Source organism: Prionailurus viverrinus, chromosome D1 (genome assembly GCF_022837055.1).
Source record: "Prionailurus viverrinus isolate Anna chromosome D1, UM_Priviv_1.0, whole genome shotgun sequence".
NCBI lineage: Eukaryota > Metazoa > Chordata > Mammalia > Carnivora > Felidae > Prionailurus > Prionailurus viverrinus.
The window spans coordinates 82,225,299-82,286,246 of NC_062570.1; the positions used below are offsets into that span (position 1 = coordinate 82,225,299).

Sequence of the window (60,948 nt, forward strand, 5' to 3'; positions counted from 1 at the left end):
AAGTAGGTTTGGTAAAGAGTTCTTAGACATAGACCAAAAGCAGAATACAGAAAGTTAAAAATTGATAAATTAGACTTCATCAGAATCCAAACCTTTTTTTCTGTGAAATACCCTGTTAAGAGGATGAAAAAAAAACAAGCTACAGACTGGGAGAAAATATTTGCAAACCACATGCCCAACAAAGGACTTGTATCTCATATACATAAGGAACTCTGAAAACAATAATAAAAATTCCAACTAGAAAAAAGACAAACTCTCAAACTATATGAACAGACATTTCAATGAAGAGCACATCCACATGGCACATAAGCACATGAAAAGATGCTCAACATCACTAGCCATTAGGGCAATGCAAATTAAAACCATGCTGAGATGTCACTATATACCTATTTGAATAGCTAAAATAAAAAATGACAACGCCAAATGCTGGCAAAGATGGAGAGAAACTGGATCTCTCCTACATTGTGGGTGCAAACGTAAAATGTATGGCCACTCTGGAAAAGAGTTTGGCAGTTTCTAAAAAAAAAAAAAAAAAAAAAATCAACATGCAACTACTATATGACCTAGCAAATGCACTCATGGGCATTTACTCCAGAGAAATGAAAACTTATGTCCACACAAAAACCTGTACAATTATTCATAGCAGCTTTCCTTGTGATATCCCCAAACCACAAACAACGCAAATGTCCTTCAATAGGTGAACACTTAGATAAAACACAGTGCGTCCACACCAGGGAATACAGCTCAGCAATAAAAAGGCTATTGATACAGGCAACACCCTGGCTGGGTCTCAAGGGCATTGTGCTGAATGAGAAAAGCCAATCTCAGAAGGTCACATACTGCATGATTCCATTTACATAACATTCTCAAAATGACAAATTACAGCGAAAGAGAACAGATGCGTGGTTGCGATGCAGTTGAAAGGTGGGTGTGACTACAAAGCAGGAGCACAACAGAGATCTTTGTGGCGACCGAGCAGTTCTGTGTTCTGATGCAGTGGGGTGGTGGCTCTGTGAACCTATACGTGTGACAAGATGACATGGAACTACGCACACACGTTACAGCAATGTCAGTTCCCTGCTTTTGGTATTATACTGCAGAATGTAAACTGGAACATTGGGAGAAACTGGGTGAAGGGCACACTGGACCTCTCAGAACTATTTTTCCTATGAATATAGAATCGTTTCCAAATAAAAAGTTTTTTAAAAACTCAAAAAAATAATAAGTAAATAAATTTCACTAAACATACAATTTCATTGTCTATTGTCCCTGTTTTCAACTTAAGCTGAACTTCAATCTACCTGAAATATCCCAAATGGGGGCACCTGGGTAGCTCAGTCCGTTAAATGTCCAACTCTTGATTTTGGCTCAGGTCATGATCTCATGGTTTGTGAGTTCCAGCCCCCGGTTGGGCTCCACCCTGGCAGCACAGAGCCTGTTTGGGATTCTCTTTCCCCCTCTTTCTGCCGCTCCCCTGCTCATTCTCTTTCTCTGTCTCTCTCTGTCTCTCTCTCTCTCCCCAAGAAATAAATACAGCTTTAAGAATTGTTAATAGAAAAAAAAAGAAATATCCCAAATGAAGGTATCAATTTCTTCTCAAACAATCTCAATGGTTCTCAAACTTTCAAAGCAAAAAAAGCTCAGGAGAGCTTTTATTTATTTTTTTTCTTTAATGCAGATTCCTGAGCTCCACCATCAGAATGTATTAGTGTATAAATTCAAGGCTGGGTTCAAGGATCTTCATTTTTAACCAACACCATACAGTTCTGATGCAGGTGATTTGAAGCACACATTTTTAGAATCACCAAGGTACACTAGTATGTTAACTAGATTTGAAAAGGAATTCAGTTGCCATACCTGTGACACAAAACTCTTTTTCTAAACTTGCTATCAGTCCCAATAATAAGCGTTATACTAAAAAATGAATTTGAAATAATACTGTAATAACATTGTATGGTTGTATGGCCACTTTGGAAAAGAGTTTGGCAGTTTCTTAAAAAAAAGAAAAAGAAAAAAAAGAAATCAACATGTGACTACCATACCCCCAGCAAACGCACGCCTGGGTATTTATTCCAGGTGACTTGCTTGCCATGGTGAGCATTGAGTGATGTGCAGAATCGTCACCTCGATGTGTTGTACATCTGAAACTAATGTAACGCTGTATGTTAATTATACTTCAATAAAAAAGGGACACAAACAAAAAATGAATTTGAACACTTTTAAACTTGTTCAGCTTGATAATACTGAGTAGTTAGGTATATTCAAAAGGGCTGGGATTTTTTTTTTGGATTTCGTGAGTCACCAATGCAAGTATTTATTGCTCGCCTGTTATATATGCTGAGCAGTGAAGCATATAAAAAATAAACACAGCTAGAGTCTGCTCAGCAGAGCTTTATAATCTAGTTAGGGAGGCAAGAGACAACCATAAAGAAGTTAAGTCATATTACTTAGAGTGAATGATTAAATGGCAAATAAGGGCAAATCAGAGGAGGAGTAGATAGGGACTGACGTGAAAAAGAGGCCCTCCTAGGAGTTCAGGGGCAGGGGGGGTGGGTAAGACAGCCCTTGAGGCCAGGTTAAAGAAAGCCAGAGGAGTGACTTTACATTTGAGTGATTATACTCTTAGACTGCCAGAAACACATGACATCTCAGCAATGCATATTTTCCTTCAGAGTTCAGAGATGCCAACTATAATTAAACCCAGATGCATACATAAAGGCATGCTTACTATAAAAGGGGCAAAGCTCTACCCCCAATTTTAGATCTTCTAAAACTATCCAGTTTTTTACTGTGAAACATAGAAGAAAAAAGAACAATCCTCATCCACAATCAACACTTATCAGACAATGACCAAAATTGAGGAAGAAAAGAAAGAAATCTAGTGTAGAGGTACATTTTTGAGAAAAACGAAGAAAAGTTTTCATTAATTAGTTCAAGTTCTGTGCTGGAAGAAAGTACAAGGATGGAGGAAATGCATATGCTCACCCCCATTACATACCAGAAGATGTAAATACAAAAGCCAATGGAAACAGGATGAGAAAGCGAGTGAATAAAACAGGTCAGGGTGGGAGGTAATAGTCAGTGTCAAGAAGTATGGCTGAAACAATGTTAGTATCCATAAAAAGTATTAAAAATATGATATTTATTCAAACAAAACCTTGTACACAGATGTTGATGGCAGCATTATTCCTAATATTCAAAAGGTAGAAACAACCAGCATGCCTGGGTGGCTCAGTCGGTTAAGTGTCCGATTCTCGGTTTCAGCCCGGGTCATGATCTCGCATTTCATAAGTTCGAGCCCTGCATAGGGCTCTGTGCTGACAGCACAGAGCCTGCTTGGGATTCTCTCTTTCCCTCCCCCACTCACTCTCTGTCTCTCTCTCTCAAAATAAACATATAAACTTAAAAAAGAAAAAAAAAGGTTGCGGTGCCTGGGTGGCTCAGTTGGTTAAGCATCTGACTTCAGCTCAGATCATGATCTCACGGTTCATGAGTTCAAGCCCCATATCGGGCTCCGTGCTCACAACTCAGAGCCTGGAGCCTGCTTCGAATTCTGTGTCTCCCTCTCTTTCTGCTCCTCCCCTGCTTGCTCTCTCTCTCTCTCTCTCTCTCAAAAATAAATAAGTATTTTTTAAAAAAACTTTAAGGGGCACCTGGGTGGCTCAGTCAGTTGAGGGTCTGACTTCGGCTCAGGTCATGATCTCACGGTTTGTGAGTTCAAGCCCCGTGTCAGGCTCTGTGCTGACAGCTCTGCGCCTGGAGCCTCCTTCTGATTCTGTGTCTCCCTCTCTCTCTGCCCCTCCCCCACTCGTGCTCTGTCTCTCTCTGTCTCAGAAATAAATAAACATTAAAAAATTAAAAAAAAAACTTTAAAAAAAGGAAAAAAGGTAGAAACAACCAATTGTCCACAACCTATTAATGGATAAACAAAATGTGGTATATTCATAAAAATGGAATATTATTTAGCCATAAAAGAAGTACTGATAAATGCTATAACACTGATGAACCTTGAAAACATTATGCTCAGTGAAAGAAGCCAGACACAAAAGGTCACATATTGTATGATTCCATTTATATGAAATATCCAGATCAGGTAAATCCAAAGAACAAAGAGCAGATAGGTGGATGCCAGGGACTGCCTGGAGGGGACAATGCAGAGTGACCATTTAATAGAATGGGGTTTATTTTTGTGGCCATTAAAGTTTTATAACTAGAGTCAGTAGTTGCACAACATTGTGCAACCATTTCAGAATATTTTCAATAGTCTATAAGCTCACTGTATTGTTTCATGATTTCAAATCACTAGAGATGGATTAATCAAAAGAACAATTTGGTTGACCTAAATATATATATTATATAGACACATTTTTTTTAATTTTTTTTTCAACGTTTTTATTTATTTTTGGGACAGAGAGAGACAGAGCATGAACGGGGGAGGGGCAGAGAGAGAGGGAGACACAGAATCGGAAGCAGGCTCCAGGCTCTGAGCCATCAGCCCAGAGCCCGACGTGGGGCTCGAACTCACAGACAGCGAGATCGTGACCTGGCTGAAGTCGGACGCTCAACTGACTGCGCCACCCAGGCGCCCCTATAGACACATTTTTAAAACAATAGAAGACGCTAGGGACACCTGGGTGGCTCAGTCGGTTAAACATTGGACTTCTGCTCAGGTCATGATTTCGTGGTTCATGGTTTTGAGCCCTGTGTTGGGCTCAGAGTGTGGACCCTGCTTTGGATTCTGTGTCTCCCTCTCCCACTCTGCCTTTCCCCTGCTTGTGCTCTCCCTCTCTCTCTCTGTCTCAAAAATACATAAACATTTTACAAAAATAAAAGAAGCTATGACAAAAAATAGGCTGTTTCTCTCCCCCAATGACACCATGAAATTACAGTTTCCTTTCATGTATTTAATTTGAAATTATGCATTTTTCTCTGTGGATGATACTCCATTGGAAATATTCCAAACATAAGTTCTTCTCTGCTCAGCAAAAGCTTTATACTGAATGAAATGTCGCTGTCTCTGCACATTCATAACCTAACTTGCCTTAGTCTTGATCATTATTCATTTTGACTTTAGTTCTGTTTTTAAGACCTAAAGTAGGAGGAGCCAAGATGGGGGAATGGCATGGAAGCTTTTTGTGTGTCTTGCGTCCATGAAATACAGCCAGACTAACACTAAACCATCCTACATACATAGAACACCGATTGGAAGATTACCACAACAATCTGCACAACCTGAGCCACAGAATTCAGCAGGTACATGATACGAAGAGCTGAATTTGGGGAGCAAGAAGCCCTGAAAGGTAGGGAATCCCTTTTGGGGTGGAGAGAAGACAGAGACTGGGGGGGGGGGGGGGGGCGGGGAGCATACAGGAAAAACACCCCTCCACAAAAGCAGCCGGAGAGAAAATGGAAAACTGGAAACAGCCGCAGGGACTAAACTAAAAAGGGAGAAAGGAGAAAGGAGAGGGTTTAAATTCCATTAAGACTGTAACACAAGGGGAGCGCAAACGCTGCAACTCCACAGCTCCATACCTGGCGGTGCTCTGGTGGAAAAGGTGAATCCCCAGGAACAGATTGGGGTCGGAGAGGTTCTTGGGCCACACAGGGAAAAGCGGTTCCACTGCTGGAAGGACATTTGGTAGAGACTGTTGAAGCCACCTGGTCCCAGCAGACCCGGGAAGGTGGCCACATTCACTGGTGCTGGGGCAAGGTTGTTGAGGGTGAAGCCTGGTGCCAGATGTGTGTTGCAATTTTCCATGGTCCCTGAAATGCTGAGGCTACACTGTCTCGCAATTTTTTCTGGGGCAGGCTGGCACCTGGCTGCAGTCTCGGGGCACTGGCAACAGCAGCAGGGTCCAGTGGGCATTCCTGGGTGCAGCCGACATTCGGCCATTGCTCATTCACCATTACTCAGTGAGACCCTCCCGCAGAGGAGCAGAGCGGGTCAAAGCCGCAGTCCTTCGGAAGTAAGGGGCCGGGGAAAACAGCCACATCTGAGACAAAACTCAGGAGAAAGGTACTGTCGGGGGCCTGGTCACGGAGAGTGGAAAAGCAGGGAGTAGATGAGAGCTGAAGACAGAGGACTGGTGCACGATTTGCCGATCCTGGAGAACAGACTGGGTGGCTGGATGGCGCCATTTTGAACCGCTCCCGCACATGCGTATGCGCACCAATGAGCACCGCAACAATCCACCCCAGTAGGCTAGCAGCACCATCTAGGGGAGAGTGGAGATGTTACACTGAGCCCTGACCAACTGGGCCAACTTCACTCTTCAAGAACACAAACCGCACCGCCGGCTTACTTTATGGACAATAAAGAGCTACAAGGACTGACCTCTAGGGGAAAACGAAGCAATTTCAGTCATACTTCAATCTGTTAGCAGGTTCATCTATTCAATTTTTTTTCTCTCCATTTTTCCTTTTTCTCTTTTACAATTCTTCTCTTTTTCTTGAATACAGAAAGAGAAAAAACTCATTTTTGTTTTCAATTTTTCTTAAAAATATGTCTTTAATTTTTATTACTACGTTTTTTACTTTTGTGTAAATTTTTTTCAAATTCTACTTTACTTCCATCGTTTATTTTAGTCTACTTCAGTGTACTCACTTTTTCAAATTTTCAAACAATTTCCTTTTTTCTTTCTTTTTCTTTTTTTCTCTTTTTCATTTCTTTTCTTTTTATTGAATGCAGAAAGGAAAAAACTTCATTTTTACTTTAAACTTCTTTTAAAAATATTTTTATTTATTTTTATTACTATATTTTTTGCTTTTACGTAAATTTTTTCAATTTCTATCTTACTCCCATCATTTTATTTCAGTCTACTACAGTGTATTTGCTTTTTCAAATTTTCAAACAATTTCTTTTTTTGTCTTTTCCTTTTTCTTTTTTTTATCTTTTTTCTCTTTTTTGTTTCTTTTCTTTTTTCTTAAATACAGAAAACTAAAAAATTCAAATTTCTTTTTAATTTTTATTAAAAGTATTTTTAGATAATTTTTTCTACTATATTCTCTACATTTGTGTATTTTAGTCTACTTGAGTGTATTCATTTTTTCAAATTCTCTAACAATTTCCTCCCCCCCCTCTTTTTTTGTTTGTTTCTCTAATCTGTCAAACCACTTTCTACACTCAGACCAAAACACACCTAGGATCTAGCATCACCTATTCAATTTCTGTGTGTGTGTGTGTGTGTGTGTGTGTGTGTGTTTAATTTTTAATTTTAATATTTTTTAATTTTAATTTTTTTAATTTCAATTTTTCTACCTCATTAATTCCTTTTATCCCTTCAAAATGACAAAACGAAGGAATTCACCCCAAAAGAAAGAGCACGAAGAAACAGCAGCCAGGGATTTAACCAACACAGACACAAGCAAGATGTCTGAATCAGAATTTAGAATCATGATAATAAGAATACTAGCTGGAGTCAAAAATAGATTAGAATCCCTTTCTGCAGAGATGAAAGAAGTAAAAAATAGCCAGAATGAAATTTAAAATTCTATAACTGAGCTGCAATAACAGATGGATGCAGTGGAGGCAAGGATGGATGAGGCAGAACAGAGAATCAGCAATATGGAGGACAAACTTATAGAGAATAATGAAGCAGAAAAAAAGAGGGAGATTAAGGCAAAAGAGCACAATTTAAGAATTAGACAAATCACTGACTCATTAAAAAGGAACAACATCAGAATCATGGGGGTCCCAGAAGAGGAAGAGAGAGAAATAGGGGTAGAGGGGTTATGTGAGCAAATCACAGTAGAAAACTTTCCTAGCCTGGGGAAAGGCTCAGACATCAAAATTCAGGAAGCACAGAGGACTCCCATTAGAATCAACAAAAACCAACTGTCAACAAGGCATATCATAGTCAAATTCACAAAATACTCAGGCAAGGAGAAAATCATGAAAGCAGCAAAGGAAAAAAAGTACCTAACCTACAAGGGAAGACAGATCAGGTTTGCAACAGACCTATCTGCAGAAACTTGGCAGGCCAAAAAGAAGTGGTGGGATATATTCAGTGTGCTGAATCAGAAAAATATGCAGCCAAGAATTCTTTATCCAGCAAGGCTGTCATTCAAAATAGAAGGAGAGATAAAAAGTTTCCCAGACAAACAAAAATTAAAGGAGTTTGTGATCACTAAACCAGGCCTGCAAGAAAGTTTAAGGGGGACTCTCAGAGGGGAGAAAAGATGAAAAAATATATATAAATATAAATAAATAAATACCAAAAGCAACAAAAGATTAGAAAGGACCAGAGAATGCCACCAGAAACTCCAACTCTACAAGCATCATAATGGCAATAAATTCGTATCTTTCAGTACTCACTCTAAACGTCAATGGACTCAATGCTCCAATCAAAAGACATAGGGTAACAGAATGGATAAGAAAACAAGACCCAACTATATGCTGTTTACAAGACGCCCACTTTGACCTAAAGACACCTACAGATTGAAAATAAGGGGATGGAGAACTATCTATCATGCTAATGGTCAACAAAAGAAAGCCGGAGTAGCCATACTTATATCAGACAATATAGACTTTAAAATAAGGACTGTATCAAGAGATGCAGAAGAGCATTATATCATAATCAAGGGGTCTATAGACCAAGAAGACCTAACAATTGTAAACATGTATGTGCCAAATGTGGCAGCACCCAAATATATAAATCAATTAATCACAAACAAAGAAACTCATCAATAGTAATACCATAATAGTAGGAGATTTCAACACCCCACTCACAACAATGGACACATCATCTAGTCAAAAAATCAACAAGAAAACAATGGCTTTGAATGAGACACTGGGCCAGATGGACTTAACAGATATATTCAGAACATTTCATCCTAAAGCAGCAGAATATACATTCTTCTCCAGTGCACATGGAACGGTCTCCAGAATAGACCATATACCGGGACACAAATCAGCCCTAAGTAAGTACAAAAAGATCGAGATCATATCATGCATATTTTCAGACCACAATGCTATAAAACTCGAAATCAACCACAAGAAAAAATTTGGAAAAGTAACAAATACTTGGAGACTGAAGAACATCCTACTAAAGAATGAATGGGCTAACCAAGCAGTTAAAGAAGAAATTAAAAAGTATATGGAAGTCAATGAAAATGAAAGCGCCAAAACCCAAAACCTCTGGGATGAAGCAAAGGCAGTCATAAGAGGAAAGTATATAGGAATCCAGGCCTTCCTAAAGAAGGAAGAAAGATCTCAGATACACAACCTAACTTTATGCCTTAAGGAGCTGGAGAAAGAACAGCAAATAAAACCCAAAACCAGAAGAAAACAGGAAATAATAAAGATTAGAGCAGAAATTAATGCTATCAAAAACAAAAAAAAAACTAGAACAGATCAATGAAACCAGAAGCTGGTTCTCTGAAAGAATTAACAAAATTGATAAACCACTAACCAAATCGATCAAGAAGAAAAAACAAAGGACCCAAATAAGTAAAATCAAGAATGGAAGAGGAGAGATCACAACCAACACAACAGAAATAAAAACAATAATAAGAGAATATTATGAGCAATTATAAGCCAATTAAATAGGCAATCTGGAAGAAATGGACAAATTCCTAGAAACACATACACTACCAAAACTGAAACAGGAAGAAATAGAAAATTTGAACAGACCCATAACCAGTAAGGAAATCAAATTAGTAATCAAAAATCTGCCAGAAAACAAGAGTCCAGGGCCAGATGGCTTTCCAGGGGATTCTACCAAACATTTAAGGAAGAATTAACACCTATTCTCTTGAAACTGTTTCAAAAAATAGAAATGGAAGGAAAACTTCCAAACTCTTTCATGAAGCCAGCATTACCTTGATTCCAAAACCAGACAGAGACCCGACTAAAAAGGAGAATTATAGACCAATTTCCCTGATGAACATGGATGCAAAAATCTTCAGCAAGATATTAGCCAACTGGATCCAACAATACATTAAAAAAATTATTCACCACAACCAAGTGGGATTTATACCTGGGATGCAGGGTTGGTTCAATACCTGCAAAACAATTAACATGATTCATCACATCAGTAAAAGAAAGGACAAGAACCATATGATCCTCTCAATAGATGCAGAGAACATCCTTTCTTGATAAAAAACCTCAAGAAAGTAGGGATAGAAGGAGCATACCTCGAGATCATAAAAGCCATATACAAGCGATCCAACGCTAATATCATCCTCAAAGGGGAAAAACTGAGAGCTTTACCCCTAAGGTCAGGAACAAGACAGGGATGTCTCCTCTCGTCACTGTTATTCAACATAGTAAAGTCTTAGCCTCATCAATCAGACAACACAAATAAATAAAAGGCATCCAAATAGCCCAGGAGGAGGTCAAAGTTTCACTCTTCACAGATGACATGATACTCTATATGGAAAACCCAAAAGATTCCACCAAAAAACTGCTAGAACTGATTCATGAATTTGGCAAAGTTGCAGGATATAAAATCAATACACAGAAATCGGTTGCATTCCTATACACCAACAATGAAGTGACAGAAAGAGAAATCAAGGAACTGATCCCATTTACAATTGCACCAAAACCCATAAAATACCTAGGAATAAGTCTAATCAAAGAGGTGAAAACCCTATATGCTGAAAACTATAGAAAGCTTATGAAAGAAATTGAAGAAGACAGAAAGAAATGGAAAAAGATTCCATGCTCCTGGATAGGAAGAACAAATATTGTTAAAATGTTGATACTACCCAAAGCAGTCTACATATTCAACGTGATCCCTGTCAAAGTAACACCAGCATTTTTCACAGAACTAGAACAAATAATCCTAAAATTTCTATGGAACCAGAAAAGACCTCAAATAGCCAAAGAAATCCTGAAAAAGAAAACCAAAGCAGGAGGCATCACAATCCCAGACTTCAAGCTATACTACAAAGCTGTAATCATCAACACAGTATGGTACTGGCACAAGAACAGACACTCAGATCAATGGAATAGAATAGAGAACTCAAAAATGGACCCACAAACATATGGGCAACTAATCTTTGACAAAGCAGGAAAGAATATCCAATGGAATAAAGACAGTCTCTTCAGCAAGTGGTGCTGGGAAAACTGGACAGCAACATGCATAAGAATGAACGAGGACCACTTTCTTACACTATACACAAAAATAAACTCAAAATGGATGAAAAACCTAAATGTAAGACAGGAAGCCATCAAAATCCTTGAGAAGAAAGCAGACACAAACCTCTTTGATCTTGGCTGCAGCAAATTCTTACTCAATACATCTCTGGAGTCAAGGGAAACAAAAGCAAAAATGAACTATTGGGACCTCATCAAAATAAAAAGCTTCTGCACAGCGAAGGAAACAATCAGCAAAACTAAAAGGCAACTGACAGAATGGGGGAAGATATTTGCAAATGACATATCGGATAAAGGGTTAGTATCCAAAATCTACAAAGAACTTCTCAAACTCAACACCCAAAAAACAAATCATCCAGTGAAGAAATAGGCTAAAGACATGAATAGACACTTCTCCAAAGAATACATCCAGATGGCCAACTGACAAATGAAAGAGTGCTCAACATCACTCATCATCAGGGAAATATAAACCAAAACCACAATGAGATATCACCTTACACCTGCCAGAATGGCTAACTTTAATAACTCAGGCAACAACAGATGTTGGCAAGGATGCGGAGAAAGAGGATCTCTTTTGCATTGTTGGCGGGAATGCAAGCTGGTGCAGCCACTCTGGAAAACAGTATGGAGGTTCCTCAAAAAACTAAAAATAGAACTACCCTACAACCCAGCAATTGCACTACTAGGCATTTATCCAAGGGATACAGGTGTGCTGTTTCGAAGGGACACATGCACCCCCATGTTTACAGCAGCACTATCAACAATAGCCAAAGTATGGAAAGAGCCCAAATGTCCATCGATGAATGAATGGATAAAGAAGATGTGGTGTGTATATATACAATGGAGTATTACTCGGCAATCAAAAAGAATGAAATCTTGCCATTTGCAACTATGTGGATGGAACTGGAGGGTATTATGCTAAGTGAAATTAGTCAGTCAGAGAAAGACAAAAACCATATGACTTCACTCATATGAGGACTTTAAGAGACAAAACAGATGAACATAAGGGAAGGGAAACAAAAATAACAGAAAAACAGGGAGGGGGACATAAGAGACTCGTAAATATGGAGAACAAACTGAGGGTTGCTGGAAGGGTTGGGGGGGAGGGATGGGCCAAATGGGTAAGGGGCATTAAGGAATCTACTGAAATCATTGCTTCACTATATACTAACTAATTTGGATGTAAATTTTTAAAAATAAAAAATAAAGTTATATTAAAAAAAAAGACCAAAAGTAAAGTGAGATAAAGCCCTTACTTTAAATAAATTCCAGGTACTAAGAATTATGTTTAAATACTCTTCTACCAAATGACAAGTTATCATGTTAAAATGGAAAAATAACAAAATATACAATATTTATAAAAATTAAAAAAAAAAACCCAAATCTCTGAATTTTCATGTATGAACTTCAGGAGCAGCATGTTTTTTTTATATTAAAAGAACTTTAGAGTTATAAAAACAAAACAAAAAGAAAATACAGTATCAAGAGTTTCCATATAACTTTCACCCATCATTCCTTTAGATATAACTCTGGTATATTTACACAACCATTTATAAACATTTGTATAATTATGGTACATGTATCAAAAATAATAAATTAACACTGGTACAATACTATTAACCACACTGTGGGTTTTATTCAGGTTTCTGTTCCAGGGTCCAATCCACGGTACCTCGCTGCATTTGGTTTCTTTCCTTGGGTTCAACCTGTGATGGTTTCTCAGTCTTTCCTTCTCTTTTGTAACTTTGTTTTGAAGAGTAGTGATTAGCTTTCCTGTAGCACAGCTCTCCATTCAGACTCATCTGGTGTTCTCTCATGATTATACAGACCTTCTGGGTCGGAGGGAAGAATTCCACAGAGGTGACACTGCAGTTCCAGTAACATCAGACCAGGGAGTCCATATCAACCAGTAAGATTAACCGTGATCACTTTGTTCAGGTGACTTCAGCCAGATTTCTCTATATTCTCTTCCCTAGAAGTGAGACACTAAGTACAGCCCACAGTCATGGGAAGAGGAATTAGTCTCCACCTCCTGGAGGGGAGAATATCAAAACATTTAAAACTATATGAAAACCACTACAGCAGGGAATGACTCTTTGGAGGGGAGATAGTTTGAAACTAGGCTGATATTCAGGTTTTTCTTAAAGTTTCCTTGGCTGACTTTGGCAATCATCAGGGGATCTTGCCTGCAGCATTTACCACTATGGTGTTCTATTGGTGATTTCTGTTGATTTCTATTTCCCTCATTCCTTGTGGATAAGATTTGTCCCTCCCCAGTGTGCACACTTCTTTATTTACTTATTTATTCAGTCTCAACGGACATGAATCTATGGATATTTATTTTATTTTTTAGATAATCCAATGATTGTCATTTGTTACTCAAGTTGTTACAGCTTTGGCCATCAGCAGCTCCTTCTGGTTGGCCCGTGTCCTTCTGATATGCCCTCATCTCCTCCTCACCCCCTTACTTTCTAATACTATAAGATACTCCAGGCTTATCTTGTGTCTTTCCTGCCCAGTCCTAAAAACCAGCAGCCATTTCTCCAAAGAGTCCTGGTTCCTTTTACTGAAGACTAGCATTAAGAAAACAAGATCTTGGGTGTGCTGGTTGCTACTGGGTGCCATTGCTTCTCAACCCTCCCAAGGAACAGAGCTGGGAAATATGTGCATCATAGTAACCACTGTAAACACATATATCTATATTTATATCTGTACTGACCTATTCGTATGGGAAACCCTAACCCCTACCCCAGCCGGCAGATTTGTCACTTTTTTTCTCTAACAGTAAATAACCTGCCACCTGATTCTTAACCATCTAAGATATATTTACTTATTTTTTTCAACCCTAGCAAACGTGGAAAATGGTGTCAGAGTTGCTGAACTGTACCCCCTGAGAGAAACAAATTTGCCAGTGCTTTTGTACAGTTCTTTTTGCCTTTATCCTTACAGAATCTAGGCAAAACACAATTTTCCTGAGTTATTTGGGTCAACTCCTTTCTTTCCCACACCCTTCAGGGAGACTATGCCCTGTATTTATAATATAGTTAGATTCATTTGTCACAGCCTGCATTCCATTCTGAATTCCCTTGACATCTGGGCTGTTTTGTGTTTGGCAGGCAGTAAAGGCTATGGTATACAACTCTATAAGTTTTGTAATCCAATACCACAGGACCAGATAGCTCAGAGCTATCACCCTAAAAATCTCATTGTGCAGCAGGGGCAGCATTTTTAATTCTTTATCCAGATTCATACCCCCTTAAAAATCAAACATACAAGTAACTAAAATAATCATTGCTAAACTAATATTTTTTCACACTCACATTTTTTTTTACCCAAAGCTCATGTTTCACTTTATTTTTAATTTTTTTTAATGTTTATTTATTTTTGAGAGAAAGAGAGAGTGTGGGTAGGGTGGGCAGAGAGAGAAGGAGACACAGAATCTGAAGCAGGCTCTAGGCTCTGAGCTGTCAGCACAGAGTCCGACACAGGGTCCAAATTCATGAGCCATGAGATGATTACCTGAGCCGAAGTTGGACACTTAACCAACTGAGCCACCCAGGTGCCCTCATGTTCCACTTTAAGAAATTGCTATTTTTTTTTACATTTATTTGTATTTTGAGAGAGAGACAGACAGAGTGCAAGTTGCAAGAGGGGCAGAGGGAGAGGGAGACAGAATCCAAAGCAGGCTCCAGGCTCAGAGCTGTCAGCACAGAACCCTATGTGAGGCCCGAAACCACAAGCTGTGAGATCATGACCCCAGCCAAAGTCAGACACTCAACTGACCGAGCCTTCCAGGTGCCCCAGAAATCGCCATTATTTATCAAACTCTAAAATTCTCTCTTGAAGAGAAATCCAGTTCCCATTACTAACAACATGCATGGATCAAAGTACATGTTGTATCCCAGGGCGGTTTCCCAACATGTCCACTCTCCATCTAGTTATTGTAAAAACATTCCTAAGAAAATCAGGAGGACAGAATAACTTAACAAGATAAATCACAAATTTAGTATTTTTAAGAATTGTCCAATGCTTTGAATTTTCCATGCCACTGCAATTCTATTGGGCTGAGATTGACAAAGTTTGGCTCTAACTCTGCTCCCTTTCTCATAAAAATTTAAACACCTGTTTTTCTATTTCTACAAACCAGAATGTTTTTTCATTGCCTCTCTAAATTCTATAATTTGAAGAAGGAATAAATGAGGGTGAGTCATTTAAAAGACATGGAAGGCAGAAGCCAGACAGGTGGACATGAGGTATGTCATGGTTGCTGGTTAAAATTCGGAAGGAGGCCTTTTCAGAAGCTGAGTCACAGAGAAGCATGGTGGCTAGCGAGTCTAACTGAGTGACGTGGTTGGTCAACAGACAGGAATCCAGGAAAATGTTCAATCTGCAGACTGGGCAGTCTTAGGAGCACCTAGGGGTACATCTAGTTAGTCTAGTGCTGAGTAAAGCACTACAGAGAATTTCTAAGGCCTCTACAGGTTTAGTCCACCTAAGATTTGAGCAGGAAGAAATAGTTCTTAATCCTCAAGTAGACCACCTGTCCTCATTATTCAAGCAAGCCTTGGCACTGACAGGAGAACAATGTGTGCTAATGTGGGGGTCAATGTAGACGCTTCACTAGGGATGGTTTCGGGTGGGTAGTAGAATGAAGTATGAGCAATTATATGTGAAAATGTGTGCATATGCACCTACATGTATTTTTCTGAGGACAGAGTCAATAGTTTTTTTTACAATTGCAAAAAGTTTCTGAGTCCCCAAAGAAGGGCAAGAACTACTTGGGTTTAGGTTCTGGTTGGAGAGGTTGGGGTCCCGTAAATTTGTCCAGTCTGATTTCTTGGAGGTTCATATTCTTCCTCAGTGGATCTGCTTCCTAGGAGCAGGCATCGCATCCGAAAGGAACTTTATGGGACCACTGCCGTCTAAGCCTCTTGGGCCACTGTCTCCATAGTCACCCCCTGTTTCTTAAAACACTCCTTTCTCTGTTTTTTATAACGGTACACTGGTTCTCCTTCTGCAAATCTTCTGTCTCCTGAACTGGTATCTCTTAATCACTTCATGTTTTCTGAAGGCAGGTTTTGTGTAATGATGGGTCTGTCTGTCCTTCGTCTTCTGTCTAAACTCTTTCCCTTGGAGGCTTCATCTACCCTTTTCTGTTAATTTCTCCAGCATATACTAGAATTTTTTATTCCCAAAATATGTTGGGATATTTCCATTTGGGTAATAGCACCTCCTCAAATTTACTAAACATGATATAAACAAAACTTTAGTGATTGAACAAAATGCATTTAAAAGCCCCTTCCAATATCGATATTTTATGACTCTAGCTTCTGGTAATCACAATGTCCTGCTACAAATTACTTGAGTTCAAAGTATTAAAAAGTGTTATCAAAGTATTATAAAAATTGCAATTCAGTGGAGCCAAGATGGCGGAACAGCATGAAAGTTTTTTTGTGTCTCTCATCCATGAAATATAGCCAGATCAACACTAAACCATCCTGCACACCTAGAAAACTGATATGAGGATTAACACAACAATCTACACAACCTGAACCACAGAACTCATCAGGTACACAGCACAGACAGGTGAACTGGAGGAGAGAGAAGCCACGGAGGGCAGGGAACCATTTTTGCTTGCGGAGAGAGGACAGAGATGGGGGGAGAGTACAGGAAAAGCACCCCCCCCAAAGCAGCTGGAGAGAAAGTGGAAAAGTGGAACCAGCCACATGGACTGAACTAAAAATGGAGAAAGGAGAAAGGAGAGGGTTTAAATTCGATTAAGACTATAAACAGGGGGAGTACAGGTCTGCAACTCCGTAGCTCAATACCTGGTGGTGCTCTGGTGAGAAGGGCGAATCCCCAGGAGCAGAGTGAAGTCCCGGAGTCTTCGAGCCATACAGAGAGAGGCAGTTCCCCTGCTGGAAGAACATCTGGTAGAGGCTGTGTGGGTCCCCCAAAGGCAAAGGCACCAGTGGACCTGGGAGAACAGCCACATTTGCTGGTGCTAGAACAAGGTTGTTGCAGGTGAAGCCTGGTGCCAGTTGCGTGTTGTGATTTGCCATAATCCCTGAAATGCTGCTGCTACACAATCGCGTGAACTTTTTCTGGGGCGGGCTGGCACCCAGCCACAATCTCTGGGCATCAGTACGGTCCCACGAATGTTCCTTGGTGTGGCTGGCACCCGGCCATTGCTCCATGACACCCTCCCGCAGAGGGGCAGAACGGGTCAAATCCACAATCCTTCAGAAGTAAGCGGTCAGGAAAAACAGCCGCATCTGAGATAAAACTAAGGAGGGAGGTGCTGCCTGGGGCTTGGTCACAACAGTGTAAAAGCAGGGAGTGGATGGAAGCTGAAGACAAAGGACGGGTGCGCGATTGCTGACTGGGAACAGAGTTCTGATAGTAGAGACTGTGTAGCTGGACGACGCCATTTTCACTGCTCCCTCGCATGTGCACATACACCTAAAAGCGCCACAACAATCCATCCCAGGAAGCTAAGCAGCGCCATCTAGTGGATAATGGAGCCATTGCACTAAGCCGCGCCAAACTGGGCCAACCTCACTCTTCAGGAACACAAGTCTCTCTGCCTGCTTGGTTTATGAACTATAAAGCGCTTCATAGTTTGACTTCTAGGGAAAAACGAAGTAATTTCAATCTTATTTCAGTCTGTTCGCTGATCCATCTATTCAATTTTCTTTTCTTTTTTCTCTTTTTTGTTTCTTTTCTTTTTCTTGAATACAGAAAGATAAAAAATTATTTTTATTTTCAATTTTTTTTAATTTTTTTAAAATTTATTTTGGATACAGAGAGAGACAGAGCATGAGTAGGGGAGAAGCAGAGAGAGAGAGGAAGACATAGAATCCGAGGCAGGGTCCAGGCTCTGAGCTGTCAACACAGAGCCAGATGTGGGGCTCCAACTCACCGACTGCAAGATCATGACCTGAGCAGAGGTCAGATGCTTAATTGACTGAGCCACCCAGGCACCCCTTCAATGTTTATTAAAAATATGTTTCTTTAATTTTTTTCTACTACATTTTTTACTTTTGTGTAAATTTTTTCAAATTCTATTTTACTGCCATCATTTCATTATATTCTATTTCAGTGTATTCATTTTTTCGAATTTTCAAATGATTTTTTCTTTCTCTTTTCCCCCCTTTTTTCTCTATCAAGCCCCTTTCAACACCCAGACCAAACACACCTAGGATTTAGCATCATTGACTTGATTTTTTTTTGTGGGTGTGTTGTTTTTAATTTTTTAATTTTAATTTTTTTAACCTCATTAATTCCTTTTCTCCCTTCAAAATGACAAAACGAAGGAATTCACCTCAAAAGAAAGATTAGGAAGAAGCGACAGCCAGGGACTTAACCAACACAGACACAAGCAAGATGTCTGAACCAGAATTTAGAATCACGATAATAAGAATACTAGCTGGAGTCAAAAATAGATTAGAATCCCTTTCTGCAGATATAAAAGAAGTAAAAGCTAGTCCGGATGAAATAAAAAATGCTATAACTGAGCTGCAATCTCAATGGATGCCATGGAGGCAAGGATGGATGAGGCAGAGCAGAGAATCAGTGATATAGAGAATAAACTTATGGAGAATAATGAAGCAGGAAGAAAGAGGGAGACTAAGGCAAAAGAGCAGGATTTAAGAATTAGAGAAATCAGTGACTCGTTAAAAAGGAACAACATCAGAATCATAGGGTCCCAGAAGATGAAGAGAGAGAAAAAGGGGTAGAAGGGTTATATGAACAATCATAGTGGAAAACTTTCCTAACCTGGGGAAAGACACAGACATCAAAATCCAGGAAGCACAGAGGACTCCCATTAGATTCAACAAAAACTGACCATCAACAAGGCATATCATAGTCAAATTCACAAAATACTCAGGCAAGGAAAGAATCCTGAAAGCAGCAAGGGAAAGAAAGTCCTTAACCTACAAGGTGAGACAGATCAGGTTTGCAGCAGACCTATCCACAGAAACTTGGCAGTCCAGAAAGGAGTGGCAGGATATATTCAATGTGCTGAAACAGAAAAATATGCAGCCAAGAATTCTTTATCCAGCTAGGCTGTCATTCAAAATAGGAGAGATTAAGTGTTTCCCAAACAAACAAAAATTAAAGGAGGTCGTGACCACTAAATCATCCCTGTAAGAAATTTTAAGGGGGACTCTCTGAGGGGAGAAAAGATGAAAATACATACAAACATACACACATACATATGTACATACATAAATACCAACAGCAACAAAGACTAGAAAAGACCAGAGAACACCACCAGAAACTCCAACTCTACAAGCAACATAATGACAATAAATTCATATCTTTCAGTACTCACTCTAAATGTCAATGGACTAAATGCTCCAATCAAAAGACATAGGGTAACAGAATGGATAAGAAAACAAGACCCATGTATATGTTGTTTACAAAAGACCCACTTTAGACATAAAGACACCTTCAGATTGAAAGTCAGGAGATGGGGAAGCATCTATCATGCTAATGGTTGACAAAAGAAAGCCGGAGTAGCCATACTTATATCAGGCAATCTAGACTTTAAAATAAAGACTGAATCAAGAGATGAAAGAGGGCATTATATCATAATTAAGGGGTCTATCCACCAAGAAGACTTAACAATTGTAAATATTTATGTTCCAAATGTGAAAGCACCCAAATATATAAATCAATTAATCACAAACATAAATTCATTGATAATAATACCATAATAGTAGAGGACTTCAACACCCCACTCACAGCAATGGACAGATAATCTAATCAGAAACTCAACAAGGAAACAATGGCTTTGAATGACACATTGGACTAGATGGACTTAACAGATATATTCAGAACATTTCATCCTAAAGCAGCAGAATATACATTCTTCTCCAGTGCACATGGAACATTCTCTAGAATAGACCACATGCTGGGAAACAAATCAGCCCTAAGTAAGTACAAAAAGATCGAGATCATATCATGCATATTTTCAGACCACAACGCTATGAAACTCAAAATCAACCACAAGAAAAAATTTGGAAAGGTAACAAATACTTGGAGACTAAAGAATATCCTACGAAAGAATGTATGGGCTAGCCAAGAATTTAAAGAGGAAATTAAAAAGTACATGGAAACCAATGAAAATGTTAACACCAAAACCCAAAACCTCTGGGACGCAGCAAAGGCAGTCATAAGAGGAAATTACATAGCAATTTAGGCCTTCCTAAAGATGGAAGAAAGGTCTCAGATACACAACCTAACCTTACACCTTAAAGAGCTGGAAAAAGAACAGCAAATAAAACCCAAAACCAGCAGAAGACAGGAAATAACAAAGATTAGAGCAGAAATTAATGCTATCAAAACCAAAAAAAAACAGTAGAACATGTCAATGAACCCAGAAGCTGGTTCTCTGAAAGAATTAACAAAATTGAAAAATCACTAGCCACTTGATCAAAAAGAAAAAGGAAAGGACCCAAATAAGTAAAATCAAGAATGGAAGAGGAGAGATCACAACCAACACAGCAGAAATAAAAACAATAATAAGAGAATATTATGAGCAATTATATGCCAATAAAATAGGCCATCTGGAAGAAATGGACAAATTCCTAGAAATATATACACTATCAAAACTGAAACAGGAAGAAATAGAAAATTTGAACAGACCTATAATCTAAGTAAAGAAATCGAATTAGTTATCAAAAATCTCCCAAAAAACAAGAGTCCAGGGCCAGATGGCTTTCCAGGGGAATTCTACCCAACATTTAAGGAAGAATTAACACTATTGTCTTGGATCTGTTCCAAAAAATAGAAATGGAAGGAAAACTTCCAAACTCTTTCTATGAAGCCAACATTACCTTGATTCCAAAACCAGATGAATACCGCACTAAAAAGGAGAACTATAGACCAATTTCCCTGATGAACATGGATGCAAAAATCCTCAAAAAGATATTAGCCAACCAGATCCAACAATACATTAAAAAATCATTTACCACAACCAAGTGGGATTTATACCTGGGATGCAAGGCTGGTTCAATATCTGCAAAACAATCAATGTGACCATCACATCAATAAAAGAAAGGACAAGAACCATATCATCCTCTCAATAGATGCAGAGAAAGCATTTGACAAAATACAGCATCCTTTCTTGATAAAAACCCTCAAGAAAGTAGGGATAGAAGGAGCATACCTCGAGATCATAAAAGCCATATACAAGCGATCCGACGCTAATATCATCCTCAATGGGGAAAAACTGAGAGCTTTACCCCTAAGGTCAGGAACAAGACAGGGATGTCTACTTTCACCACTGTTATCTAAAATAGTATTGGAAGTCTTAGCCTCATCAATCAGACAACACAAAGAAATAAAAGGCATCCAAATAGCCCAGGAGGAGGTCAAAGTTTCACTCTTCACAGATGACATGATACTCTATATGGAAAACCCAAAAGATTCCACCAAAAAACTGCTAGAACTGATTCATGAATTTGGCAAAGTTGCAGGATATAAAATCAATACACAGAAATCAGTTGCATTCCTATACACCAACAATGAAGTGACAGAAAGAGAAATCAAGGAATTGATCCCATTTACAATTGCACCAAAACTATAAAATACCTAGGAATAAATCTAATCAAAGAGGTGAAAAATCTATACACTGAAAACTATAGAAAGCTTATGAAAGAAATTGAAGAAGACACAAAGAAATGGAAAAAGATTCCATGCTCCTGGATAGGAAAAACAAATACTGTTAAAATGTTGATACTACCCAAAGCAATCTGCATATTCAACGCGATCCCTATCAAAATAACACCAGTATTCTTCACAGAGCTAGAACAAACAATCCTAAAATTTGTGTGGAACCAGAAAAGACCCTGAATAGCCAAAGAAATCCTGAAAAAAAAAAAAAAGGAGGCATCACAATCCTGGACTTCAAGTTGTATTACAAAACTGTAATCATTAAGACAGTATGGTACTGGCACAAGAACAGACACTCAGATCAATGGAACAGAATAGAGAACCCAGAAATGGACCCACAAACGTATGGCCAACTAATCTTTGACAAAGCAGGAAAGAATATCTAATGGGATCTAATGGAATAAAGACAGTCTCTTCAGCAAGTGGTGCTGGGAAAACTGGACAGCGACATGCAGAAGAATGAACCTGTACCACTTTTGTACACCATACACACAAATAAACTCAAAGTGGATGAAAGACCTCAATGTAAGACAGGAAGCTATCAAAATCCTCAAGGAGAAAGCAGGCAAAAACCTCTTTGATCTTGGCTGCAGCAACTTCTTACTCAACAAGTCTCCAGAGGCAAGGGAAACAAAAGCAAAAATGAACTATTGGGACCTCATCAAAATAAAAAGCTTCTGCACAGCGAAGGAAACAATTAGCAAAACTAAAAGGCAACTGACAGAATGGGGGAAGATATTTGCAAATGACATATCGGATAAAGGGTTAGTATCCAAAATCTACAAAGAACTTCTCAAACTCAACACCCAAAAAACAAATCCAGTGAAGAAATGGGCAAAAGACATGAATAGACACTTCTCCAAAGAATACATCCAGATGTCCAACTGACAAATGAAAGAGTGCTCAACATCACTCATCATCAGGGAAATACAAATCAAAACCACAATGAGATGTCACCTCACACCCGTCAGAATGGCTAACTTTAACAACTCAGGCAACAACAGATGTTGGCAAGGATGCGGAGAAAGAGGATCTCTTTTGCACTGCTGGTGGGAATGAAAACTGGTGCAGCCACTCTGGAAAACAGTATGGAGGTTCCTCAAAAAATTAAAAATAGAAATTCCCTACGACCATGTAATTGCACTACTAGGTATTTATCCAAAGGATACAGGTATGCTGTTTCAAAGGGGGCACATGCACCCCCATGTTTACAGCAGCACTATCAACAATAGCCAAAGTATGGAAAGAGCCCAAATGTCCATCGATGGATGAATGGATAAAGAAGATGTGGTATATATATATATATATATATATATATATATATATATATATACACACACACACACACACAATGGAGTATTACTCAGCAATCAAAAAGAATGAAATCTTGCTGTTGCAACTATGTGGATGGAACTAGAGGGTATTACGCTAAGTGAAATTAGTCAGAGAAAGACAAATATCATATGACTTCACACATATGAGGACTTTAAGACACAGAACAGATGAACACAAGGGAAGGGAAGGAAAAATAACATAAGAACAGGGAGCGGGACAGAACATAAGAAACTCTTAAACATGGAGAACAGAGGGTTACTGAAAGGGTTATGGGTGGAGGGATGGGCTAAATGGGTAAGTGACATTAAGGAATCTACTCCTGAAATCATTGTTGCACTATATGCTAACTAACTTGGATGTAAATTAAAAAAAAAAAAAAAAGAGTGCACTTATGTGGTGATCCCTGAGTAGTGTATAGAATTGCTGAATCACTGTATTGTATACCTGAAACCAATATAACACTGTACATTAATTATAATGGCATTAAAAAAATTATTTTTAAAAAGAAAAAAATTACAATTCTAGAAAAAGAGAATGGTGAATATGGATCCCTTAAAACAGGTATTGCTAGTACAACATTGCAAAATTAATAAAACAAGTACACAGGATCTTTGATAATGAAAGAAGTGTCGGTCCCAACCTGGCTGGAGTAGTGAGTCAGAGAAGGCTTTGCAGAGGTGACCACAGGGTTGACTTAATGGTTGGTTTCAAAATGTCAAGTTAGTTTAAGGGAAAGCACTACAGAAAAAGGTTAAAGGGGAGGCATTCCAAAGAGAAAGAATAGAAATAAGCAAAAGGCATAAGAGATGGGAACAACATCATTTATACCAGGAACTTTCAGAAGTTGGGAGCCTAAGTAGCAAAAGTAACAAGGCAGATGATGAGATCATGGAGATAGGGCAGATAAAAAAGGTGGTCCTGTATTCCACATAAGGTTTAATCCCTTTGGCTGGAGAGCACACATCAGAATGAGGGAAGGGGGAAAGAAGAAAAAGGGGGTGGAGGAGAAAATTGTTTTGCAAGTTGCACAAGCTGTGGGTCTTTCTCCAATATTCAGATGCTCCTCCCCCAGGGTTGAAAATCGCCATGTATAAGACTCGCTGAGGATGGGTGTTATGCTGGTGGATGCCGTGGGGGCAGGGGGAAGAAAGGGTTGGGAAGCGATGCTTTAGATGTGGGGGTGGGGGGCTGTGGGAGAGCTGGAAGCAGAGTAGTTACATAATCAGATTTGCATTTCTGGGAGGTCAGTGGGTTTCTGTGGACAGAATAAATATGAGAGGGAAAAGATTATAAGCACAGTGACCAAAGAGGGAGCTGGTCAGTCATCCAAATGAGAAAGGACTAGGGCCATGGTAGTAGGGATGGAGAGAAGTCAGATTTGAAAATATTGAAGAAACTGGTTTCCAAATTTGTCTGGAGTCATCTGGGAAGGTTCAAAATAAATAAATAAAGCTGTGATTTAATTGATCTGGATGTGGCCTGGCCTTTGGAATTTTTTAAAGATCTCCAGATGGTTCTAATGTGCAGACACATGGAGGGAATCACAGAGTTAGGGAGTGAAATCAGCAGAACTCAGTTGCCGATTGGCTGGAGTTGAAAATGTGGAAGAAGGATGTCAAGGATTGATGAAGCCTGGGTTTCTAGCACTGGATAATACCATCAGGTGTATCTCAGTGAGGCATAGCATGTTCCTTTTCAATCATTTTGTGACACTAATACTTGAGGAAAACATTAACTATGTAGGTCATGAGACCTTGTAACACAGGTGATGGAAGTGCCTGGAAGTTTGGAGGCCATGGAAATGACCTGTCAGATTCACTGTCAGAAGGATAATTGACCAAGGGCCCCAGATGCTATGCTCTGAATCCACCCCTGTGTACGAGCCAATACCACTCTTGCCACATGCTATTCCCATCCAGGGACTGAGCACAGATCCATAGCTATAAGATGCGGACTTCTTTGATGGGCAGCTTGGGTTGGGAGCCTCATCGGCCATGCTGAATTTTTCTTAGAACTTCACTGCAACTAAGGCCCTTTCTAGCAGCCTTTCTTCCCTCCCTCTCTCCTCCACATGCATCAGACCTACATCATGGTCTGATGGTTCTCCTGACTTTTCTGGCTCCCTCCCCATTTCCCTTACAAGCTACTACTCAACCAATCTCTTGCATGACTTATCCTGTCTTGGTGCCTGTTGCTCAGAGGATCCAAACTAACATAACACAGCTTGAACTTTTTTTAAGTTAATTTTTCTATTTGATTTGTATGAAATATGGGAGCAACTCTCCATAATTTCAGCCAAAAATAACTTAAATGAGCCTCCAAGAAGCATATTAGCAAAGCTTCAAATTGAAAGCCAAAATATGCCTGAATGTCCCTCATCACATTCATGTGGAAGATTTCTGCACAATCTTAACAAAGAAACCCATTACGTTAAAAGCTCCCATAAAGCATACACCTATCTGAAAATGCTACTGCAACTTTCAATGGCCAAATGTTCTATGAAAAGATTACAAATTGGCATCACGATGAAGAAAACATGCCAGTAGCATGAGTAATTCTCCTTAACAAGTCACGATACTTGTTGGAAAATGTGCATCCTCATATAATCTACTGCCAGGAGATAAAATGCTACTTCCATCATCAAAAAAGACACAAAATGATAAATAAAGCATCTTCTATGTGTCACACATGATGCCGGGTCCTTTACATGGTATGTTAATCTTTGCAACTATCTTCTGGAGAAAGTATTATTGAGTCAATTTTTTTAGAATACACTGAGGCTTGGAGAGGTGGAGACTTGTCTAGTTCCCACAGTGTAGGTAGCAGAGCACATATTCAAACTCAGCCAGACTACTGTTCCCGAGCCAGGCTGCCTCCTGGCAGAAGCTGGGCATGGACCAGAGGAAGCATTCCTGAAGTCAGTCATTTTTATGTCACACTCTAAGAAGGAGATGATGTTGCCCTCACCATCCCTACTAGGTATAAGCAGTCCTCATCCTACAAATGCAGAAATGAACCACACAGAATAACAGAAACAGTGCAGAAAGGGGCCTTCACGATCATCTAGGCTAATGTCTTCACTGGACAGGTAAATAAATTAGTGAGACTTTCCTCTATTTTACTGAGAGACAAACATCTTTCAAAATTTGCCTTATAGATTTACCTTTGTAAACCTTTGCATCTCAGCCCACACCAACAAAGCAAAGCCCCGGGCTGAGGGAGGTGGGAGTCATAGACTGGGAGGTGCTGGGCAGTTTTGGTAAATTTATTCAAACTAAAGTTGAAAACATTCCACTCCCATGCCACCAAAGAGAAACCAAGATTGCTTCCATCTCCCTATGGCTCTCAGGTGGTTCCTGGGACCATGAAGCTGGTGGGAAGGGAGAGGCTCCCCTTTTTTCCAAGTTCTGCGCTAGTTCCATCAGCCTAGAGCACATGAATGAGAAGGGGAAAGGAGGAGGCTCTGTGGTTTCTGGGAAAGAAAAGCACAGTGTTCCTGGCCAACTTCTTTCTCTCACACATAAGGTACAACTTTCTCTCTATTGACAGATAATTGAATATTTTCCCTTCTCGAGTGTTCCTACCACCTTCCAATTTTAAAAGGAATTTCAAGATACCACTGCCCTTTCTGAAAAATTTTTTTCTCTCAGGCAGACTGCCATTATCAACAGTAGGTAAATATTCACTGCAAAGTAACTTTGTGTGTTTATTTTTTGTCAAGCCAACATATGAATTTAATTTGGAATACTAATGGGCACAGTAAACACTTGAATATTATTTGCTCTGTTTTCTTTTTTCAATAAAGAAAAATTAGTTTTTAGTTTAAGTCATAAAGTGTAATTTGCTGGTGCAATGTAAACTACTCCATACTTTGTCCTTCATCTGGGTCCTGGACATCACACTAAGCAAGTCTGTGAGAGGCCAACCTTTGAATTGCTAATTAGATCACCAGTGATTTATTTTTTAAGTAAATAGCCCCATCTGTATTACTTCAGAACCTGAAGCCACAGATGGTCTATTTTTAACCATCAAACTTCAAGGTTTACTTTCCTGTGGAATATTAAGGATTTTTTCTGTAGAAATGACTAAGATTTTCGAGATTTCCCTTATAACTTTGTAGAGTGTGTTAATGTATACAAGCCATCTGAAAGGTTCTTTGGTGTTCAAAAGCTGTCACATTACCAATCCTTGGTCTCTAAAAAAGTTGCCCGTGGAACCATCCCTGTTCTAAGCCTATTCCTTCCTCTCCAGCCTCCAAAGTAATTAAATGCTAAGTTTCACTTATTCAGGTACTCAAAACTGGGTCCTAGCTTAATCACCTCTACTTGGAAGCGTTTCCCCATCCCCCCACAAAGTTAGCTTCCTCCTGATGTGCCCCCACAGCTCACGCTTTAAGATAGGCCCTGGTCCTGGTTTAACGCCCTGTCTTGGCTAGAATGGAAGCTCTAACAGGTCCATATCAGGTCAGTCTTGTTGACCACTCTAATCGCAGAATCAAGCACTGTGCTAGACAGTCAATAAGTATGAGTGGAATAATCAAGAGAAGGCTTCATTCACCCGTCTGAACTCTTCGTAGCACTTAACATTATGCAAAACGTCTCTGCTCCCTTCCCTAAAATTCCCTCCCCAGTGGGAGCACTCTCCTCTCATCCCCTTCCACCTTTCCCTTTGCTCTTCCGGTGCCTTCTTTCCTTCTTCCTTATCTTTCTAGCAGTTCCCTACATTCTGGCCTAGTGCGTCTTCTCCCTGCCAGCATGCGGTAGGCACTTGACAAATACGTGTCGAATGAATCAAAGGATGCCATGCTTCAAACTCCCCTGGGGAAGTGTTACCCATCTCCATAGCTTCAATAATTATGTTAAACCAAGGAGGTCTAAAAATCTATCCCTAAACTGAATTCCTCACCTGGGCAACAAACCTGTGTCTCCACAAGCACCCATATGTCAATCTGCTCACAACTAAAGTTGGGATTTCAATTAAGCAGCAGGTTAATAAAATGCAAATTTCTCCTTTCCCTCTCCAACCTCTGCTAAAATGGCAAAGGAATTTAAGGGGAAATAAAAAGTACAAATCCACAAGGGCAAGGAGAACAGAACACAATAGCTAACTGAAGATTTCAACGCATTGTTAGAAGGTAGAAAGTGGATGGAGGTAAAATAATCGAATTAGGAGAATATGGATGTAGCATTTTCTTTCCCCCTCATCTCTAAAAATACTAATGATAGTTGCATTTTTTCCTTCTTTTTAAATTGGCTCTGTCTCCTCCAGGTGCATTTTCCCCTTCCTTTTCTCTTTTACTGTTTAAAAGTCTCTAAAACCTGAAATATATACTGGGGGGGTGGAGACAGGAACTGATTCAGCCTACCGAAATTGCACATGGAGACCCCAGATACCAGGGAGACAGAGCTCCTGCACTGGCTGGGCTGAAACACGGTGATGTAATAGTTTACATTATGAATGGTGATACATGGAGCCACCTTCCCAGACTCTACTCAGGAAAACTGGCAGCTGGCTTGTATCCCCCAGGAAGATTAGAAGATTCTTCTCTAAGAAACTGAATAGCCTCAGGAGAAGACTTCCAAGTATTTGGAAGCTTCCTCAAAAACAAACAAAATCCACCATCAACAAGCCTGCCTGTGCCCACACAGCTTCCACTCAGCTTTTTAATGCCCTATTCTTAAGTCTGAACAGACAGGGATTCATATTATGAACATAAGTGTCAGACAGGGATTAACAAACATTTGAGGACCAAAAAAAAAAAAAAAAAAAAAAGACAGAGAGAGAGAGAGAGAGAGAGAGAAAATGAAGGGAAAAAAGGGGCACCTGGAGGAAACACAGCCAATTAAGAAAGGCAAAAAATGCAATTAATGTCCTTAGAGATAAGAAAAGATATTACAACCATAAAATAAGTATAGGATAGCATGAAAAAGAAATAAACAGGAAAAAGAGCATGCTTGGAATTTAAAATGAGGTAGCCATAAAAAAACTTAGAAGAAAAAAATAGAAGATAACATCAAAGAAATCTTGGTCCCTCTTCCTAGAGAGGGGGTGGAGATTGAAGGGACAAATTAAAAAGAAAAATAGAGCATTGATTCAGGAACACTAATAACTGCCTGAACAAATGGCAGAAAAAGGGAGCAGAGGATAGTGGGAGGAAAGCAACAAAAAATAATGCAAGTAAATGTCCCCAAGGGAGCAGGACCCTGAAGGCAGAGAGAAGTGAGGCAAAGCGGTTTTCCATCAAAAACCTTTTAGTATGATTTGATTCTGAAGCCATGTATATATACTGCCTTCATTATTCATTAGCAATTTAATAGGAGAGAGAACCCCTGTTTCAAATGTGTCCTTTTCTGTATTCTCTCTCTCCACTAATATTGTCAACATCAGTTAGCTCTGAAAACAATCCTTTCCAAGTTCTACTTTCGATAGATTTTTCACACATTTCTCCTCTCAATCCCACTGTCCTCATTTGATTCTGTCACCTCTCCAGGGACTGGTTACATAATACCATTACTGGTGGCTCTGTCTTTAGTCTCTACTCCCTGCCCAACCGGCCCAAGCCATCCTGCTATTGCCATGGTTTTAAAAGCTTTTCATGCCTGAGTGGACTCCTGAAAATGCTTTTCCTTTACAGCCCCCCACTTTCAGGGTATACCTCAAGGCTGGGAGTTAGTGGAGATAGCACTGATCCCCATTGCCACTTTCAAACTGCTTCACTTCCTACCCCCTTCAACACTCTCAGTTCTTCTGAAGGATATGTCAGCTGACCACACTAGCCAATATTGCTCTTTCTGTCTCATGGCCAAGTCACCCTGGTTACTGAAATTCTAGCACCCAGCTCACCATCTTCTAACATTACTGTCATAATTCTTGACAATTGTAACCATATATAACCCCCCCACCCCCCCACCCCCCCCACTCAAATCCTGGCCTGTTGGTTTCTTAATTTCTTCAATTCCATCGACAGGCTCCATCTGGGCCACCCACTGCCATGGTGATAGTCTGATCCTGTCATCATCACCATCTGACAACATGCTCCTAGCTCTCCAGCTTCCCTCCAGCACCTCCAACCTAGCATTCTGCAAGAGCACTGGAGACACTCACCAGCTGAAAACCTCTTCCTCACCATCCGCCATCATCCCTATTAGATGTCATGTTTCAGTGCTCTGATCACTCCCGGAAAACACTCTCTAAATGCTTTATTCTGTTCTCCCTCCATCTTACTTGCCCTCTTTGTCCAACCCCAATTAAGCCCAGCTCTGCTCTTAATCCCAAACAGCTAAACTTTTCTCCAGAAATGGAGTAAAACATGACAGAGTTCTGCTCATTGGTCCCAATTGGGAACAAAAATATCATCAAATGGCAATAGCATCGCTCATCAGTAAATCCTATTAATTTCTCTGGTAAATTTATTCCTCCCCCACCTCCAGTAAGATGCTCATTCTCTTACCTTTCCCTTCTCTCTCCTACTCACAACAATTTCTATCCCTCTACTTGCTTCCCTTCCCACTTGAGAACCCAGAAGCTGCCAGACAAGAACTACCTCTCTCATCCTCCTACCACCAATGTTTTAAATCCAGCTACATCTGAACCGATGCACTGTGTGTTCTCTCTCTCCTGTCAACGTGGAGGAAATTTCCTTGCTTCTATGTAAGCATTCCTACAATCATCCTTGATCTCTCCTAACTCTTCAAGTCCCCTCTTTTGCTCTGATTATCAACATCAGCACAGAAAGATGTTTCCTATCAACCATCTTGAAGCAAAACAAACAAAAACTGTCTTTGACCTTATATCCTCTTCCAGCTCCCATCCCATTTATCTCCTCTCCACAATAAAACTTCTCCCAAGAGTTGTCTTCACGTATAGTCTCCATGTTCTCACCTGCACTCTCTCTTCAACTTACTTCTCTTATTTATTTTGAGAGAGAGAGAGAGCACAAGAGCAGAGGAGCAGCAGAGAGGTTAGAGAGAGGATCCCAAGTGGGTTCCACACTCAGTGTGGAGCCCAAAACAGGGCTGGATCCCATGAACCATGAGATTGTGACCTGCGTGGAAACCAAGAGTCAGACGCTCAACCGATTGAGCCACCCAGGTGCCCCTCATACCAGTTTTTCTCATCATACATATTACATAGGAGGGAAACAGAATATGGTTGTTAGGCTTGGACTTTGACCTCTTGAGTTCCAATCCCTGTTCTGTGAGTCACTAGGTACAAAAGCAGCATAATTTCTCTATGGCTCAATTTCCTTAGCTAGAAAATGGGGATAATAAAGGCAACTGCCTCATACGGTTGTCATGAGGACTAAAAAAGTTAGTACACGTAAAAGCACACAGAATGCTGTTGGCATGCAGAAAGTATTCAATACCAAGGTCAATAATGACCTTTCTTCTTCTTACCACATCCAATTATGAAGGCTCTTTCCAGCTTTCCATATCTCTCAAGCAGCACTGGACAGACCTCACAATTCCTTGCTTCTGGATCACACCTACTGGGTTTCCTTCGACATCACCAAATGCTTCTTTGCAGGACCCTTGCTGGCTGCTCAATTTCTAAATATTGGGATACTGAGCCCTCTCTTTTTACTATCTAAACTCTCCCTAAGTAATGTGACCCAGTTCCTATGCTTTTAAATACCACCTACATACTAATGTCGCTTAAATTTCTCTCTAATCTTGGCTGTCTCCTGAGCATCAGACACAAAATATCTGTCATCTTCACCAGGCTATTAAGTTGGTACTGCAAACCTAAGAGATCTAGGTCAGGACTCCTCTCCCCCATCTCAGCAATGAACCTGCTCCTACCACATCTTCTGATTTCTGTAATATGAAATTCACCCAGCTGATCAGGCATATGACTAGAAGTCATACCTGATTTTTCCTCCTTCCCTCAACCTGACATCCAAATGTTAGCAGTCCTGTTTGCCCGACCACCAAAGTATAACCCAAATCCATCTCTCCCTCTTACCAGGCTGCGGCTGCCATCTTACTCCAAACTACATGAGCTCTTTTCCTGGATACTGCAAAATCCTCCCCATGAGTCTCCCTTATTTGATTCTTTGTCCCCAACAAGCCAATTTCTTGACAGCTGCCAGAGTAATCTCAAAGCATAAACCAGATTATATCAATCCCCTTCTTAAAATCTTCCAGAGGCATCTCAATATAATTAGAATAAAACCTGATCTAGTGAACTCAGGATTATATATACTCTGACCCTCCAACCTTAACTCCTATTATTTTCCCCATCACTGGCTCCTCTCTAGCCACACTGGCCTTTTTTCTGATATAGCAAATTCATTTTTGCTCTAGGACCTCTGTACTGGCTGTTCCCTCTGATTGGATATCTCTCCCCAGGTTTTGGCAAGGCTATCTTGGCTGTACGTTACCACTTCAAAGAAGCCCATCCATCTAAAGTAGTGGACTCCCTCCTCTACCCTGTTAACTATTTATCACAATATTCTGTCTTATTTTCTTTACAACATCTAGAGCCAGATAAAGTGCTGTTTGTTTACATGCTTAGTATGTTTCCCATCCCAGTCACATAAGATCCCATGAGCGCAGCATGCAGGGGCTCTCTTATGCACAGATGAACCTCCAGCATCTAGAATATTAACTAGCATATATTAGATATTCAACAAATATTTACTGAATCGATTTGAAAGAAATGAACACAGTATTCCCTTTTTATTTTTAGAATAGGGGTAAATGAAAGTCTATCCCAAGCACTGACCAGTTAACTTACTGTTGGTAAATCTTTAACTGAAGCCAGTTATTATGTAAATCAATTATCACTAAAGACAAAGAATATCTTTGGTATATCTTATCAGAATTATCATACAAAAAAGAAACTTGCATTTTTACATACTCCCACTTATTATTTTATAACCCCATAAGTTTCTAAATTAGATAAGGTATTAAACATTGAAAAAATGAGGCATCTTCCAGGTAAATAGACATAAAACCAGGACTCACAGACTTAGGTCTACAATACCTGTGTTCTTTCCATTGGATCATGAATTTGTTGACATTATAGGTTACCTAGATATTTCAGAACACTTCCAAAGTGGTAGTAAAAGTCAAACAAATTTTTTTTTAATTTTTTTTTTCAACGTTTATTTATTTTGGGGACAGAGAGAGACAGAGCATGAACGGGGAAGGGGCAGAGAGAGAGAGGGAGACACAGAATCGGAAACAGGCTCCAGGCTCCGAGCCATCAGCCCAGAGCCCGACGCGGGGCTCGAACTCACGGACCGCGAGATCGTGACCTGGCTGAAGTCGGACGCTTAACCGACTGCGCCACCCAGGTGCCCCAAAGTCAAACAATTTTAAAAACCTCAACAGAAATTTCAAATGTTATAATGTCGTCTGTAATGCCTAAAATATCAAGTATCCGGACATCAAGAAAAATGGATTCAGGTTAAAAACACTAACCTCCTGGTGATCAGATATGTTGATTGAAGTTTCCAATTAATAAAAAATGGATTTCAATAGTAAATAAGTTTGGTATCAAAATCTTTTTACAGTGGATCACTGGAGAAGTAAAAAAGGACATCACACGTCCTTAGGATCAGGTCCAAATTCTGCAACATACACAGAACCTTTTTTACTCTGACCCCTACTTCTCTCCCAGATACTTCTTGCTGCATGTTAATGAGTATGGTCAGCTCGTGACCATCCAGAAAACTCCTGCTTATTTTTTACCAGCTCAAATGTCACCTTCTCTTTGTAGCCTTTCTTAATCCCTTCATAGGCTGAACTACCTCTCATTTATGCTCCCAGATGAACTTTGAACTTGATTTTTTTTTTTAATGTTTATTTTTGAGAGACAGCGTGTGAGAGGGGGAGGGGCAGAGAGAGAGGGACACACAGAATCTGAAGCAGGCTCCAGGCTCTGAGCTGTCCGCACAGAGCCCGAGGCGGGGCTCAAACCCACAAGAACGGTGAGATTATGACCTGAGCTAAAGTTGGATGCTTAACCGACTGAGCCACCCAGATGCCCCTGTACTTCATTTTTAAGCAGTGTATTATAGCATTTAGTCTGTTACAGGTTTTCCTGGTTAGGCCGAAAATGTTGACTGAATTAAAGAAATATGTCATTTAAATTCCTAAATCAGTATGCAAAACATCTGTTACAGAATAAATGTTCAATTACAATAGTTCCCCCTTATCTGTGGGGATAGGTTCCAAGACCCCTCCCTAGTGGGTGCCTGAAACCACAGATAGTACCAAACCCTAGATATACTGGTTTTCCCTATACACACATACCTATGATGAAGTTTAACTCGTAAATTAGGCACAGTGAGAGATTAACAATACAGAACAAATTATAACAATATACTGTAATAAGTTATGTGAATGTGGCTTCTCTTTCAAAATACCTTATTGTACTGTAGTTACCCTCTTTTGGGACAGTGGTTGACCACAGGTAACTAAAGCCATGGAAAGCGAAACCAGAGACAAGGAGAGACTGCTGTAATACTGGTCAAACTAATTAATGACTGATTGAGCAAAGTATTATTAGAATTATGGTTATAGCTAGAAGTTGCCTAAACACCTGAATCTACTGTGTGAAATTGAAGGTTTCTTAAATATAACATACATCTAAAACTCGCAGGAATTCAGGCCTATGGATACTTAGCGATAAGCGACACACAAGTTTATCACTACACTGGCAAATTGCACGTTCTCTCTACAGAGGTGAATTTGTTCAAGTGGAATGATTGTCTGAAAATACCACTATGTCTAAGAGGTTCTGAGAAGGATGGTCAGGCTTATAAATCTGACCATTATTCTGTCCCAACAAACCCTACTGGCACCTCCCAAACTGTTTCCTGCTTAGAAGTGAATTTTCCTAGCTTTCTGATGACGTGAATGCCCTTCAAAGATTCTACTGTCGCTCCTTTGCGTTGGTCAACACCACTGCCCGTTAGTCACTAGAAACTTGGCAAATTACTAACCTAGCAGAAACATGGAATATGTATATTCTAAATAGGAATCACTTTTAAATCAATTTACTGAACTTTATATTGCCACAACAAATCTTCATTTCTTGATGGTCCCTAAAAAAAGATACAGACTTTTAAAATTTAGTACTGCTAACCTTAATTTCAAAATTAACTACCTAATTATAATGAATGTATAAGTATTTGTACGAAGTATAGCAAAATACTATTAGTGTCTCAAGATTGCTACATGTTAACCTAAGATCCACAGCCTATAACAATGCTTTTAAGTTTCCCTTTCAAAAACTCAACCCTCATTTCTTTGTTATAAAAAACATGCCTCTAGTTATTTAAAAATATATACATAAGGAAAAATACACCAAAAGCTATCAAGGAAGACTGTGTTTGATTACTCTAGAAGTCTAACCCATTTAGATTCTTCTAAGAGTTATTTTGAGCATGCAGTTTACAAAAGCTTATTTGAACAATTTAAGCTTAATCTTACTATGATAAACATAAACACAAATAAACACAGAGTATGAAAGAACACCATACAAATTGTTGGTTTTACTGGTATTACAATGTCGTTTTAATACAAGCTAAATAGAAACACAATTGTTAGATATCCAGTCACCTATCCTGTGAAACAATATGCCAAGATCTACCTTGAAGCACTTACAAAAATGAAAATGTATAAAACGTCTTCCTTAATTAACTCTAAGGACAACATATACAAATGCAAAAACATGAACTTGTTAATAATCACATCAAATGTTGAGCTGCTGCCTGAGCAGTAAAAAAACTATTCTAATTTTAAAATTAAATAGCTCCAGGTAAAAGCATGCAATTTCCCATATCTGCTATCTTTGTATTCTGCACAGAGTTCCAAGGCAAAGATTGTTTCTGGCTTTCTGAACCACCAGAGACGATGACCTGTGTGGCTGACTTATTACAGGCCTTTTAGTCTTCTTTCCTGATAGGTCCTTAGCTTCTTTGGAAGGAGGCATATGAATGGGTCTCCATGGAATTGGGTTATAAAAGGCTGGTTCTGGATAAGAATTTCCACTGTAAAAATCTAAAATTATTAAAAAGTCAGAACAAAACAAGAAAAAACTTCTTAAGATCAAAGAAACTACTTATTTTTAAATTCTTAGAAAAATGTTACAGTATCAAAAGGGCAAAAATATCACTGAGAAGCCAACTTAATCCATTTAAAACTTGAACTCTAAAATATTTTCAAACAAGTAACATTTTTCAAATACAGTAAGTACTGCAGTAAAAATTAAAATATAAATGATAATTCTAGAAGTCCAAAGAGTGTTCTTAAAATCTATATAAATAAAACCTCATATAAAAATTTTACTAGGAAATCCCTTTTTGAACCCTTAAATTGAACAAAATCTTCATTTTCTTACCTCAGTCTGGGAAACCACTGATTCTGTACTAGTTTTCCCTAGTCAGATACTAAACTTTAGAGAGAGAGAAAAAAAAAGTATATTGCAATAGTGCATATTTAGCTAAAGTGAACAAAACTCTTATTCATAATGACTGAAATTCTACATTACTATCACTCAAATTGATCAGATTTCATAAGATCACTAAAATTTTGCTTATTAAAAGCAGTAGAGCATTTGCAGACAAAAGTTTATTTGAACAAAACTCATTTAAATTGCAAAAAATTTAATAAAATAATCCATTATTTTAGCAAATAACTTCCAGTAAATATGTATATTCCCACCTAAAGTTTTCACTTTCCCATCCAATCCTTCGGTCAAAACCACCGCTTATTACTATTTTTTTTCAGACAGGAAAAGAAAAAAGAGCAGACCATGCCCGGTGCCTACTAGCTGTAATGGATGACTTCTATGACATGTGGGAGAGGCCTGAACCCTGACAGCAGGAATGTGTCGTTCAGACACTGGCAACCCACTTTGACTGCAGAGATATGTCAACACACACTTCACCGAAATGGTCAAAACAAAGTCTGGAATATGTTCTATTGTGTGAACAGAACAGAATGGGAGTATTTTTTAATAATAAATCACTTAAACAAGTGAAGGCAGCTGTCAGCAAGGCCTGAGCTTCCAACATGAGGCACAAAGAAAAACATGCAGCGCCGTTTCCAACAAGGGCAGGCCCAAAGGCCCACCGGTTTTGTGTCGGGGTCATACGCCGCGCAGTCCTCCGCCCTGCAAAACAAATGTGCCCGAGACGCTGCAAGTTCTGCCTCAGGGAGGGTTACAGGAAGGGGAGGAAAAAAAGGCCCCTTAAATGCATCCTCCTTAAGGCTTCAAAAGCCAAAAACATAAGAAAGTTTCAATGTGTTTCTTAATGTTACAAATCATTACTTTTGCAACTACTGCCTTTAAAATATACCTGATTTATAGAGAATGACAATAAATTTATTGTATCTCTATAGGAACACAGTGTGTTATAATCTTCCAGAAAATAGTAATTTGAAAGAAAAATGACTTTTACACATTTCTATTTCTGTCAAAAGGAAACATAATGTATAATATTTGCTCCTGCAAGCCATATTTATGCAAGCCACATAACATTAAAACCAACCTGTAAGTTTTCCGTTGGCATAACCATAGCCCTTTGCAGCTGGACGAGGTTTATTTTTTGCATTTTCCAACCATTCCTTAAACTTTTTCTCTGCTATTTCCTTTTTTTCCTGTAATTCAGCTTGCCGTTGTTTTTCTTTTTCCTTAAAATGACAAGACCAAAGAATCTGTAGTGATATTCTATAACTAAAAATTCTATTCAAATTGCACTGACTCTTTTCCCCAGTAGCTCCCCACCCCAATGGCTTACTGATCATAAATACTAAGTCATATTTATATAATTTGAGAGCAAAATTTAACATGGTCAGGGATACGATCTAAAGATGGCTGCCTCTAAACAACAGTAAGACGTCAAACCCAAGAAGAAAAAAGCAATTTTCTGGGTTGTTGGTTTTTTTTTTTTTAACGTTTATTTACTTTTGAGAGAGAGAGAGACAGAGAGGGAGAGAGAGAGGGAGGCAGGGAGGGGCAGAGAGACAGGGAATCCCAAGCAGGCTCTGTGCTGTCAGCACAGGGCTGGACACAGGGCTCAAACTCAGGAACTGTGAAACCATGACCTGAGCCGAAACCAAGAGTCGGATGCTTAACAACTGAGCCACTCAGGCGCGCCAACAATTTGTTGTTTTAAAATAGAACAGTAATTAATAAAATGTAATAAGGCTTTTATAAAAACACATTAAAAATATTTAAAACATAAACAATGATAAAGTTTGAACCAGACTGAAAATATACCAACGGGCTTATTAATATTTGTCAACCTAACAAAACCACAATTCATATTCATTTCTGAAACTTACACATAATATAAATAAGTAGGGATAGCTTCATACATTTATTTTATGCTAAGATGGTACCAATTTTCCATAAGAAACTTAAAAAAAATTTTTTTTACTAAATTAAAAAAATTTTTTTTATTTATTTTTGAGACAGAGAGAGAAACAGCGTGAGCAGGGGAGGGGCAGAGAGAGAGGGGGACACAGAATCTGAAGCAGGCTCCAGGCTCTGAGCTGTCAACACAGAGCCTGGCGCGGGGCTCAAATCCACCGCGAGACGGCAAGATCATAACCTGAGTGGAAGTCGGACACTTAACTGACTGAGCCACCCGAGAGCATCCCCTCCGTGAGAAACTTTTTATACAATATAGTTGGCATGTATGAACACCAAAGCCATACATCTCAACTGGTCACTTTAATAAAAATACCTTTTCTTTCTTCTTCTTCTCACATTCTTCAGCATTTTTTTTCTTCAACCATTCCTGATATTTTTCTTTTGCCTTTTCTTGCAAATGTTCTTTCTCCATCTCCTTTGCTGCTTTTTCCTCCATTTCTTTATTAATTTTTTGTTCCCTTTCTTTTTTTTTCTTAAATAAAAATGAAGGAGTTTTAATTGGAATATTTATAATTATGCTCATACAAGCAATGAGTGTTATATGAAGTAATCTTTTTTTTTAATTTTTTTTTTTCAACGTTTATTTATTTTTGGGACAGAGAGAGACAGAGCATGAACGGGGGAGGGGCAGAGAGAGAGGGAGACACAGAATCGGAAACAGGCTCCAGGCTCTGAGCCATCAGCCCAGAGCCTGACGCGGGGCTCGAACTCACGGACCGCGAGATCGTGACCTGGCTGAAGTCGGATGCTTAACCGACTGCGCCACCCAGGCGCCCCTGAAGTAATCTTTTAAACTTCAGTTATTTCTTAAAATAGGTGGAAACATAGCGACCGACACAATGTGGCTTATGAAAATATGTAACATACCTGCTCAATTTTAGTCTACCAACTGGGCTGTAAGTTTCATGATAACAGTAACAAAGACCTTGCTCATGAAAGTAAACTCAGAGCCTGTGACAGTGCTAAGTAAACAGTAGGTATTCAATACAGATATATTGATAGTGAACTGAAATTACAACCTGTTAGACTATCCTGAATTTTGTATGTTTTAATAAATGTTGACCTTCACTCTAAAATAGGAGCGATATACCTACATTTGTTGGACAGTTTGCCAATATGTACACTTAGATAAAATCTTCTCCATCAGTGAGTTACAGAGAACAAAAAAATAACATTTTGGACCATTAGATACTGCTATAAGGGTACATACAGACAAATCTCTAGCTATACAATTCTTGTAAGTCTTACACAGATCAGACGTTGGCCAACAATGGTCCCCAAGCCAAATATGGTCCACTAGCCACCTATATTTGTAAATAAAGTCTTATTGAAATGGAGCCATACCAATTTATTTATATATTTGTTGCCTATGGCTACTTTTGTACCACAACAGCAAAGTTGAATGGCTACAACAGAGTGTATGGCCTGCAAAGCCTAAACTATTTATCTGGCTCTTTACAGAAAAAAACTGGACTATAACTCAGTGTTTTTTTCTTTTTCATTCAGAATACAATTTACCAAACATTCACATTCTAAATAAGCCAATGACATGGCTAGCTCTCTTTATCAAAAGTGTAGAAAACAACATGCAAGGCATAAGTATATGCAATACAGATGCCATATGCATCACCCTTCACGGAGCAAAGAAATATGGGCCAAGAGGGGCGCCTGGGTGGCTCAGTCAGTTAAGCGTCCGACTTCAGCCAGGTCACGATCTCGCGGTCCGTGAGTTCGAGCCCCGCGTCGGGCTCTGGGCTGATGGCTCAGAGACTGGAGACTGTTTCTGATTCTGTGTCTCCCTCTCTCTCTGCCCCTCCCCCGTTCATGCTCTGTCTCTCTCTGTCCCAAAAATAAATAAACGTTGAAAAAAAAATTTAAAAAAAAAAAAAAAAAAAAGAAATATGGGCCAAGAAAAAAATTCTTCCACTGAAAGCATCTTGTAGAATACTTTAATATAAGCAATTCAATTAACACCCAAGTAACAAACATCAGTTACATACAATATATGTCCAGTCCTATGCAGGAAAAGCAGGTCTTAAAAATCAAAGCCTGAGTCATTCCCCAAGTTGCTAAGTGAACTTCTGTCTTGCTGGCCAGATGATAGCTCCAAAAAGGAATCCTTTCCTGCTAAGAATCCGATTTCCACAGAAACAATACTGGATTTTAACTACTCTACTGTCAGAAAAGCTACGAGATTGAAAAGGATCTTGTAGCATATCTGGCTCACTGACGCATGAGACTTTTCCACAACTCATCAACGAGGAGTCACCCAGTCCCTACATTGTCTTCAATTATAACAGCTAACATTTACTGAGTGCTGACTCTCCTGTTACTTTTCTATATACTTTCTACGTTTGTACTATGTCAATTCTTATGACCACAATATGAGGTGAGCACTATTATGATCTTACCTTACAAATGGGAAATGAAGGCACAAAGAGGTTAAGCCATGTGCCTAAGGTCACACAGATAAGTGGCAGATCACAGATCATACAGACACAGAGATGAATGAATGTTAAAAACAATTTTATGTCAATTAATTCCACTTAAATGAAATGTCAAATTCCTTAAAATATTCCATTTTCCAAAACTGATTCAAAAAGAAAAGAAAGGATCTGAATAACCTTCTATCTGTAAAAACAATTTGGAATTTAAAACTTTCCCACGAAGAAAACTCCAGCCTTGAATAGCTTCACTGCCAGATTCCATCACACATTTAGGAAGAAATAATACCAATCACCACGTGAATTATTTTGGAAAACAGAAAAAAAAAAGTGTAAATATTCAAAATCATTTTAAGAGCCCAGTAGTACTCTGATATCAAAACCAGACATGGAAGTCATTAACATACTATCAGGAATAAGCAAAATAACTGTTCTCATCACCAAAACCATGAAATTCTTAGGGATACATTTAACAAAACATGTGCAATACCACTGTACCTTGAAAACTAAAAAAAAAAAAAATCACTGACAGAAATTAAAGATGACGCAAATATAAAGAAAAATCATGTTTACAGATTTAAAATTAGATATTACTAAGATGTCAATTTCCTCCAAAATGATCTATATTTTTAATGTAATCCCAACTGTGGCAGGCCTTATTAAAGCAAACATGATCAGAGAAATTCTAAATTGTATATGGAAAGATGCAGAGTAACTAAAACAATTTTGTAGAAGAAAAAATGGAGGATTTACACTCTCTGATTAAAAGAATTATAAACTCAAGAATTATAGAGCTTCAGTAATAGGCTTGGGTGGTAATGGCACAGGATTAGATCAATGGGAGAGAATAGAGTCCAGAAATAGACCTATGCTTAGATGGTTAATTGATCTTAAACAAAAGTGCCAAGGTAATTAAATAGGGAAAAGATTATCTTTTCAACGAATAGTGTTAGAACAATTTAGCATCCATATGCAAAAAAAAAAAAAAAAAAAAAATCCCTGATGCTTAATTCTTACCACACATTAAAAGTAACTTAAAATATAGATAAAAGCTAAAGTTATACAACTTCCCGAAGAAAACAATGGAGGACATTCTTACCCCCTTGGTGTTAGGCAAATGTTTCTTAAACTGGTAAGAACAGATACTACACTTGATCTTAGCCAAAAGGCCGAGAAGCGATTGGCAAATGTTTCTTAAACAGGACACAAAAACGACAAGCTATAAAAAAAATAAAATATCGGGGCGCCTGGGTGGCGCAGTCGGTTAAAGCGTCCGACTTCAGCCAGGTCACGATCTCACGGTCCGTGAGTTCGAGCCCCGCGTCAGGCTCTGGGCTGGTGGCTCAGAGCCTGGAGCCTGTTTCTGATTCTGTGTCTCCCTCTCTCTCTGCCCCTCCTCCGTTCATGCTCTGTCTCTCTCTGTCCCCCCAAAAATAAATAAACGTTGAAAAAAAAATTAAAAAAAAAAAATAAAATAAAATATCAACTTTATGAAAATTTAAAACTTCCCTTTAAAAAATACCACTGAGGGGCGCCTGGGTGGCGCAGTCGGTTAAGCATCCGACTTCAGCCAGGTCACGATCTCGCGGTCCGGGAGTTCAAGCCCCGCGTCAGGCTCTGGGCTGATGGCTCGGAGCCTGGAGCCTGTTTCCGATTCTGTGTCTCCCTCTCTCTCTGCCCCTCCCCCGTTCATGCTCTGTCTCTCTCTGTCCCAAAAATAAATAAACGTTGAAAAAAAAAAATTAAAAAAAAAAATAAAAAATACCACTGAGGAAAATTAAATGGGAAGAAATATTTGCTATATCTGTATATCTATATATAAATATATATGAATGAATTAAAGGAATATATAAATAATTCTTACAATTTATGAATAAGACATACAATCCTTCCACAAAATGGGCAAAAATTTAAGCACAACACAAGACAAAACAGGACACGAGATGTAGAAATGGTTGGTAGTGTTATAGACTGAATTGTGTCCCCCAAAATTCTATGTTGAAGCCTTAACCCTCAAAGTGACTGTATTTGGAGATAGGACCTTTAAAGAGGTAATGAAGGTGATTAAAGTCATAAGGATAGGGTCCTAATCCAGTAGGGATGATGTCCTTATAAGAGGAGAAAGAGACATCAGGGATATTCATGCAGAGAAAAGGGCATGTAATGGTGTGGAGACAAGGCATCCATCTTGCAAACCAGGAGAAACCAAACCTTACTGATAACCTTCATTTTAGACCAGCCTCCAGAACGATAAGAAAATAAATTTCTGTCATTTGAGCTACCCAGCCTGTGGTATTTTGTTATGGCGGCCCTAGGAGACTAATACAATAAGCTTATGAAAAGATGATAAATTTCAGATCTCAGGGAGATGAAAACAATGACACCCCACTACACATGCACCAGAATGACTTAAAATTAAAAAGACTGACAATATAAACCTTGGTAAGGATGTGGCACAGCTAGAACTTTTATACAATAGTCATAAAAAATGTAAAATGATACAAGCATATTAAAAAACAGTTTGGCAATTTCTTTTAAACACATACTTACCATACAACCTGGCAATTCAGTTCCTGAGCAGTTACCCAAGAAATGAAAACAAATGTCCACAGAAAGACTTGTACAGGGGCGCCTTGGGTGGCTCAATCAGTTAAGTGTCCAACTCTTGGTTTTGGCTCAGATACTGATCTCATGGTTTGTGAGTTCAAGCCCCATATTGCACTCTGTGCTGATAGCATGGAGTCTGCTTGGGATTCTCTCTCTCTGCCCCTTCCCCACTTGGGCTCTCTCTCTCTCAAAATAAATAAACTTAAAAAAAAATTGTACATAAGTGATCAGAGAATTTTATTCATAATACCCCAAAATCGGAAATAACCCAATTTCCCATCAACTAGCAAATGGATGGACAATTTGTGAAATTACATAGAATATAATACTTATTGTTGAAAAAAAAGAAGGCAAAATCAATACCAGGAAATTTTAAAAACAAAAGAGGCCCAATGCAAAAGAATATATATTCTATTATTCGATTTATATGAAATTCTAGAAAAGGTAAATCTAATCCAAAGGCACAGCAGGGAGACTAATGGTTTCCTTGGAGCTGAGGCCCACTGTGGGTGGAGATCAGAGGCTGACTACAAAAGGGCGCAAGGGAACTTTTGGGAGTGATGGAAATGTTCTATGTGCCGACTATGGCACTGTTTATCCAGGTATACAAGTTTGTCAAGTCTCATCAAAATTAAGAAAGGTGTATCTTATTGTATGTAAATTATAGTTCAATGTTTCTTTTAAAACATCAAAAAGACTTTCTGTAGAATTTATGCCAGAGAAGAAAGAATGGAATGCCTTTAGTTGTTAGCAAAAGAACAGAGCAGGCACTCAGAGAGATGGACTAAGAGAGAGCAGCCCGTTACTAAGTGGCTTCAGGTTTTCTGGCACTCCAGTTCTATACCACACAGAGCACAATAATAAATCTTCCCTTTTTCAGGACGGGGCCCTGAGAGAACCTTTGTTTTTTGTAACTAAAGGAAACTAACAAAATAACTGGTTACTTAAAGTTTCTGAAGTTCTATTTTGGTTCCTCTAGTAGTATCTGCCACAGTGTAAAAGTATTCAGTGCATGAATAACAGTGTTATCAATGATCTGCTTTATTGATCCGAATTAATTTTTTACATTGAAATATCAGTTCCATGTCTTAAGAGTTAAAAGTAATTTTATTTTTAATCTTTTTAAAACAATGAAGGTAAATAAAGCCCTTTTACAAAATATGTGATAACATGCTGTAAAAAAAATAAATCTAAAAATATGAATTAGTATGGCCACACAAATTTAAGAGTACCAGATAAGATAAGCCATTTATTTGAAAAGGACTTAACAATTTACAGTCATATTAGAAGAAACCAACTTTGCTAATGGATACATAAATTCTTTTTGTCTGATTACTTGATAGAACACAGTGAAAATGACTTAGAGAAAATTACACCACAGATATAGCTAAAATGTGAATGAAGCTAGAGGCAGTGGGGGACCACACACCATGAAATGTAAACAGAGGAGAAAAAAGCTAGATGCCAGACGGGAAGAGAAGAACCAGGAGAGCAGTCTTTACAAATAGAGGTAAATCTAACTAAGACTGAACTAGGAAATCTGACAGGTCTGAAAGAAAAAAAAAAATTAGAGTAATCAACTATTCCTTCATTTGTACAAGAATTCTGCAGAATAAATAAATTTAATTTCTCAGGGCTCATTTCTGAACTATTCTCATACTTATGGACTCTTGCTTTCAATAATTGGTGATTTATGTCAGGACAAGCCATTTCCCTCCAAAAGAAAAAAAAATTTTTTTTCTCAAATAACTGGATTAGATCTACTGACACTAATTAAAATAGAGAATATATCATCTCTCAGCGGTATCTTACATTCTCAGAAAAACAACAACTATGTTTGATTGGCATGGTAAAATGAGCTTAATGGAGCTAAAAGATAAGAGAAGCTTTTAGAGGAGAGAGAATACTATTCTGTACATGTAAAACGGTTTTGTTTTATAGCCAAAAACTTCACAAAATTATCACCCAGAGCTTGCAAATAGTCACACAGACTTAAAGAATTCTTTCTTGTTATATTATGGAATGAAGCAACTTAAAAATAATAACAACTTACTTCTGAAGATCAAATATGTTTATGGTTACAACACACACACGTCCAGCCAATTTCCTTCTTATAATATCTGGATGAAGAAAGCTATGTCATCTTCAACTTACTGAGATTATTGGTTAGGTACTCTTATTAATTCCATTGAGCATTAGATTCAATAATAGTTAAGGACAACTAGAATGAAAAATTTAAAACTCTGTCCAGTAACTTAAATATTTGACTAAATTCATAAAATTGGATCAAATAAGAAAAGCAGTACCGTTCTAAATATGTAAAAATCACAATAGGAAACAAACAAAAGATAAGTATTTTCAAAATGTCTAATTTATGAGCCAATATAAGAATGTATCAAAACTGAAAGATAGCAGATGAACATAGGGGAAGGGGGAAAAAAAAAGAGAGAGAGAGGGAAGCAAACCATAAGACTTTTTTTTTTTTTAATTTTTTTTTTTAATGTTTATTTATTTTTGAGGCAGAGAGAGACAGAGCGTGAACAGGGGAGGGTCAGAGAGAGAGGGAGACACAGAATCTGAAACAGGCTCCGGGCTCCGAGCTGTCAGCACAGAGCCTGACGCGGGGCTCGAACTCACGGACCGCGAGATCATGACCTGGTCTGAAGTTGGACGCTCAACCGACTGAGCCACCCAGGCGCCCCATAAGACTCTTAACTATAGAGAACAAACAGGGTTGATGAAGGGGAGGAGGGGGGGATGGGCTAGATGGGTGATGGGTACTAAGGAGGGCATTTGTTGTGATGAGCACTGGGTGTTGTATGTAAGTGATGAGTCACTAAATTCCACTCCTGAAACCAATATTACCCTATATATTAACTAACTAGAATTTAAATAAAAATTTGAAACAAAAAATAATAAAATAAAACTGAAAGATAAAGATTTACTCATACATTCCAGTAAAAAATGCTTTCTATATTACAAAGAATGATGCTAGATCTTATACTGGATTAAAAAGTTATAATGGAAAAAGATAATTCCCATCCTTAAGAGTCTTAAAATTATAAGGAAGTGAAGATATATGCATAATACAAAATAGCAACAAAATATATAGATAATGCAAGGCAGTGTATGACAAAAGTGATATAAATTGAACAAGGATTCAGAGAGGGAAAGAGTTTCTATTTCAAGCATGTAATCAGTGAGTGATTCATGCAGGAAATACTTCAAGTTGGATAATAAAGGGAAAGGTAGGGTGGAGGATATGACGAAATTCCATGTTGATGAAGTATAATATAAAAAAATAAGGAAGTAAGAAACAGAATGGAAGTGTTCTCAAAACTTCTCATGACTACATATCCCTGGGGAGTGGGGAGCACAGTCCATTGAGATTTCCTTGAAATCTATTGTGTATCTTAAACACAATATAAAAGTTATATTCCACCCCATTAAATATCTATGCTTGCTTTAATATGAAAATAACACTCTTCCTCTCAAAAATTTCCAGTAAAACTAATACTCTAAGAAGATGGGCCACGATAATCTTATGTGTGCTCCTAGAAGAATGCTAGTAAGAAACAACAGCACAGAAGGAAGGGAACCACAGGAGGAAGATACTGCTCAGAGAGCAGAGAGTAGAAGATCTTTCACCAGCCAGGCTAGAATTGTGAAAACATTATTCAGAGGTCGGTAGGGAATCATAAAAAATATATTTTGAATTGGGGAATGACGTTTGCCTTTTTAGCAAGATCAGTCTGGCAAAGACACAGAGGTTGTATTCATTCACTCAACAAACATTTTCGGGTATCTATTATGTGCCAGGCACTGATCTAGCTGCTAGAGAACTGAAGAAAAGAGGCAAAAATCTCTGGTCTGATGGAGTTCACATCCAGTGTGGGGAAATAAACAGTAAATAAGTTGAAAGATACAACAGGACCAGATAGGAAGAGATCACAAACAGGAGAGTAGGGACTATACAGGAAAGGTGGGGGGGGGGGGGGGGTCACACACAAATGAATATAATTCTGATTATGCTGACGTGGCTGAGCTGACAGCAGTACTCATAACAGAAATCAAAGGAGAATGGGCACAAATGGGTTGTTTTAGATTTGCAGGCTTAGAGCTGCCTGCCAACCGAACAGATGGAAACCCAAGACTCCAGCATGTCAGGCCTAGAGATACAGACTTCATGACTACCTGAAGCAAGACACAAGGAAGCCACAGGAGGGAAAAAGGGAGAGAAGCAGAGAACAAAGGGTAGAAGACAGAGACTTAGCAAATGTCCATGAAGATAGAGGAAAAAAAATCAGGTCAGAGAAGAAAGAAACTGAGAGAAAATAACAAAAACCTAGGTTATGAGGAGTAATGAAAAGAAAAAGACTTTGCAAAAAGAGCGGTCAGTATGTGGGTGTGCATTTTCTTTTTCTCCCTACCTGTTCATTCTTCTTCTGAACCCACTCCTTGTGCTTTTCTTCAGCAATTGCCTTTCTTTTTTCACGTTCTTCCATTTCTTTTCTTTTTTCTAGCTGTTGATTTAATTCCTACAGATTTTTATTCAAACAAAGGCAACATTTAATAAAAGTACTTGAATCGCATATTAAAAGCAAGTCTGACATTAACCAAATTAAACAAGAACATAATTTCCTTTATAGAAAGTATACCATTAGTGACAATAACTTACTTCAGTAACTAGTCTATGATAAAAAGAAAGCATTGGTAAAAACTATAAGTCATTTTTTAGAAATGCAAATAATTGCTTGGCAGCAAAACACTAGGTTCTTAGACTAAACTTCAGCTAAATTACCCTCATTGAAATCAACTTTCCCACACATAAATTTTGGCATCACTGTATGCTATTGGCAGAAGCTCAAGAGAATTGCAACTTTTTTAGCTATAAAAAGCTTCTAGATTCTTAATGCAGATAAAGGACAGGAGTTAAATAATCCCTAAATTAAAATTTTAATTCAGAGTTAACCAAAAGAAGAAATGTAGAGAAGTGATTCAATTTTCTTGAAGAAAAAAAAGAATCCAGATTTTTCTTCACTGATTTTATAGCTGCTGGAGTGTAAAACAAAACCACATTCATATCCCAGATTATTTAACTGCCTTGCTGTCACTCGAATCTACACGTTTGGGCATTTCCTCAGGAGAAAGAATGTAGAAGGTATGGCCAAATAAAACTTCGAGCTGAATGCCACCACTCTGTCACTCATCAGTTAAATTACTGCATTAGTTGAGAATGCTGTTCAAACTAGACTCCTAGGACTCAACTGCCATAATTACTGGTTATTTTTCTTCTCCCTCCTTAGATACTAATAATCAGATACTTTTATATCTCTTTCATTGGACCTCAGTCCTCCTCCCCAGCCCTCCCTTTCCCAAAGACCTACCTACCTGAGCGTGGGTGCTAGTGGGAAGGCCAATTTTTCAACTGTCAGACAATTCCAGTGTGATACATGAAATGAAGATAAAACTTGACACCAAGAACATACCTTTTGGACTTTAGAACAACTGGTCGCAGGATACCTGTCTTCCATGACCTCTCATCCTAAAATTCTGCTGCATAGAAAATAGCTGCCCTCACTCGTTCAGAAAGTCTTCCAACTTTTCAACACTATACACCCCTCATCACCCCAAAAGTAAAATATCCATCTTGGTTTTAAAGGGATTCTTCATTACCTCTACAGATGCTATGCCTTGATTATTCACCTAATAGTTTTTTTACGCAGTGCCTACTATAAAGACAGCAAGAACCGAGATACAGATGAAATTCCAGACGTCTCCAATCTTATGTGAATCTACATACAAAAGCATTAAAGCACCATATTGTGAGGGGCTGTGTTTAACAGTTCAGGAAGTGGAAAGGAAGGGAGGGGAAGTGGAGAGAACCAGTGTGAACCACGGTAGTTGGAAATGAGTACCATAAGAGGGTCAGTGAGGAGATGGCTTGACAAGGGCGGGGCAGACTAGAAAATCAGAGTGTCGTACTAACTAGATAGCAAAAGGTCTTTCGAAACAGGCACAGTAAATTGAACACTACGAAGCAGGAATACATGGGAAAGGGAATGATTCTGAACCCTTCAAGTTTGCAGACTGCATTTGAAGAGAGGACAACTACTTTGAGGGAGCTGACTGGGAGGCTGCCACAGTGTAGGAGTAGTGAGGGGAAGAAGGTCTGAGAAGAAGTGTGTGTGTGTGACTGCTAGATACAGATCTGACAACCACATATCCAAAATTTTCCAAAATACTCTTATTTTATTTTTAAGGAAAGTAGTCATTTAAACATACAACTAATAATATGATTGATTATATTTATGTACCCTTTTAAGATTCTTCACGTAACTATACTAAAAACTCAGAGAAAAAAGCAGACTTATTCTTCACAAATTTTAGTTGATGTAAGAATTAAAGATGAAGGGTCAAAAGTACCTATAACTGACAAAATGCTGTAACTGACTCAAACAGTGCTCTACTGTCAGGATGTCTGTTCAAGTCATTGGCTACCCCAGAATACACATCCCTTTCTGAGACACAATCCCCTCTCCCCAACAAACACACAGGCGGCCCCTCTCAGAATTCTCAGCCTGACAGCCTCCACCTGTTTACCACCAGGCCATGCCTTTTCCAGGCACAGCCAGCGTCCTCTCCAACACAGACCCTAGGATGTCTTTTGGGAGACCACTGAGTTTCAACAGAATTATAGTTATTTTCCCACAGAGTGAACACTGGATTATGGAAAACCAAAATCCAAAAAGGATCCTAAATGTATATTTTTATTTCAATAGCTTTTGCTGACTTTCGAAGAACTTTTGATCACTGAAGGTAGGAATCAGGAAAAGTTACAGTTTTGAGTTTCATCAACTCTAAATATATCCTGCCCTATTTCTTTATTAAGGGCTAATGAATGAAATGGCCATAGGCAAGATGGGGAAAAAAAACAAAAAAGCACCTGGATTATTCACAACCCTAGATCATTTTTATAATTTAGAACAGATTATATTAAAATGTTAAAGCAAATGTTAAAAATTAGAATTAACTAAAGGTTATAAAGAATTTAGGACAGTCTAAGTTTTTTAAATAATAAAAATTTAAATATAAAATGTATATGATCTATAATACCAATATGCTAGTTTTTCATAATACTAATGTTCAACATTTACTATATTTATCACTCAACATTAGTTACAAATATAACCAATTTTATAAGCACCATGTGTTGACGGATTAAAGCAATTTCTTTTTAATTTTTAAAAAATTTTAGGGGTGCCTGGGTGGCTCAGTTGGTTGAGCATCTGACTCTTCATTTCCACTCAGGTCATGATCTCGCAGTTCACGGTTTGAGCCCCACATCAGGCTCTGCACTGACAGCATGGAGACCGCTTGACATTCTCTGTCTCCCTCTCTCTCTGCCCCTCACCTGCGTGTGTACTCGCTTTTTCTCTCAAAAATAAACATTAAAAAAAATAATAATAAATTTTTAATTTTTTTAAAATAGTTTTTTAATTCAGTCTTAGAGACATGTCTGAAACAAATGCCTGTCTAAAAATCTGTTGCTAAAATAAAATTTAGGAGAAGAGATGATTTTTTAATGACCCAATTATCCTTTAAATTTTCCTTTAAGTTTTCAAGGAAAAAAACAAGACCGGTAGGGTAAGTTCAAAATTAAATACTAAGTCTGACCCATTCATTTCTGCAATACACCTTGATATTATGGAAAAAACACTTAAGAAATTGGAAGTTGAAAGAACGAGGACCCAGTCTCAGCTTTGCCAGGAACTGAAACATTGGCAAAGTTACTTTCTGGTCCTCAACAAGAATCTGAAATGAATTGTTCCTTATGACTAATAATCTGTGCTTTTAATGGTACGACTTGTAAACAAATTAGAGAATGCAATAAAGTAGGACAGAAAAATAAGAAAAGCATCACTTAGAAAATAAAACAAGGAATAGGGAGCCTGGATGGCTCGGTCGGCGGAGCATGTGACCCTTGATCTCAGGGATGTGAGTTTGAGCCTCATGTTGGATGTAGAGATTCCTTAAAAAATAGAATCTTTGAAAAAAAGAAAAACAAAACAAAGCAAGGAAAAGGCATGAAAATAAATGTGAATATCACAAGAACGTAAAATAAACTTATAAAGTGAGTAGTGGGCCTATATGTTTTTATACCGTTGGCATGAGTGATACACTAAGATTCATGCTAAAAGATTTTAATTGGTTTAGAGTTAATGATGTAGCCATAAGAAACTTCAAAGTACTAAATACATGAAGAGATTTTAATCTTTCAACTAAGCATACCCTGCTACCTGCTTAATCATTGTGGTAGGGACTTTATACTCATTATTTTCATCTGTTCTCAAAACAAATCTTCAGGATTTATTATTATCATCTGTTTTAACACATAATATCAACTAACTTTCATTGAATGCTTCCTATATACTAGGGTATCTCCTTATGTTCACTTGGGTCCTCATAACAACACTATGAGGTCAATATTATTCTCCCCCTTTTATTGATAAAGAAATTGAGGCAGAGCGAGGTTAAGGATATACCCAAGACCCAACTTTTTAATCCAGAAAGTACAGCTCAAGAATTTATGCTTTTAACCACACTATTATTGCCCCTCTAACATCTGGTTTACAGATAAAGAAACTGGGACTCAGAGAAATTGGGTAACTCTGCCTAGGTCACAGAATGGCAAAACTAAAATTTTAGGCTTGTTCTATGTGACTCCAAAGTTCAGGCTCCCTTTTGAATTTTTTGTAATTTAATTGACTTCTTTTACTGTATGCTGACTCTGAAATAACTTGAAGGGATTCCTCCTTTCCTTAATGTAATAAGTGAATCTCTAGGTTGGAGATAAAGCTAAATACCATAAACTGAACTCCACTTTACCAATGGCTCATTAGATCAGTGTTTTCCAAACTGAGTCTAAAACCAATCTGTTGGTTTTAAAAACAAAAAATAAAGGGGTGCCTGAGTGGCTCAGTCAGTTAAGCATCTGACTCTTAGTTTTGGCTCAGGTCATGATCTCACAGTTTGTGAGGTCAGGCTCTGCGCTGACAGTACGGAGCCTGCTTGGTACTCTCTCTCTCTCTGCACCTTCCCTACTCACGCTCTAAATAAATAAAGAAAGAAGGAAGGAAGGAAGGAAGGAAGGAAGGAAGGACAAAATACCAGATTTTGCACAAAATCAAGACATCGTTTCAGATACGTATATGTATGCATTTGTGTATGACATGAAGCAAAGTATATTTCTCACCAGGAACAAATATTTTGAAAGCTACTGCACTAAATAATGGAATTAGAAATGTTAAAATTTGAGGCTAAAACTCTGGGGTCTCAATAAATCACATTAATTCTGAAAATAAATGAAAAAGCTTTAGAAAGGCCACAAATAGCAATGTTATCAGTAACAATACCAATACAACAATACCAGTCACCATATTCTGTCTCATTTAAACCTCACAAAAATCCTGTGACATAGGTATTATTTTTATTCCTATCATACAGATAGGAAATTGAAGCGAAAAAGTTTAAACAAGCCCACCTGGCATCAAATATTAAGATCTTTCTCAAGTCCCGTGCCCTTCTAAGAGGAAACAAGTACTACTGTGCACTTCTCCAGGAATAAATTTGTGTTTTACAAACATCATGCAACAGGGACACAGCAGAATACACTGGTTTCTACAATCATTGAATCATGCCATGACCCCTGAATATGTGACTGCCTACACAGTTCAAAATCCATCACAGAAATAACTAGTGACAAAACTGATATGGAAAATTTATTACAAGATCATGGACAGCAATGCTTTAGATCCAGGGATTTTTATGGCAACATAGTTACTAATAGATTACATTTAAATATATGACAATAGTGAACCAGTTAATTATATTCTAGTATATATCTAATACACTTAAAATACATTTTAATAATCTTAGCCAACCATTTAGAAATGATGTCATAAACACATTCAATTATACAGAAATATATTAACAATATGACAGGTGGAAAAAAGGTTACAAAAGAGTTTGATGCTGTTTCATTAGAAATAAGACATACCCCTTACCACTCAGATCTACTTGGTTTCTAGGTTCAGATAGGGAGAATCCAGATAGTGAATAACTACAGGATGCCAAATCCTCCAAATCCTCCAAATCCTCCAAATTCGTTGCTAGGTTCTCAGCAGCAAATACGAAGAGTTCAAAGGATTCATGTGAAAATGTATCTCACGCTATTTTAGGAGTTTGGAGAGTGAGAGTTCAGAGAGAATCACAAACACAAAAATGCCCACAAGTGAGGCAGCGAGGCACAGAGAAACTGAAAAACCCTGAAAGCCCAGCAGATTCCTGTCTCCCCACACACACTTACCCTAGGCCAAATGCTCTGAGTGATGGGGGGGGGGGGGTAGGTTTCTGTCTCTATTTCAATTTTGGTTTCTCTTTTTTCTTAAAAATTTTACCAAATAAATGCAGTTGCATTTACTTTAGTTAAATGTATATATGGTGAAGCTCCATTTTATATGTCTTAATATACACACTTGTAGTTTGTTTTTTTTTAATTTACACTGCAGAAAATCTGGAAGGCTATATGCAATAATATTAACATTGGTTATGTTTAGGTGGTAAAATTAGAGATTTTCATGTTCTTCATTATACTTAGCTGTATTTTCCAAATGTTCTTATGATGAATGTATTATTTCTATAAGTAGAGAGATTAAAGCAGAAATAGCAAACTGATACAAAGAAACGGAAAAATTTTGTTTTGAGGGATAATATTAACATTTTACTTGTGACAGCAGCTCTAATTTGTGAACTCATAGATTCAGTAAAAAGGATACTGTCTAATTTACCTCCAGAGCCTTCTGTTGCAGACGGTCACGCTCTTCTTTTTCTTTGCCAACAAACCACACTTCCCATGGTGTCAGGCGGCTTTCGGGTAGGCACACCTGTTTCTGTTCTTGGTTATCTTCTGATCCAACCACACTGCTACAAGAGAGAGGACACTATAGCATCTGTATTCAAACCTCTTTGGCTTAACAGTCAAAATCACTGAAACTACACAGCAAAAGCAGGATAATAAATGTATTTATAATACTGTGATTTTTATAAATACATACATATGAATTTAATTATATATAAACATACACTTGAAAAATCATGAGCAGGAAGTCCAATATTGGAATTAGTTACCTATCAAACTGCTTTTGAATTCATCACCTAAAATCACATTATTTAAAAACCCATTGGGATAACTATACCAATCCATTTGGCTCAATGACAACATTTTTTTTTTTTTTTTTTCTTAAAAATCTCTCTTGGGACACCTGGGTGGCTCGGTCGGTTAAACGTCCGACTTTGCCTCAGGTCACGATCTCGTGGTTCATGGGTTTGAGGCCTGCATCAGGCTCTGCACTAACAGCTCAGAGCCTGGAGCCTGCTTCGGATTCTGTGTCTCCCTCTCTCTCTTCCCCTCCCCTATTCATGCTATGTCCCTCCCTCTCTCAAAAATAAATAAACATAAAAAAAAAAAACTCTCATCTGGACAACTAATTACAACAAATGATCCTAATCAGATCCTGGAGCAGACTTTCCCCTTTTCCTCCCTTAAATAGTCCCGGGGGGGGGGGGGGGGGGAGACTATGTGTGTATACACACACACACTCAGAATGATAAAGCAAATGTGTTAACAATTAAGGATTTTGGGGGCGCCTGGGTGGCTCAATCAGTTAAGCGTCTGACTTCAGCTCAGGTCATGGTCACATGGTTCGTGGGTTCCAGCCCCGTGTCAGACTCTGTGCTGACAGCTCAGAGTCTGGAGCCTGCTTCAGATTCTGTGTCTCCCTCTCTCTCTATCCCTCCCTCATGCTTTGTCTCTCTCTCAAAATAAACAAAAAAGGTTTCTTGTTTGTTTTTTTTTTTAATTAAGGATTTTGGGTGAAGGGTAAACAGAATTTTGTTTTTTTTTAAGATTTTAAAGTAATCTCTACACCCAAAGTAGGACTCAAACTTGCAACCCAAGATCAAGTCCCGTGTTCTACCAAGTGAGCCAGCCAGTTGCCCCAGAAATTTTCAACTTTTCTGTTAAAGTTACCAAAAAATATATATGGTTGTTATATTCTTTAATGTTCTGGTTGACTCCCTTCTGCCATTCTTCACACAGGGTGTTTATGACTCCCCAGTTTAGTGACCTCCATCTCCACTATGCACCTCTGTCAGTCTGTCTCTTTTTAGGTACATGGAAAAATAAGTACTCATTCATGCTCAAGAGAAGAGGGGAGGGGAGGAGAAATACTGGGCCTCAGCCAGATACACAAGCCTCATAAAACTTAGCAAAAGCAGAACCATTAGGACCCAAGGAGAGAAAGGTTGTTCAGGACCCAAGGCAGCTCTAAAGACTAGGTGTTTATAGACTCAGTGCCTCTGTCTCTTTAACATTCCTGCTTCAGGCAACCAACTGCCTTGCCCACCGCTCTACACAACTTCTTCTACCTCACAGCTTCGGCTTACTCATTTTTTTTCCTGCTATTCATTCATCCATGTCCTCATGCAATTTGTATTCTGGCAGGAAAGAGACACTGTTGATGTGTTCTTTATTTCTCATATGAACGTTTCCTTCTCCGTCTTGAAGAAACACCTCATCGGCTCCCACAGTTTCAACTACCACCAGGTGCGGATGGTGCCCACATCAGTCATCCCAGGCCAGATCTTTCTCCTGAGCTACAGACGTATTTCCAACCATCTGACAGACAGCTCCACCTAAATATCAATCAGCGGCAAACACGTCTAATCCTCTTCTACCCTCTCCACCGAGAAAAATTTTACTTCTCTTAAAATCCTACCTCAGTGAAGAGGACAAAGAGCCACCCAGCCAGCCACGCCAGAAACCCAGACCTGTGTTCCTCCTCCTGTCCCCTGTCCACATTAGTGCCCCCACCACCCACACCTACGCCATTACCTAGTCATGTCTCTTCTGCTTCTTTCAATTTTCTCAAGCCGTTTTCCTCTTTCCCAACCTTACCACCACAGGGTGGACACAGCCGGCCTTTCTGCCTCCGTTTCAAACCATTTTCCACAACTCTGGACAGATTCAGCCTTCAAATGCGATCATGTCACTCCCTACCTCAAGGGTCTTCTGTGGCTCCTGCCCACAGGATGAAATCCAAACTCTACAGCCTGACACCCAGGGATTGGCTCCCACCTGTCTTCCCAGCCTCTTTGCCAATGGCTGCTCTGGACCGTACCGGTCTTGTCGCACTGAAGCAGACTGATGAATGCGCCATGCCCCTGTGCTCCGCAGTTTCGTCTAAAACTGAAATGCCTCCACCTCCCCAGGGCGAGCCATGCAAGAGCTTGGTTTGGAAATACAACGTCCGGGATGAATCTCTACCTGCTTCCTCCTAGCTAAGTACATTTCTGAACCTACTGAATCCTCTGTTCTCATCCAGCACATGGACATGAGAGCAGAGGCTCCCTCACAGGTGCTACAGCATGAGACAATCTATGCTACGGCACTTAACACAGATTCTGGGCACTCAGTGAGCATTTGGTGCGTGTCATTTTGTAGGAGGAGGAGTTCGGCTAATCCTACTCTCCCTTCAAGATTCAACTCAGGGGGGCCCCTGGGTGACTCAGTCGGTTGAGCGTCTGGACTCTTGATTTTGGCTTAGGTCATGATCTCTGGGTTCGTGGGATGGATTGCTGTGTCTGCTCCCACACTGGCAGTACAGAGTCTGCTTGGGAGTCTCTCTCCCTCTCTCTCTTTCTGCCCCTCCCCCTCTTGCCCTCTCTCTCTCAAAATAAATGAATAAACATTAAAAAAAAAAACATTCAATTCAGGCATTAATCTTTATTCCCTCACAGTAAAACTGCAAAATATCTGGACTAAGTGCCTTGGGCTGTCTGTCACTTGTCCATCTCTGCCATAGGCTATGAATTCCCTACAAACAGAAAGCATGTTTTAACTCATTTTTTATTTCGAGAGTCTAGCTTAGAGCCTAAAATATAGTAAGGTCCTATGAAATATTTGTTGAAAGGGTGAGATCAGTGTTTTTCTTAAAAAAAAAAAAAAAAGACACTTTAAATATTAAATGTCTTGCCTTAACATTTTTAACAAATGATATCATAGACACTACAAAATGTACAGCATATACACTACAGCTCTACCCATAATTAAAAGAGGCTTAATAAGCAGCTTTTTACAACTAAGACATTTATTAAGGCATGGTTTTCCTAATGCACAGAGTGATATAAAAACCAGGATAAAGGTGAATAAATAGAAGGCCCAAGGCATATGATGAAAGACTCCGGGAAAATACTTCTCAGTATCTTTTCTGAAGTCAACTGTGAGTTTCATCTCAGTCCCGTCCAACACGCTCGAAGCCATCCTCTAAGCACGGCTCTATGAACACCTAAAATACCCAGAGCTCATCTCACCATGCGCACCTGATGCCTCAGTCTATCCCTGTGGCAGATGAACAATGGGCACAAGGCATACAATCCCACACAGCTCTGGGTGTACTCCCTGGTCCATGGAGAGAATGCCCACTGCTGGAACCGGGGCTGGGATGATGGCTCGGGCTGCCTGCTCTCCTCATCACCTCACCCCCAAACTGTCCAGGGCACCAACTGAAGGTTGGAGGTAGGGAGGACGAATGAGGAAATTTTGTAAACACTCACTTTCCTGAAAGGAAATGCTAGGTTTTCTGAAGCATTTGAAGACAGCCACTGTATCTACGTGTTCTCTAGGAGTGGGAATTAGGCATTCATTCAGCACATTTATTGAACACCTAATAGGCATCTGCCACTTGCTACCCACAAGGCCTGGCAAGTTGTGTATTCCTTCCAGGCCACATCCTACCTATTCCCTTTGGTTCATAGGGAATGAGCTGTGATATGGCAGCGATAAGGAGGGAAGCCTTAGTCCTGGGATGCTACCAGCTTGTTTGGGCTTTGGCTAAAGTGAGACATAAAACATGTCTGGCTCCTCTCCTGAGCTCCACTTGATTAGGGCTCTGGCTCCTGGAAGCTAACGCAAGGTCCAGTAGCTGCTCTGTGGTTTTGATAACCATCGCTCCTCCCTAGGTTGCTAAACTGTGTCGACACTGCTCAGCCTTGTTGGTTAGACTCAGAAGGTAGTTTCCAAAGCCTTAAAATTATTTCAAAAATCCTTGGGACCAACTCAATCCTGAAGAATGCCTATGATGACCCACATGAGAATGGACTCCCGAAACTCTATCATCAAGAACCACTATCAGGTTGATCAGAGGCCTGTTTCTTGTTGCTACAACCAGTCTGGACAAGTGGCTTGCTTGGTTACTCTTACTGACCTCCATTCCCCCAATGTACTTACTTTTACTTTCTCACTGCTGTGACTGTGTATAGCAGTCATCTCATATGGTTCCATATTCCATCCACGCATTCTGGGTATGACGGCCTTACCCTCAAGCGGGCTACCTTGCTGCTTACACATGAAGCATACGTTCTCTGGCCTGTATTTCTGAGATCTCCTGTATTGTGCCTTACACAGCTTGATAATCAGAAACTTGTGAGTGTTTTCTAAAGATGATGCACGAGCCTACTCCAGAAGGAACCTGCATTACTCAGCCTGTCTCAGAAAGTTATTCCTGCAGGGAGAGGCCCTTTTGTTCTTGTTTCTATACAGCTCATAATAATAGGCATGTCGCATAGGGAAGACAGAACCTGATCGGTATACCTCAGTGCTAGGCCTGGCTCTGCTAATAGCTAGGTGGGTGCCTCTGAATCCACTTTGTACTTGTATCCTGAGCCACAGTTTTGTTATCTGTAAAATGAGTACAATAAATTCATGTAGGCTTTAATTTCGTGAGAGTAGAGGCCATGTCTATCTTGTTTATGGTCCCCCGTATCTAGATTAGTATGTGGCACAAACTAGATGTTTGCTGAGTAATTGTAGAAATTAAAAAAAAAAAAAAAGGTGATTTTAATAATCTCTTTGGTTCTAGCACTGACTCAGTGATTTCTATTCTGTTCGGTGAGTGGTCAGACCAGACCCAGCCTTGTCTGTGGACGGAGATGGACACTGCTAATCTACGTTTCAGCTCCTCACTTATGGCCCCCAAAGCAATACTGCTTTACTACAACCTCCTTCACTGGCAATCAGATCTTTTTCAAAATAACCCCAGGTACTACCAAGGCGCAGGAAACAATTTTGGTGTTAAGGGTTTGAACAAGAGTTCTGGTGTCCACAATCTGACTTGTGAATATTCAGGAAACTCCTGAAATGGTGGAAAATTTTGTGTTTTTGAGACTACGTACGTTTTTCTGCACAGGGACTGTAGCGATCATATTCTCAGTTAGAGAGATTTAGAATCCTAGAAAATCTGCAGGCATGTGTGAGAACTGGCCCACAACTCTACGTGCAAACAGCAGCGGCACCTCAGAATGCAGGGGCCTGCACGGCCCCGGCCCCGAGGCGGGCGCCAGGAGGGTGTCTGGCCGCCAGAAGAAGGCGCTTGCAAGGGTCTAAGGGATCTTGAGAGGGGCAGTACCGGCCCGTAGCCCAGGGTTTACCTGACGCACCCCTGTAACTCCACTCCTCTCAGGTTCGCCACCTTAGCTTCTAAATCCTGAGCATCTTCCTCCACGTCCTCCTCATCCTCCCCGTCGCCATCGTCGTAGTCAAACGGGAAGCTCTGGTGGCCAAGGGGAGACAACAGTGACATGGTGGAATTGCTGCAGCTCAGCGGCGGCGACGGCGAGCAGACCGTCACCGTCTCCGGCCCCTGCCCCGGGGCGCCCGCCATGAGGTCGGAGAAGGGCCCGGAGGAAGGCCGAGACCTGGACCTGCAGCCGGCCGAGGAAGCCAGCGAAGCAGCCCCCCACAGCCCGGCCGCCCACATCGGGCCCGCCAAGTTCAAACCGGCAGAGTGGCGGCGGGGACGTGCTCTCCCAGCAGGCCCCGCGCGCGCCAGGCCGGCCTATCCCGGCGGGCGCAGACCTCGCGTTGCCATGGCGACGCGTGGAGGCCGCGAGGGCTTTGTCCCCGCCTGCGGAGCGCGGCTTGCTGCCCCAGGGCCTCCCTCTGCCCGCCGCTGACGGCGTGCGGGGCGCGTCCCTCGTTTGCTGTTCATGTAGTACAAGAAATGTGCTGTCACTGAGCGAGGCAGAGCAAGAGGCGGGAGCCAAAACTACCGCCGTATACTTAACAGGTCAGGGTTTTAAGGATCGGTCATTTCTTGCCGCACACAGCCATATTTTATGGGGAGAGGAGAGCGAACTTTATCCAAGTTTCCAAGTGTATCCAAGCATGCTCTTTGAGGGCAATCTTCCGTTGTTTTGGGTAGCACCTCGTTTGCCTGACATCTTAAGGTAACTAGTGTGTCGGTGCATGTGAATTTTGAGGTCTTTTTG

At 39.3% G+C, this 60,948-nt stretch overlaps 1 protein-coding gene and 1 pseudogene across 4 annotated transcripts; both read right to left on the reverse strand.

Moving 5' to 3' along the window:
• Nucleotides 1-34,057: 34,057 nt before the first annotated feature.
• Nucleotides 34,058-60,516, reverse strand: CCDC34 (coiled-coil domain containing 34). Of its 4 annotated transcripts, XM_047823756.1 has the most exons (6): nucleotides 60,109-60,504; nucleotides 54,411-54,546; nucleotides 47,991-48,098; nucleotides 38,823-38,981; nucleotides 37,623-37,764; nucleotides 34,058-36,129 (listed from the first exon to the last, which is right to left on the reverse strand). In XM_047823756.1, exons 1-6 carry the CDS (start codon nucleotides 60,435-60,437, stop codon nucleotides 35,915-35,917), a joined length of 1,089 nt encoding a protein of 362 aa, XP_047679712.1. In that variant the 5' UTR covers nucleotides 60,438-60,504; the 3' UTR covers nucleotides 34,058-35,914. The 4 variants fall into 4 exon arrangements, with proteins under 4 accessions (XP_047679712.1, XP_047679715.1, XP_047679713.1 ...); XM_047823759.1 differs by lacking the exons at nucleotides 34,058-36,129; nucleotides 38,823-38,981 and adding an exon at nucleotides 36,534-37,243 and having other exon boundaries at nucleotides 47,991-48,083; nucleotides 60,109-60,516; XM_047823757.1 differs by lacking the exons at nucleotides 34,058-36,129; nucleotides 38,823-38,981 and adding an exon at nucleotides 36,534-37,243 and having other exon boundaries at nucleotides 60,109-60,513.
• LOC125147322 (uncharacterized) lies at nucleotides 41,978-42,134 on the reverse strand (annotated as a pseudogene).
• Nucleotides 60,517-60,948: the final 432 nt, after the last annotated feature.

Excerpts from the sequence above, each read along its gene's own strand:
- CCDC34 (XM_047823756.1), bottom strand. The coding sequence starts at position 60,437 with ATGTGGGCGGCCGGGCTGTGGGGGGCTGCTTCGCTGGCTTCCTCGGCC. Across the intron at positions 48,099-54,410 it reads TGCAACAGAAGGCTCTGGAG|GAATTAAATCAACAGCTAGA; the intron begins GTAAATTAGACA and ends AAAAATCTGTAG. Across the intron at positions 38,982-47,990 it reads TTCAGAAGAAGAATGAACAG|AAAAAAAAAGAAAGGGAACA; the intron begins GTAGGGAGAAAA and ends TTTTTATTTAAG.